We start from the raw sequence: 72,089 nt of genomic DNA on the forward strand, positions 1-72,089 counted from the left end.
ATGGGCCTAGACGTTACAGTAGAGACATTACTAATATTTGAAAAATATTTGAAATTATTTCAAAACCCATAAAATAAGAAATGACCTGTGCGGTACGAGAAACCTCAAACTCCAGCGGTGTAAGAGGAGCAGACAGATGGGGTGGCCGTGGGGAGTTTTTACACTGCTTGAAGCGATGAGAAGATATTATTACCAACAAAATATAATAATAACACCCTCTTTCAGTGAGGTGTGAAAATGAGAGAATAGTCATCAATCAAACGTTCGTTCTGACACGAGGAATGTGTGCTTGCGTTCTGTCAGTGAAAGTTCACTCGGTTTAATTAAGGGGAATTTAGTGCTTAAAAATCCATCAGAGTGGAGCATTTATCACTTTACCACTTTCAAGTCATCGATTTCTGACAGAAGGAGGGAAGGAATTTCTCAAGCCTTGACTTGTACCGGAGATCCACCCTGTCACACACACACACACACACACACACACACACACACACAACCAAAGATGCACCCTGCGCCACTGACGGTGGTGAAAACTCCAAACAAATTAATGTCACCAACAAGCCACAATACAATCCAGCCATGGCCAGAATACATTTATTTCCCATAAATCTGGTAACTTTAGACATGCAGTCACCACACACACACACACACACACACACACACACACACACACACACACACACACACACACACACACACACATCATTTCACTCTCTGCCAGATGGAGCATGTGTGATTTGTTTGTGGTTGGGGGTGTTTATGGCTGCAAAGCCCAGAACTGGATTTCAGGAGTATGTGTAGCACTATGGGAGGTCTTGCTCTGTGTGTGCGTGCGTGCGTGCGTGCGTGCGTGCGTGCGTGCGTGCGTGCGTGCGTGCGTGCGTGTTCTCCGAGCCTGGTGCTGGTGTTGGCGCGTGACCCAGCTGGCAGAGTGCTGGTCCATTACTCTGGACAGGAAAGCTAATTATGGACGCAGGACAGACCTCCCAAACAGAAGCCCCAGCAGCAGAGTCTTAGAACCGGCTCAACTGGACTCCCAGAAGCATTTCGCTCGCCACACACTGCCCTGCTGCTGCATTACCACTTTTCCTACCAAATAAAGACTTCTAGAATTTTCCGTCGTTTCAGGTTCCTGTTCCTATGGCAACTAGACGGTCCCCTTAATGACCCCAGCAGATGGAGAAGAAATCATAATTTCTATCTGAGAAGAATTCCCATTCAGAAATCTCTCACATCTGTGTGCCGTAACGCTGCTGTAACTGCAACTCTGCTGTAACATAGTAACAAAAGAAGAACGCAACACCAATTCAGCCACAGATACCATTTAACCAAGGACCGCTTTAAGCTGATTGGCTGGACACAGACTTGTGGTGTCATGTGTGTCTCGATACGCAACCTTCATACGAACATACCAAAGTGCCATTAATCTTTTAAAATTTTAATTATCATCATTAATATTTGTGAGTAAATCAAAGTATTTCAAATCTCTGCCCTCTATTCACTAAAATGTTAGTAGAGTTGTCCCACAAGACCTGAAGACCTGTCCCTCAAGTCTTGTCCCTCAAGACCTGAAGACCTGTCCCACAAGACCTGAAGACCTGTCCCTCAAGTCTTGTCCCTCAAGACCTGAAGACCTGTCCCTCAAGACCTTGGTAGGTGGCCTAAGGTTTGGGCACTGGAGGGTTGGAGGGTTGGAGTGGTCTCTGTGCGCTGTATGTTGATAGATGAGCAGATGCACTACAGGGCCCATAACTTTACTCCTTAGTTAATGTTATCTGGGAGCTGTCGGACGCAGGAGCGGCGATAGTGGCGTATGTCCTGCATCGTGTCCTCGCTGAAGACACCGACACATTCTGGAGCGGCGATAGTGGCGTATGTCCTGCATCGTGTCCTCGCTGAAGACACCGACACATTCTGTCCCACTCACTCAGTACGAAGACCTTGACGTTGGCTCGAATAGCATTACCATCTCTATAGCGATCTGAACTGGGGCCATTGCCTCCATCACATTCATTTACGTGTGTGTGTGTGTGTGTGTGTGTGTGTGTGTGTGTGTGTGTGTGTGTGTGTGTGTGTGTGTGTGTGTGTGTGTGTGTGTGTGTGTGTGTGTGTGTGTGTTTTGTGTGATCAGTCACTGTACAGTATATCATGAAAACCATAAGAGTTGTTTTTATATGTATAGTAAGTGAATTTACTTTTACTGATTGAGTTTAAATGAAGAGTAAAATGTGATGTCTGCTGCCTGAGTTTCAAGACGCACAGTCTGGCGTGCCGTAATTGAAAAGACAAGCTGCTGATTATCATCATGGCAAAGTGTGTTTATTTCCTGAAGGACACAGTGACAGTGAGACAGCCCAGGAGACAGATGAGTCCATCCCTCTGACACCGGCAGGACAAACAGGTTACACACACACACACACACACACACACACACACATTCATCTCAATAATCACCCATCTGCACAGAGACAGAGGTAATGAATGAGGTGAATACAGATGTTGAAAATGCCATTGTTTTACATTTAGTGACAGGAGCTTTGAAATGAAAATACTCCAGAGAAAATGAATGAGAGAGAGAAAGAGAGAGAGAGAGAGAGAGAGAGAGAGAGAGAGAGAGAGAGAGAGAGAGAGAGAGAGAGAGAGAGATCGAACAATAAGAGAAGGGGACCGTTCTTGTTTAACAGCCACAATATAAAAGTGAAGATGGGAACATTGTTGGGGAGACAGGTGTCCTAGGGGCGGGGCCAGGTGTTTTGCGGTCTGGAGGAGACTTCCTGAACCACACTGTGGCACGGCGACCCAGTTAATATCAGAACTGAGACTGCTGAGGGCGGGACGAGGACACATGTGGGGTCTCTTTGGTTTGACACTAACTAACTCATTCCTGTCTATGAGGATCAACCATTACAGTTATGAGCTGAGAGCAAGACACAGCGCTGTTGTACATTAGGGAAATGCCACTCACGTAACCATTTAACTCAATTTAACAGTCTAAACATTAATCAAATGAAAGAACAGTCTAAAAATGAAACAGTCTAAAATCCAAAAGTGACATTTACCTGGGACATTTTGCCACCATAGTTTAATTGTTAGCTTCAAGTTCAGAATTTTTTCCTCCTAATGCTTCATTGTCTTCTGTGGAATATTGTGCTCAAACTGAAGAATTTATGACATAGGCCCACAGGTCATATTTCATGCACAAGTCCAAGCACAGTGTCTGAGAGGAGAGAGAGAGAGAGAGAGAGAGAGAGAGAGAGAGAGAGAGAGAGAGAGAGAGAGAGAGAGAGAGAGAGAGAGAGAGAGAGGGGCGGGACTTCTGCGTGTAACACAGTTCAGGTGTGAGAGGACGTTCAGACACAAAGAGCATGTTGGTGAAGTGTTTTTGTGTTTTGTGTTTTTATTTTTTTTTACTTTTTCACTCTCTCTTTCACACACGTTTCTCCATATGTAGGTGTAATAAAGACTGCATTGTTGTGTGCAGCAATTCGTCATATATATGTTTGTAAAGTTCCTAGATTTATTGCAGAACAACAAACACTTCAGTGCACAGACATCTTGAGAGTTTCGTTTCAGCTCATAACTCACCTGACATAGCCTTGGCATCTTAAGCTCTTATGAAGCCACGTTGGCCCAGCGTCCTGATTTATTATAGCACCCCCATGGTGGCCTGACCTGTGTCTGTGTATCATGACTGATGTTCTAGGGGTGTGGTGATGTCACATGTTCAATTGCTTTATAAAAAAAAGAAGCATTGAATGACAAATTGGTACAGACAACAAAGCATTCCAGGAGACTTAGGCTGGGACGGTCCGGACGTTGTACCGAGGGATAAACGCGGTCTGGCAGGACAGAGGCATTGTGTGTTTGCGTGTTTCGATGTGAGCACCTACTGTGTGTATTTCATCAGACCTCTATCCATCAAGAGTGAACTATTTCACCTCAAAGGCCCGCGAGCACTTTCAGGATCCTGCTCTGTTTTGAGAGAGAGTCCTCTCAGAATAACTGCCACACACAATTGCTTCGACGTCAGTCAGTCACCCAGTCAGAAATAAGCGGCCTCTCCCCCTCATTCACACACTCGTCCACCCTCTCTAGTTCTCCACTCTCTCTCCTTTTCCTTATCTATGTCTAACTCACACATAGAAAAGCACTTTAATCTTTCACAAGTACATACAAGCATGACCATTGTCTGGACATGAAAAAGAGTGCCTTTCATGAACACATTTGTTTTGTTTTTGATAGCCAGAGTCAATCCAATAGTCTCTGTGTGTGTGTGTGTGTGTGTGTGTGTGTGTGTGTGTGTGTGTGTGTGTGTGTGTGTGTGTGTGTGTGTGTGTGTACGCGTGCACATGCGTGTCCAAGCATGAGTGCCAGTGATTGTCTGCTGTATCCTGGCGTTTTGGACATAGGCTAACCCATAAGGCAGGCTCAATAATTCACTATTGGGGCAATGATACCGTCCCCTTTAAACAGAACCCCCTAAACAACCACCACCTGTCACTCACCACCAGTGTAACTGTATAGTGCACAAGCATGCTATTATGTGAAAATGAATCAGGTTCTCGGTTGTTCCAGCGTTTCAGTGACTGCGAGGAAAAGGCAGACCGAGAATGCCCCTATAGAGTAAACCGGTGACCTTAGAGAACATTGAGCTGGTTATATATGATAGGAGGAGATCGTTGACCACCAGGTTCGTCTTGTGGTATTTTCCTTAAACCAAAATCGACTTTGACAACAACGGATTTTATTATAAACTTAAGAGGATCGTGCGCTTTCATACATTCCTTCCCGAAACTTCAGCTACGTGCCTAGCGCCTTTTATCTGTGGCCATCTCTACCCATGTTGGGGGGGGGGGCAGCAAACCAAACCGCACATTATCACTCTTACTGCCACCACGTTGAGATTTTGCAGGAGATTTACTACATTTATTATGCGATTCGCTACTCCTGTGGCTTCCTAGCTCTCGATCTGGCGCATTAAAGCGTCAATCAAATGTTTATCCGTTGGCGTTCAGTGTGGAAGTGAAGGAACCGTGTGTGTGTGTGTGTGTGTGTGTGGGGAGGGAGGGGGCAAAAAAAAAAACAAAAACAATCCGTGCTGAACGCCATCTTGAGTCCAGCGGATCCGCTGAATGAGGAGAACCAGCGCGCTGGGTCCAGTCTACGGCCGAGCCGCGGCGCTCCTCACACGGTTGTAGCAGGTTGGCAGCAAGTCGCGACGAAAGTATATAAAGGAACTTTTGGAGGCAGCGACCTAAATATTTCTCCGAGGCGTTTATGGCCGTGGTGGCTCACGTTTGGGGGAAAGAGACGAGGACGTTCCGGGTTTGGCTCGCAGCGACGGGGACTTTTATTTTGCTTTTTTCCTTCTAGCTGGCTGGCTAAGCTAGCGGGCTGCGGCGGGTCGGTCGTGTTTCTGGAGAAAGCGGCCAGCGAGCTCCGTGTCTCCGCTTATCGCCGTCAAAAACACTGATTTTGGGATGTACGGTTACGATTAGGTCCTTGACTGCCTGGCCGGGTTAGTTTCGACGACGTTGTCCTCTGACATTCAGGTTTTTTTTTGGTTCGGTTCGGTTCGGTTCCTACATTTGGGTCGCTTGCTCCCTGTTTTAATTCGCGTGGATCTACCCGTGTGGACACCAGCGACCCGGAGAGATTCGCGTTTTTTGTGTGACTGTTGGACACACAACGAGACGAGTATTTAAACGATATCTTTACACGATCACACACACGCAGTGAGACATGTAGACAGCGTTTGGGACACACAACCTAACCCGTGTTAGTGGGATTACTGGATCCCAGCGGCCGTCCCAGTAGATCTGAGACGTGATAGAACTACAACACATGAAGTTGTAGGTCAAGACCGGCAGAAACCAAGCAGCTCGTTTTAACTTTGTTCTGGTTAAATAGTGATAATCGTGCCGATTAAAGGTTGAACGTGGAGTTGAGCTCCTCGGCCGCTTGTGTGTGAATAAAATGAGCTGTGTGGGTAGAGAGACCGTCACGGCAGGTCTGCTCGGGCGGGCGGTCTGCGCTCCTGCACGGCGCTGAGAGCCCGTGGGCTCGGTTTGGGATACTGGTTGTGCTGGGGTTTAGCCTGTGCCTGCGCTGGGGAGTGTCCTCTTCGTCTGGGACGTCGATCAGGCTCGGAGATCCGTGAAGGTTTGAAGCGAGGAGCGCCTGTCCGGGCTGCGATGCTCCTGCCCCGCTGCACGGAGCGCGTCCTGCCCCGGAGACCAGCCCGTGTGGCCCAACACGTGCCCACGTCGCCCCGGTGAAGGATCTCCGGTGCAGCCGCTTCACTGAGCTCCCGGGAGCGTCTCACACCTGCAGAAAACCCCCGGAGCGGAGGAACGACGGATCTGCAGCAATAAAGGGATCTACCTGTGAACTGAACATGGGCTCCGCCACCGAGCTCGCCTTCGCCCTCCTGCTCGTCTCTTTCTCCTCAGGTGGGTGCACCGATGTTTCTGCACAACACGCAGCCCAGCGCACGGAAACACGTTTCCGCACCTCCGCGAGCGTCCAGGCTCGCGCCCGCCTGCGGTCTCGTGCAAGGTGGCTCTTTGTTATAATGATTAATTATTTTTTTGCCTGTCACGGAACACGTATTTTATCTGTTGTTTCGGGGAGAGTTACACTTTGACCTTTTTTGGGGGGGGAATAAAGTCTAAACCCTTAATTAATAGCACAGCGCGCGCCACACCGGGGTGGTTTGGAGCCGCGAGCCACACGCGCGCGCTCTCTCGCTGCACGCACGGGAGCACCGGGCCGTGAGTCGGTGTTGTCGCCGTTTAGGGCACTTGAACACGGTTGAAACAGCCACGGCGCCGTGCATTCACACCGGCAGTTCGTGCCTTCACGGTGCGAGTTGTGTTAGGCGCTTCCGGCGGAGCAGGTCAAAAACCTCATTTCACATTTCCTCTCTGGTCACTTGCGACGGCTGCGTGTTACTCCAACTTGGGAGGGGGGATACCGCTGATACCGGACAAACCCCGCTATCTACGGCCCATAGTGGAAGACGGGGGGTTCGGTTTGGCGGGATCTGGGCGGGATGTTTGTACCGTGCTGCGTTTCTGCGCGTCGGCCTTGGCGAAGCGTGCAATTGGGCTGGTGCCCGGTACAAGGTTAATTACGCTTTCACTCTTCCGATGGAGGTGGGATTAGGTGAAGACAGGAGCCGGTCCGGACACACGTTTTCAGGACGCGCATAAAAGCGCGTGCATTCCGGGAACGGTGCACTGGTGCTTTGGGCCGTGTTCACGCGTACGTGTGTGAAGTGAGGGGTGTATCACTTTCCATCTGGTTCAACTTTTTTTTATTTTTTTGCCCCTTGCATGGATACAGTTACAGAGATTGAGCTCGGATGAAAAGCCTCGCAGATCAAAAACTCAAATTGCCAGACACTTTGATGTGAGTGTAATACAGGTAGATCTCAAGTGTGGTACAGACAGCCAGACAGGCTGATCTGACATCAGTTCACAGACAGTATGCCTTTTTCCTCAGGAAACCTATTTGGAGGTACTTCCATGACAACGGTCTTTCTTTCCCTGCTAATTAGTGCCGCAGCCAGGATTTACTAGTGGAAACAACATTTTATAAAGTGGATAAATGGGAAAACGTAGCAACGTAGTAATGTGGCACTAAAGTCTAAAGGTAGTCTAAAGATCTTTCACTGTGTTTTGTCCTCTTCAAGTTAAGCCCAGAGAGATCCCAAATGCCAAGGTTAACGTTCTGAAAATCCCAGTTTCCAACACACACACACACACACACACACACACACACACACACACAGGAAGGCTTCTGTTACACAGAGCAAAGGAAGGTGGGAATAAAAGTAGCTTCATCATTCGGACGATTGGATGTTGGGAAGCTCACAGATCCCTACTGCAGCCCTCGAGATGGTCTGATGGTCACCTTCACCCACACACTGTACGCCAGCGTGTCAGATAATGTCAGAATGGAGCGTCCACCAAGCAGGCGAACCGAGTCGGTGCCCTTCAGTGTTCTGTATCGGCCGCGGTGGAGTGGTGTCGTGGTGGCAGGGTGTACCTAGGGGTCACGGGGTCAAGGTAGGTCAGTATCCTGAGCTCCTGCTTCGGCCCCGTTCACACCCAACTGTTGCCCCCAGTAAATTCTTGCACCAAGCTAAGAAGGCAGAGTAGGGGGAGGGGCCTTCAGAGGGGGAGGGGCCTTAATGGGCTCCTCATCCTCACACGATCAGGAACAGCCTTGACCAGAGCGTTTTTCCTCATGCAGAGATAGAGGGCCTACTGACGTGTGTGTGTGTGTGTGTGTGTGTGTGTGTGTGAGAGAGAGAGAGAGAGAGTGAGAGAAAGAGAGCGCGAAAACGAGGGTGTTGGTGTGAAAGGAAGTAGCAGTGTGTGCCAGCAGTGGTCTATTTGACTGTCTGTGTGTGTGTGTGTGTGTGTGTGCATGTGTGCATCCATGTGCGTGTGTGTTGGCAGTGTTTGCCTGTAAGTGTAGGCGTGTGGGCAGTGGGATTGAGGCCATTTGAGGACACTGTTACATAAAATCTCGCCAGAATGATTACAGAGCTGCAGACAGCGCTGAGAGCTAGCAGCGAACCTTCTGCTCACGCTGGAGCTCCGACACACAACCATGGAGGAACCCTGGAACACCTGGCCCAGAAGATCCATACACGCGCAGATACGGAGCACACACATCTTCACTGCAGCTCAAGATTCAGGGTTGCGTTTGCTTGTTTGTTTTATAGCTTTGGGTTCAGCACTGTTGCTTGGGCTAGGAGGAAGGAGGGGGAGGGGCTTCAAACACAAACCACACATTCCCTTCCAGCCAATCAAACGATCACAGAGTGGCGATAGGACAAACTTTACGGCACTTTTCATTTGCATACTTAACACAGAAGCCATCTGCATGGGGCTCTCCTGGGCTCCATGGTGATGCTGAATCTTGTATCTTGTAACTTGTCAGCTGGGTTGTTTTCTCTAAAGTCTAAGCACCGTGGCTAAATCCGTGCAAGGCAGGCTGGATAATTAGCTGGTGAATGAAACCGGGTGTATTTAAACAGATAATGTGCTGATCTGTGTGGGGGGTCCCTGGCCTAAGGAACCCAGGGTCCAGCACCGTAGTCAATGTACATTTACTCAGTCCAGCTTTAAACGTACGCGCTAATGCCACTTCAATACCATCCGGTACGGTGGTGCTGATGGTGCTGTTGCAGGTTTAATGGACCTGTCTGTCTTCGGTAAGCGTATGTTCAGTGAGTGTGTGTTCAGTTCAAGTGTGTGAAATGGAGAGATGTGTGTGTGTGTGTCCATGCGTGTGTGTGTCCATGCGTGTGTGTGTCCATGCGTGTGTGTGTCCATGCGTGTGTGTGGTGAGGGCGTGTGTGTGGTGAGGGCGTGTGTTCGGTGTGAGCGTGTGTTCGGTGTGAGCGCGTGTCTTCGGTGAGCGCGTGTCTTCGGTGAGCGCGTGTCTAGCCCTCCAGTCCAGGACGTGTATTGATTTCCTCTCCACTGACGATTTGGCAGCCGTGTGTGTACTTTCTCCATTCTGGCTACTGAAGCGTACAGGCTCGGTTGTGTGAAACGGAGAGGTGTGTGTGTGTGTGTGTGTGTGTGTACCTGTGTGTGTGTGTGTGTGTGTTTGAAACAGTTGCATCTTATTTTCCAGCTGCAGAATAGCAGGAGTTCTGAGTTGGAGTCAGTAAGATATGGGGCCCCCACCCCCCCACAGGCCTTAACCAGCACCACCATCAGCATCTTACCCCAGTCACCACCCTTCCACCCACAAAACACATCCCATAATGAGCTGAGGCCACCATCACCATGGCGCAACATGGAGCTGAGGATCCTGAAGATTCTCCTCGAACCCTACATGCAAATAAGTGTGAGCGTGCGTCTCCTGAAGTCTCCTGAAGCACAGGAGCGCACCCTCGGCCGCACGAGAGTGGCCACGGCCCACACCTGTGCCCCTAACGTAGGTGGAGGTCCCGGTGGTTTTCACGGAGGCTCCAGGAGTGGTGGTGCCAGTCGGACAGGTTGTGTGTGAGCGTGTCACCACACAACCCTCGTGGCCCTCAGACCTGCTCACCGGCTTCTTCACACCTGGAGGGCTGCGCAGCGGAGAAGACGCCAGGCACAGACAACGGCGTAATGGAGGTGCTTCCTACCAAAATGGGTCGGTGCCATGTGAAATGTCAGAGGACAACTTGGTTCACAGGCCTGACTGCAGTTAACATGACTTGTGCTGCACGGGAATTCTGGAGGAAATTACGACAATCCGATTAAATAATTACAAACATTTTAGATAATTAAAGCAGAGAAATGCAGAGTCTGGAAACAAAGAACCAAAATGGTCTTGAACTTAATTAATTTCCATTTAGTCAGCAGGTTTCTGTCAGTGGCGGTCAGCCTATTCTCTGTCTCCCTCTACTTCACCGTGTGTAAGGATCACACACACACACACACACACACACACAGTGTTAAGGATATGTGATGTGTCCTCGTCCTGCTCCGTTTCTCCGTCCTGTGGTTGCTCAGGCCGGGACACGGTAGAGGTTGGCGTGGCGTAACAGTACGTGTGATTGTGCTGGATTGCCGTCACCGTGTGTGGTTACAGACCGCACCGGGTTCGCTACAGTGGCCCAGTGCTTCTCGCACTGGCGGAGAGTCCGTGTTTGCACGCATGTGTGTGCGGGACCTTGGTGTTACTTTTTGACAGTAGTGACTGCGTTGACAGCAGTGCGTTGACGTAGACAGTGATTCATGGGTTACGGTTATGGCAGGATTATGCATGAATATAGTGTGTGTGTGTGGGGGGGGGGGGGGGGGGGGAGGTTGCAGGTACATTATAACAGTAAATAAGGACACAGTGTTATTATGGGATGTGTGGTAGGAGTGTCTGTATGGCTGTATGGAGATGCATCAGATTTCTGTTTTTGATTAAGAACCATAGGGCCATACAAGTGCATGTAGGTGTGAGTAAGTGAGGTTAGATTAATAGATCACGATATGTTGATGTGTGTGTACTGGGCTGCGCTGCGCTAGCCACTGGGCTGAGCTGTGCATTTTTGTTAAAGCTAGTCGCCATTATCATTCATATCATTATCATTCCCTTTAGTTTTAAGGTTCTCGAGGCCTCTACTCACCAGCTCGTCCCCAGACAGCACACCAGAAGGCCTGCCTCAAACCTGCCTAAATCCTGCCTTCACCTTTATGATGAGGAATGTCGTTTATTGAACAGTGAACTTGAAAAATATCATATCATAAATGAATGATGTGCTTAGAATAATTGTAAAATAAACTGCATTATCTAAATAGAAGTACGGTGGCCCAAACATTTACTCATTTAAATGGTGCAGTAATTCGCAAAGGACGTGGGTGTGTGTGTGTGTGTGTGTGTGTGTGTGTGTGTGGGTGTGTGTGTGTGTGTGTGTGTGTGTGTGTGTGTGTGTGTGTGTGTGTGTGTGTGTGTGTGTGTGTGTGTGTGTGTGTGTGTGTGTGTGTGTGTGTGTGTTGCGTGAAAACATCCTTTAACTAACGCATAGTGTTGCCTAGTCTAGCTAAACCATGAATTACGTAAATTAATGGAAAAGATTATAGAGTTTAGGCTCCACCCATACATAGCTGTCCCAAGTATGGTTTTTCTAAACATCTGGGTTTTTTTATACATATACAAGATCAAAAACCACATAAGCAAGCCGTTTGAAATTACTTTGTCTCTGCAAGGTTTGAGACAGAAAGGCAATTATGTGATAATTTCGCTTGCGGTTTCAATGATAATTAAATCGTCTACGCACTGTGTCGTTACTTGTTAGTGACATTAGCCTCGAACCTCCAGTGCGAAACTGAAGCAAAGTTCAAGCACCAGAGTCATCAGAGTTGTACATGTGGGGTTGGGGAAAGGCCTCAGTATTCTTCTTTATGCATACTGAAATAAAGAAGCAATTGACCTTGAATTCAGTTCAGTTTCCTCTCAACACATTTGTAGCAATGACAAGCAACAAATTCGTATCCTGTTTGGTGCGTTTGAAATCAAATAACTACGGAAAATAATTGTGGTCAGAGCACGTCATTGCGGTCAGCTCAAATAATCGTGATCAGGTGATTGTGTAATCATGACAGGCCTACACACAACATGCAGTAAGGTGCATAGGTCTGTTTATAAAGTGGTATAGAGTACAGACCTTCATTTGAATGTATTTTGTCTATAGGTATGGTATAGCGGTCGTACTTCTTGATTGCAGTGAGTGAGACTCAGACCTAGATTGTGAACATCTCTGTAGACAACAGCTCTTCTCTTTGTTTGAGATTCCTGCTTTTGTTCAAGCAGAGATGATTGTTTTCTTGTTCAGCAGATCACTTCAGGGTTGCTCGAATGCGCAAAATGTTAACCAGAACCACAGACAAAATTGTAGAACCAGAGAAAAGGACTTCAGGTGAGGACTTTAGCGATGAGTTATCCAGCACAGGATGTGTTAATAAAGCTCGTTTTCATTAGCAACATTTATGTTAAGTCATACTGGCCACATTCTAACGCTCAGAGCCCAACGGGTCCAATTCACGCTCTCCAGCTTCATTACTGGTGTGCGCTAAATGCCACTGTCTAGATCTAAAATTCTGGGTAAACCTGGATTGGGGGGGGGGGGGGGGGGGGGGGGGGGGGATTCCTGAGAATCCGGAAAACTTTAGTCTGGTGTCCCCATGCACAAAGGGCCTGTTAATTCTGAAGTCTCCTCCCCCCGCCCCACACACACACACACACACACACACTTTTGCCTGCCTTTTATGGAACCCATTTTTTGATCCCCGTTCGGGCTTGAATAAGAGCTGTATGCAGCCTGGCCAGTCTGAAGGGCACCAGGCAGGAATGCAGCCAGCCAGCGATACAGTGGAGGTCCCGAAATCCCGTCCAGGACAGAGGAGCGTGTGCAGTGCGGTGTAGTATGGTGTGCACACACGCTGTCCTGTGCCCAGCATCAGGGTGTTATTTGCAACTTGATTTGTGCCATATTTTGCCGTGTGTAGATATTTGGCCTGGCATGGGCGTGGGCTTTAGGAAGTAAGGATTGTGCTCTGCAGATCGTGAAATATCATATAGGTGTTTGTGGGGGAGTTTGGAATAAATCGGAAAGCAGTGGGCACGGGAACGTAAGGCCAAAAGTCGCACGATTTCCATCTGTGCGAGGGCTCTGGAAAGACCCCGATCGCACGGTGCGCCATGCCTGTCGGTGACGCCATCGCCAGGCCCAGTTCAGCACGATGTGTGGGTGTGGAATTTTAGCGTGCCTCGTCAGGGGTCCTGCACACATGTTCTCACGGGGCCACGGGACATCTGCGACTCCGCCCTCGGGACAGGGCTGGGCTCCGACTCCGCGCTGGAGACCGATTGGCTGCGCTGCATTCCAGTCCGGATTAGGAGATCAGATTCCGCGGCCGGGTCCTGCTGTTTATTACCACTGTGGAAAGAGTGCTGGCTTTCAGACCTCTCTCCGCCTCCTGCTCCCTCTCTCTCTCTCTCTCTCTCTCTCTCTCTCTCTCTCTCTCTCTCTCTCTCTCTCTCTCTCTCTCTCTCTCATCCCACCTTTATATTCATTTTCTCCCTCTCCCTCTCTGTCCGTTTCATACTGTCTGCTGGTGGTGCCAAGTTGTCAATACCCCGTCTTCATCTGTCCACGCGTTATTGGAAGGGGGGGGTTTGGACTTGGGTTTCAGGCCCTACAGCCCCCCTGTTCTTGCCCCCCATACACAGACATATTGCCCTCACTGCTGATTCCCACCGCTGAGTGTTGTGTTCGGTAATATTACGACATGTTTTCCCTAGGGGGTTGTTTTTAGTATTTTATGAACAGAACATTCCTGCCTTAAGATGCACGTATTGTGTTTCCAGGTAGCACGTGGCCTCCGTAAGAGATTCAGTATTATTTTCCTTGAGTAGGGAACACAGTGCTTCAGTAACTGTATCTTTTCTTCTTGCTACCGTTATCCTCCTGAAGGGGGCGTCTTTTTTTTTTATTTTTATTTTTTAGATGTGTTCGTTTAGCGGGCTCCTTTTCAGACCCGACCCGTGGTGCCCTTTGTAAGGCCTCGTTAATGGGGAGGAGGGGCGGGGTTAGTGTTGCCCTGCTCCTCCCACTGATGTAGGATACCAGTGGTCAGGATGCCAGCCACACCCTCCTGGGCGGGGACGGGTTTTGTAGCCGCAGGAAGGAGCAGAGGACGCCACCAAGCCCAATGTGGCCGGGTAAAATGGCGGAGTGGTATCTCTTCTGTTCCCAACAAATGACCACAACAGCATGGAACCGATTCCCAGACCAAGATTGGTACTAAAAGTACAGTGAGCATGTCAGCCACTGGTCTGTCCCCACGGCCCGAAGAAGGATATGCTCTAACCATATCCAGGAACCAACGCTGCTTAGAGTTCTGCACCCTCTCGGACCGAACCTTGCCAGTATTTAAAACAACAAATAAACACAAGACTCTTAGGAAGTTGTTTCATTAGCAAGAGATACTTCAGGGGTTGGTGACGTTAGAACGTTTCAGGCCTTCAGATGCGAGATACTGAGCGGAGCTCTGTAGCCACAGACGGCAGTTTGCTCCAGTCTAGGTGGAATCCTCAGAAGAAAGCTGGCATCATTTTAACACTTGCAAAACATTTAGAAATTCCTCATAACCACCACTCTCTTTTGTGGCTTGAAGTTACTCTTCATTTTTTTTTTATTATACTCTTCATTTTTAAGAGCAAAGATCTAAGTAGATGAAAAAGTACTTGTCCTAGGTGTGTGTGTGTGTGTGTGTGTGTGTGTGTGTGTGTGTGTGTGTGTGTGTGTCTCAGTGGTGGACAGTAACTAAGTAAATGTAATTCGTTACTGTACTTAAGTAACATTTCCATGTATCTGTACTTTACTCAAGTACTTTTATTTGGTAAGACTTTATACTTTTACTTCACTACATTTCAAAGCGAAACTTTTTACTTTTCACTTCGTTACATTTACAGAAACATCTTGTTCCTTTTTCATTTTTAAATCAATGCTTAATAAAATACCAAAAGGTGAAAGTGTACCATGTCGCAGACTATAACCAATCAGCGCTCAGTAAGAGATTAAGATTGGTATGCTAAATGGCTAAGGATCTGACATGGCTGCAACAGATGGCTTCCCCCAACACCCCTGGCCTTATTTAGCCCAATTGTTTGAATTCCTCGAAAAGAAAAATGATTCGTGTTCCTCCTCTGTATTCCGAAGAACACATCGCTGTCATCATTTATGAACTCACCGTCGAACTTGAAAAAACACATCGAAGTAAGTTCGCCATTAGATGAGCACTACCAACAGGGTGGTTTATATACCCCGGTTAATTATATCACATTGAAATTCACTACATTTAACAGATACTTTTATTCAAAGCAGTGTGCTAGTATCCAAATTGCAATCTGTGGAGATGCTAAGTGCCAGTTTAACACAGGAGACTCCCACATCAAACGTTAAAGCCGGGGACACATACACGCGAATTTGGCCAAGCGACGCGAACTTCGCAATTTATTCCTATGAGGGAGGCGAAGGCAAGTAAATATGAGCGAGGCGAAGCAAAATTATTAAAATTATTATTATCAGGGTTGGGGGGGCAGGGTGGCAGCATGTGTGTAACATGTTGGTGGGGGGTGGCGGCGAGTGTAAATTGTTGGACACAAATTAAGTATTATATCGCGATCGATGGATCGCCAGTGGTTGGTGCCAGAGCGAACTAGTAACTCATTGAATCATAGATGTAGATCGGAGATAAATAAGCTAGATTTTTTTCAGTGTGGCCGGATCTAAATTATTGTTCTGTTTGGTGGTGAATTAAGTTTTCTTATTAAACGGTTTGTCTACTTGTTTACCTTTCTAGTGTGAATTATTAATATGGATAAAGTTTGGAAATGAATGTCGTGAGGATAATATAGGCTAGTTTTGTGTATTTTGTGTTTGCTAGGCAAATGTAAGGCACTGTTTCTTGTTCACCTGTTGATCGAGTAGGCCTAGGGGTTTTGATGTGACGCTAAGAAAAAAGAGGTTTTTACTTTTAATACTTAAGTATTTTTGAAGGCAGATACTTTTGTACTTCTACTCAAGTAAAAAATTGAGGTGAATACTTTTACTTGAGTAATATTCAATGCAAGGTAACTGTACTTTTACTCAAGTACATAATTGGTGTACTTCGTCCACCACTGGTACTGGTACTGGTACTGGTACTGGTGTGTGTGTGTGTGTGTGTGTGTGTGTGTGTGTGTGTGTGTGTGTGTGTGTGTGTGTGTGTGTGTGTGTGTGTGTGTGTGTGTGTGTGTAAAGTGAGATCAGGACTGCGTCTAACTCAGCGCCGTGAGACGCCGTGGCCGGGAAGATGGAAGTCAACGCACTTCCTCAGACCGAAGAGAGTTGATAAAGACCGTGTGCCAAATGTTGTCAGTGCTACAAACATCAACAATTACACAAGGGCCCCACATGCACCTCTGGCCTGTTGCTAGTGGGACTGCCTCAAATAGAAAATGTAATCTGTTTACCATTCACCACGTCGCAAAGGTCGTCCCGGACACGCCAGCAGAGCTTCACGCGATGGTGTTACATTCCTCACGAACGGAGACACTTAAACGCGACAGCAGGACTCCGAATATATACAAGAATAAAACGTTGATCTTGGGCGAGGCTTAAGGTTTAAGGGCGAGGTTGTGTTTAGCCTTTTTTTGTTAGTTTTTTGTACAGTGAATCCTAGATGTAATTTTCCGAAACATCATGCAGTCACGCAGGGTTTCTGTGGTAGACTAGTGACATTTATTTGGTTATCGTGGACGGCAGTGTGAATACTAGCTTGATGAGTAGATCCGAGAGGTACGTTCTGACGTTTATACGTTTATAGCATTTATCTCATCAAGAGTAAACAACGGTTAAAAGAAAAGCTTTCTTTTGGACTTTGTCTCCTAACTCTGCCGGTGTGTCGTCACTCTCTGTCCTGTTCCCGATCCGTCCTGGTTATTTTAGAATATGTGGGAATGTGTAGGGCCTGGCAGAACTAGGTGTAAATCTTTGGAGCTTGTTGAATTATTGAGAGGGGTCAAACATGTTTGTCAGCAGATATGTTGACCAGCTCGGAGACTCTGTCCGCAGGCCCCTCCCCCACCCCCACCAGCTGCCGTGTGTAATCTAACCTCCACCTCTCTTTGGCCTAGCTTCCTTCTCTGTCTTTGTCTATGCCATGTCAGAGAAACAACACACACACACAGTTCTGTATTTAAATCACACCCATTACATCAACCCAGTTTCGAACCCAAAAGGTAATTGATGAGTAACTAAATGTGAGGAACGTCACTGACTGAGTTGTGGGTATAGGGAGATGGTGAGATGGTGCTCATGTGAGCTGTTTTGTTCTTTAGGTTCGTCTTTGCTCTGTGGGGCTTCCAGGGGTTCATTAGATAGGAGGGTGATGCACTGGTCTGATCTACAGTGGCTGTATTGGACTCTAAAATGGCCTCAGTTGTTTGACAGAATGTTCTCAATGACGCTGTACTTCTGGTTAGTGAGAAACATGCCCTCTTGCCCCTGTGGTCTTTGCCCACACCAACACTTTCCCATTTCACAGCAGAGTGAAACCAGAGACGGCCTGAACTGTCCAGTTAATCCCACTGCTGTAGGATTTTAGGTTTGACCAGACTGTCCCTAGCCCAGTCTGTTGGAGATGATGATATTCTGATTTGGGCCTGTCCTGATCTGTACAGCCAGAGTATAACTGGACCAGTACTTGGAGTGTCATTCCTGCCTGGATTCCTTTGTTTTGTTGACAATCAGCTTGCATGAGTTTGTGTTTTTACTCACAGATCATGATGTGTAATGAATATTTAGGGTTCTGTCAAATGTGTTTTTGGATCTCTAAAAACGTCATGAAATGGCTTTTTAAAAATCATTATTTAATGTCATGAAATGAACGAATATATCTTGTTTTTCCCTATTGGGTATTGACTGATAATCCACCTTAAAAACTGATTGGGAAATCATAGCTAGACATGTCCTTCTATTAGGACTGAATTCAATGATGGTTTTTCGTCTACATCTACCTTTTTCTGTGCTTCTATGCGATTTCACACACATACTGCTGAAAGAGCTGGCAAGCATAATGAGTAGAATGTAACTTCAGCCCAAACGTAGTTGAAGGGTGTGTGTTGCTGGGGCCGCTTGGAATGAACTCGGCTTTGCAACTAAATGAGCAGCGCGCTAAAAATTTCAGTGTAGGTGCAATTGGGATAACAGCGCTCTATTCTCACATGAAATCTGAGAGGCTTCAGCTCTGGTTAGGTGACGTCAAAGAGCCACAGCGTCTGTGGAGTCATGTGTTGGGTTTGTCGGCGCCTGCCAGTTCGTCATCTGGGGTTGGCCATGACGGCGCAGCGGTGTGAGACAGGCGGTTCGGACGGCTGCTCTGATTGGGTACAAGACGGCAGTCACAGAGCACTCTTGACCCATCGTGGGTTATTTTATGAAGTCCGCCAACCATATAAAACCCTTAAGAAGTTTCACACAATGTTTCAAAGTGATTTTCCCTGATTCGGACTACTCAAAGTCGTTTACATGTGGCATAGATTAAAAGATGTATGTAGTTATACTTAATATTACATTGTTTGTTTTTTGAGAAAGTTCAGTTGTCCTCTCAGTCCATGAGACATTATGGCCATGTTGAGTGTGCACCGCGGTCTGGGGCGAGGGAGATCCCTTGGGACTCATTTACGTGGAGAGGAAGACCTCTCTCCCCTGGCGTGGACTCCAGGGTCCCGAGGGTCACGTTAATGTTCCCAGCGTGAAGAGCCCTGCCTGTGATTCCCATAGAGGCACAGACACACTGTTACAGCCAGAATGGGTCAGGTTGAAACGAAGCTGCACCAACAATTAAAACGGTGGAGCTTCGTGACACATGCACGCGTGCTTTCTGTGATCTTCTCACAGTCACGGCCTGGTGGTAGGGAACTGGTCTTGTGACCGGAGGGTCGTGGGTTCGATTCCCAGAGCTGAGGCCATGACCGAGGTGCCCTTGAGCAAGGCACCTAACCCCAACTGCTCCCCGGGCGCCGGGCTAGGGCTGCCCACCGCTCTGGGCACGTGTGATATCCACAGCCCCCTAGTAATCACTAGTGTGTGTGTGTGTGTGTGTGTGTGTGTGTGTGTGTGTGTGTGTGTGTGTGTGTGTGTGTGTGTGTGTGTGTGTGTGTGTTCTGACTGCACAGATGGGTAAAAAGCGGAGGGCAAATTTTGATTGCGGTGAAAAATCACAATTGACAAAATATGGCACATTTACATTTGATTTACATGCACCCAGGATCTAAAACACACTGTTTTGTGCATAAAAGGCATTAGAGAACTAGCATATGCTAAAGGCTAATGTCACTAACAATACGTTCAAGCTTGCGGGCCTCAGATTAGCTTGACCTCCGTGGCATGAAGGTCCCTGGCCCTGCTGTTTTTAGTTACCGTGATGCTTGGTCTTACTGAATTATTTTAACCTTCTCTCCTTTGGTCCTAATTATTGTCCTGCACGAACAAACCCTGACGTTCTCGTCATCGCTCTGCCTCGGGTGAAGATATTCAAGCATAAACGTTGTGCAGAACGGTGGTGGATTAGTTCAATGTGCTCGTTTTTGCTGGTTGAGATACTTTGCTGCAACACTAACTCTCCTTTGAGGAAACGCGATGCGTCCCGTGACACGGGCAGAACCATGCTGAAATATTTAGCACTGCCCTTTTCACAGCTGCCATGTCTAAATGGTTCCACCTGTCACTTCCTCACCTGGAGTGCAATCTTGGGGATGGGTGTGGGGCAGGTGGCGGTAACTCCATCTGGGTTCTGATGCACAGAACTTCCGGTGGGTGTGGCGGCCTGCCAAAGCCCTTCCCTTTCACTTCATCCTGCTTCCTGCTCCACAACCAATCAGAGGAGGAAAGTTGGTGGGGGGGGGACACACTAGAGCCCTTGAACGGCGTGCCTGGAGCAGACATTTGGATGTTGGGTCACTGCAGCGGCGGGCGGGCGGGCGGGCTCCCAAACGGCCGCACAAAGGCCCGGCCGAACGGCACTGACCTGCTCAGAGAGGGAGAGGGCGGGAAAGGTCCAGGATGCCGGTTGGCGTTCGATCTCGTCAACTGCCAGTGTTAACTTCATTTATCATTATTCACGTCAGCTTTGGTGAGTTCAGTGGCTGCAAGTGATGTAATAGGAAAGGTTTGTGTGTTCCAATGGGCGTTTGGATCTTACAGTCATCTAAAACCCATTTGTATGAGTGGTGCTGATGGACATTATCGTTATAGTTGCATTACTTATTGCCGCCGTCTTACTTCATTTCGAAAGCAGCTTATGAGAAATCTTTAGCCGTGTTTATTAAATGTAATAATAGAAAGAAATACACAAGAGTGCCCGAGCTGCCAGACTGTGAACACCTACACCAATTAAAAAACCTTCCTGTCTAGACATTTAATCTTAAAATACTGTATTCTTTGCATTTTTCTTCTCCCTCTGTGGTCCAAGATGAGAGAAGGTTTTATATATTTCTAAGGCTGTATTTTAATTGAGCCTTTCGAAGGGAACGGAGGAACGAAGGTCTGTCCAACCCAGACTCACTGGTGAACATCTACTCTGTAAGACTGCCAGGTATTTCGGTATATACCCTGCTGTAATTCAGATAATGGCAGGTCCATGAACCAGAGATAATCCCTGTAGCCTCATGCCTCTGGCAGTAATGAATACGTCTCTAATCAAGAAATAGCCCAGTGCTGATCACCGCACTGGCATCTCCTACAGCGCTACGTGGCCGAGCTCGAGAGTGGGAGCAGAATGTCTAGTGTGACTCAAAATGAGATTTCCTGCATTGGCAAACTTCATTAGCCAACTTAACAACAAGCGTGTTGGTGTGAGAGCGTTTGGATCTCTTGTGTTGCCGGACCCCAGTAACTGTGAACACCGGTCAGTACTGGTGTAGACACAGATGTCTGTGCAAAAAGTGCATTTTGGGTCGTTCCTCCTCAGCCTGTGTGGTGTTTAGATTCAAGTCACGCTCTCGTACTAAGAGGTGACTGAGGTGATTGCATTGCGAGCTCAAAGTTTTGTTGTTTAACAACAGAAGGTCTCCCAGGTCACCCCAGACCCTCTCAAGAAACCTACAATCTTTTCCAAAGAGCAAGAAGCAGGTCGTCTGCTGGCTAATGCCTAGTTTGACTCCATAAAATAGCTTTATTGTGCCTTTATCTGGTGGCATCGGTTGAGCACAACGTCTCTGTGTTTCTTAATGGCCTCCGCTCTTTCACTGAGCCTCGTAGAAGTTACTTGAGTACATTTAATTAATTAAACAAAGGTGATTTACGATTGCTGGTTTGTTTACTCTAATTTCTAGAAAGTTGATAGTGTCGTTGACGGTATTATGTGTGTTTAAAGGTACCGGCCCAAGATGTGTGTGTGTACTGACCCTATCCCAGTCGGGCAGCGGTCAGTTACCGCCCAGCTGGACAGTGTTCTGGTCCAGGCACTGGATCTGCCTCGACCATCTCTGTCCGTGTCTTGAAGGTGATTTATAATACTGCATGGCATTTTCACATTGGATGGCCAAGGTCAACACTGAACAGAGGAAAAACTCCACGGGCCGTTCTAGCCCTCCTTGGCCGGTGACCCGTGCTAGCACAGCTGAGCTCGGGCCGAGTCCCTGCACCGGCTCCCAGGAGCAGCTGAATGTGAAACAGTGTTGTTTGCCTCATCAGATTCTGTGGTGAGATGCTTTTGGCTAACCACTAATGGCGTACGCCACTGGGGGAGGGAAACGTGTGCTATTTCCAAGCTCCTGTGAAGACAGCTGTCGAGAATGCTGCCCAACGTGGTGCCCAACACTGACATGATGTTGGGTTTGTCGCTAAAAGTTGAAAGCTGTGACTAGGTACTGATGTTCTGAGGGGTCACTCTGGTCTGAGGCATTTACTGTGCCCTTGTTTGGGGAGGGGTCAGTGTGGTGAGGGGAGGGGTTCAGTGTGGTGAGGGGAGGGGTCAGTGTGGTGAGGGGAGGGGTCAGTGTGGTGAGGGGAGGGGTCAATGTGTTGTCATTGTTCTTGGCATTTGAACAAAATGGTAACTGAACTGCAATCAGTCAAATGTCGTGGTACGAAAGCACAGCTCTGTGTGTGGTGAAGTTGAATTTTACCTTTTAAATTAACTTTCATAAGTCAGTTGGCTATTGAATAAGCAATTGGCAAAATGTAAAACTGTAGTGTGTTAGCGATTCAAACTAACATCGAGCTAGGTTCAACAGCGTGTTTATTCAAAGCTTGTATTAGCAATTAGCCAAGTTAGCTCCACTGATTTTGTCTTGGCTGCCCAACTGCCTTGTACCTCTGTATATTCCCGAGGGATTTCATAGATGTCATTTTATTTTAACTTGTTCTACCTAATAAAGGGTTGTATTTTTGATATATTAATTTACATTGGTTTGTTGTATGTTGTTTGCCGGTATGGTCTCTGCTTTGCCTTAAAGCATGTCATGTTGTGTGGTGTTATTTAAGATCATTCCTGAGTTCATTAACCATTTATACCCAAATACAGATTATTTTACAGCCTTTTTAAAAATATATATCTATGTATAAATATATCTTTATGTCCTGGTCCAAGTGTAGATCGCGTGTGTGCACGTGTGTGTTGTTAAGCTGAACTGACTGTGGTGTGTGTGTGTGTGTGTGTGTGTGTGTGTGTGTGTGTGTGTGTGTGTGTTGAGCTGAACTGACTGTGGTGTGTGGGTGTGAGTCTCTGTGTGTGTGTGTGTGTGTGTGTGTGTGTGTGTGTGTGTGTGATGAAGTACTTCAGCTGTTCTGTTTGTTCAGTCCTGATTTGTGCTGCTCTGTTATTTGTTCAGGCAAATGAATTGAACAGATTCCCCTGTGTAAAGGGTGAGATGTGACTCTAGGATGTATGCGCACGTGTGTGTGTGTGTGTGTGTGTGTGTGTGTGTGTGTGTGTGTGTGTGCGCTCACTCAGGTTTTTGAGTAATGATATTGTGTTACCTCAGAGTGCACAAGAGAACAACGGCAAACAGTCTCTTTAAACTAGAACTAGGCCGTGTGTGTGTGTGTGTGTGTGTGTGTGTGTGTGTGTGTGTGTGTGTGTGTGTGTGTGTGTGTGTGTGTGTGTGTGTTTGCGTGCACGTAAGCGAGAGTTTGTGTGTGTGTGTGTGTGTGTGTGTGTGTTTGTATGTTTTCGTGTGTGTGTGTGTGTGTGTGTGTTTGTATGTTTTCGTGTGTGTGTGTGTGTGTGTGTGTGTCGTGGAGTCAGTCTTCTCCTGTGGGAGGTTTGGATGGATATACTCCAGACCTAAAGGTACATGTAACACTGATCGTTTTCTGTGTCTCTAATATCTGTGGCTCTCTCTGGTGTCTTGTGTCCAAATGAGGGCAGAATGCTTTTGTATTGTGCACAATACGGCTGAGCAATAGGACGTCTTCTGATAAACAATAATATCACCTCATAACCATTAGCATATGAGAGCAACAGCTAGTTTGTTTTTAAATGTTGACTACATCCCGATTTTACTTTACATTTTTTGATATGTACTGATGTGAACTGTCCTGATATTATTTTATATATGTTTTCCACAATTATCAACTCAGTTGTCAGTTTCAGTAAATAACAGTTTCCTAATTTACAAGCCACCCAGTCTCCCAGCGTGTCTGGAAAGGTCCTACTCAGATAATGTGTGCTACTTATGCTAATTTCATAGGACATATTGGTACTATTGACCTAGTACTAATTTACCATTTTAAACTGGCGTGAACTCTTTTTTGTTAGAATGGAGCTCTTTCAAGAAGTTGATATTAAAAATGGCGTGTTGTGTTGTCATGGTTACAGTGGGGTGGCAAGGCAGGTAATTTCCATGCAAAATCTCCACGTTGCTTCTCTCTGCAACATGGATGATTATCGCACGTGAGAAGTCGGCATCGGGTCACGTGTAATTCATCCTCTGTAGCCAATTATAGCCCATCACCCAGGCCTCGTTAGTGGACGCACTCTGAGGGTTGCCCCAGTGCTGTAGACAACCTGCTGTGGAGAGAATAAATAATATTATTCTTCCTGTTGTTTAGTGATCAAAAACTTTAAGATGTTTTTTATAAGGTTTTATTTTAATACCTGTTTAGCATCTGCTTGAATTTGGTAGTTTAATGGAATTTTTTTTAATGGAAAACGTTTTTGCTCTTTGTATCAACAGTGTTTTTTATTTGTATGGTACCAAGAGGAATTGTATTTTATTGTGTGTCGTAGCAAAACAGGTACTGTGTTGTGTCAAGTAAAGTCGGTTGTATTATGTTTTGGTTAAGACGTGTCCCCTTCCTGCTCCCCCCCAGGAGCGATCTTGGGCCGATCAGAAACACGGGAGTGCGTGTATTACAACTCGAGCTGGGAGAAGGACCGGTCCAATCGGAGCGGGATCGAGACGTGCTCCGGGGAGAAAGACAAACGGCGGCACTGTTTCTCCACCTGGAAGAACAACTCAGGAACCATCGAGATCGTCAAGCAGGGCTGCTGGCTGGACGATGTCAACTGCTACGACAGGTATATGAGCTCTTACAACTGCTACGACAGGTATATGAAGTTTTATGACTGCTACGACAGGTATATGAGCTCTTACAACTGCTACGACAGGTATATGAAGTTTTATGACTGCTACGACAGGTATATGAGCTTTTATGACCGCTACAACAGGTATATGAGCTCTTACAACTGCTACGACAGGTATATGAGCTTTTATGACCTCTACAACAGGTATATGAGCTCTTACGACCGCTGCGACAGGTATATGAGCTTTTATGACCTCTACAACAGGTATATGAGCTCTTAACAACTGCTACGACAGGTCTATGAGCTTTTATGACCTCTACAACAGGTATATGAGCTTTTATGACCTCTACGACAGGTATATGAGGTTTTATGATCGCTACGACAGGTATATAAGCTCTTACGACCGCTACGACAGGTATATGAGCTTTTATTACCGCTACGACAAGTATATGAGCTCTTATGATCGCTATGATGGGTACATGAGCTCTTTCAACTGCTACGACAGGTATATGTGCTTTTATAACTGGTACGGCAGGTATATGAGTATATGAAACTGAGTTCCATCAAGATGGTCCAGAAGGTCTCCTACACCAAGATAATACCAGGTTATACCAGGTTCGACCAGCGAAGACTCATTATCACTTGAGAAATGCAAATTCTACCGTGTTTTATAAAGCAAGGGCACTATGTGTTCAGCGTTGGGGGGTTTTCTTCCTGTGTGTGGCAGTCTGCAGCAGGAGCCCCATCACCCAGATGACTGCACAACTGTCAGCTGTAACGAATTTGCTCTGAATCGTTTGTTTAGCAGTTTATAGCAGAGGTGGGACCAAGTCAGTGTTTTGCAAGTCTCAAGTAAGTCCAAGTCTTTATACCTCAAGTCCCGAGTCAAGTCTCAAGCAAAGACACTCAAGTCAAGTCAAGTCTCGAGTCAAGACAGGCAATAGTCAAGTCAAGTCCCAAGTCTGAAACTTGGAATTTCAAGTCCTTTCGAGTCTTTTTTTTTTTTTTTTTTTTTTACTAATGTTGCAGGTATATTTTTTTTGTATTGACTGCTGAGATAGAACTGGATATTATGATGGTGACAGAGAGAGGCTCTCTTCCCCGAGTTCAGATACAGAACCCAGGGTTGCCAACTCTCACGCATTGAGCGTGAGACACATGCATTTGACCGTCTTCACACGCTCTCACGCCACACATCCGATTTCTCACGCCGGAAAAATTCTAGTTTATTTACCTCTGATCCACATCTATGATTCAATGAGTTACTAGTTCGCTCTGGCACCAACCACTGGCGATCGATCGATCGCGATATAATACTTAATTTGTGTCCATTTTACACCCCGCCCGGTAAAAATTTACGTTCGCCAACCCCCCATTTGATTGGTTGTGCTGCAGCTCATGCACACACACACGTACAGAGTGTGGAAAAGCAGAGGACTGGTCTGCGTCAGAAGGACGGAAATGAAATTAATGGGGTGCACTTTATAAATATTAATATGCGTTTTAAAATTTAGATTTGGGGTAAAAAAAATCAAGTCTTTGCAAGTAAACAGGTTCAAGTCCAATTTAAGTCCCAAGTTATTGGTGTAAAAGTCCAAGTCAAGTCTAAGTCTCTGAATATTTTTTCAAGTCAAGTCAAAAAAAAAAGTCAAAAAAAAAAGTCAAGTCTTAATATTAATGACTCGAGTCTGACTCGAGTCCAAGTCATGTGACTCGAGTCCCCACCTCTGGTTTATAGTGTGGAGTGCCAAAAGAGAGAGTGCAGAAAGAGAGAGGACGTGTGTGTGTGTGTGTGTGTGTGTGTGTGTGTGTGTGTGTGTGTGTGTGTGTGTGTGTGTGTGTGTGTGTGTGTGTGTGCCTATGTGTGTGTGCCTATGTGTGTGTGCCTATGTGTGTGTTTTAATGAGCATTGCTCTCTTCTTTGGGTTTTCTGCACTTGAATAATGGACAGAATGCTAGCAGCAATGACCACTGTAAAACACACACACTTAACCACCCTCTCCACCCTCTCCCACCCTCTCCACCCCCCCCCCTCTCCCCCCCCTCCACCCTCTCCACCCGACCCTGCAGCAGTGAGTGTTTGGAGCGGAAGGACAGTCCAGAAGTGTTCTTCTGCTGCTGTGAGGGGAACATGTGTAATGAGAAGATTTACTATAGCCCAGATACCCACGCTGTTCAGAGTAAGTTTTACACACACACACACACACACACACACACACACACACACACACACACACACACACACATTCGCTCCACAGGCTGTGAGGTTTTCGTGCTCTAAGAATAACTCTCTGTACCTCTCTGTAACTTTGTACACACAGATTGGCCGTCAGCTCCTGTTCTGGGTCTAGTTGGACAGTAACTGCTTTATCAGTACCTGTCGTTTGTCGTAGTACGTTCCTCTACAGTCTGGAAGACGCAGGGAAACACACACTTCTCTCATCATTTGTTCCTGAACTGGTCATAGTTCCATCTGGTTTCTGGACAGTCTGTGATCAGGATATTTATTAATACGTTAATTCAGAGGCGGTTAGGCTAGACCTTTGCTAGTTAGTTAGTGATGATTTTAGTATCTGGTGTAGGCAAGCAAACATAGTGCTGGAATATTTTGCCATTGCCATAATCTTGTGCTTGAAGCACTGTTGACACACAGAACCTGACCAGTTTAAACACACACACGCGGGCACACACACACGCGGGCACACACACACGCGGGCACACACACACGCGGGCACACACACACACACACACACACACACACAAATATACACACACACACAAATATACACACACACACAAATATACACACACACACGAGCCACACACACATACACACACACTTTCACTTCATCCCAGAGCATGCCCTACACATTGGAATAAGTATATTACTCACTCCCTCACTCTCTCCCTCACTCTCTCCCTCACTCACTCTCTCCCTCACTCACTCTCTCCCTCACTCACTCTCTCCCTCACTCACTCTCTCCCTCACTCACTCTCTCCCTCACTCACTCTCTCCCTCACTCACTCTCTCCCTCACTCACTCTCTCACTCTCTCCCTCACTCACTCACTCACTCACTCACTCCCAACACTCGCACACCTCTGTACACCATAGTGTACAGCCCTATGTACATCACCCACCACCACAGTGTACAGCCCTATGTACATCACCCACCACCACAGTGTACAGCCCTATGTACATCACCCACCACCACAGTGTACAGCCCTATGTACATCACCCATCCTGTCCCCACAGTGCCCCACTGTCTCCCATCTGCCCCCCCCCCCCCCCCCCCCCACTGCCACCATCCTTTAGCCCCAGGGTTTTCGTTAAAGTTCCTTCAAAAAGATTTAATTAGCACTTCTATTTATAACAGTTGTGCTAAAAGAATCCGGTGTTTTCAGACCCCTGATTGACAACATCTTTACCTTACAAATAACTACAGCATGGCCTCCTGTAGGGGGCGCAGTCATCATCAGAGTGACCCCGCAGTGACCCACAGTGACCCCGCAGTGACCCACAGTGACCCCGCAGCCTTGGATCACTTCAGCTCAGGACTTATTTAGGCAAAACAGCTTTATGAGGAGAACAAGGTCCAGGTTAATATTCTGAACCAAAGTGTTGGTGGCAAAGGAATCACTCCTTGGAGTGCACACTTGCCCAAGTGCCCTCATTCTAAATGCACACTTGCCCAAGTGCCCTCATTCTAAATGCACACTTGCCCAAGTGCCCTCATTCTAAATGCACACTTGCCCAAGTGCCCTCATTCTAAATGCACACTTGCCCAAGTGCCCTCATTCTAAATGCACACTTGCCCAAGTGCCCTCATTCTAAATGCACACTTGCCCAAGTGCCCTCATTCTAAATGCACACTTGCCCAAGTGCCCTCATTCTAAATGCACACTTGCCCAAGTGCCCTCATTCTAAATGCACACTTGCCCAAGTGCCCTCATTCTAAATGCACACTTGCCCAAGTGCCCTCATTCTAAATGCACACTTGCCCAAGTGCCCTCATTCTAAATGCACACTTGCCCAAGTGCCCTCATTCTAAATGCACACTTGCCCAAGTGCCCTCATTGTAAATGCACACTTGCCCAAGTGCCCTCATTGTAAATGCACACTTGCCCAAGTGCCCTCATTGTAAATGCACACTTGCCCAAGTGCCCTCATTGTAAATGCACACTTGCCCAAGTGCCCTCATTGTAAATGCACACTTGCCCAAGTGCCCTCATTGTAAATGCACACTTGCCCAAGTGCCCTCATTGTAAATGCACACTTGCCCAAGTGCCCTCATTGTAAATGCACACTTGCCCAAGTGCCCTCATTGTAAATGCACACTTGCCCAAGTGCCCTCATTGTAAATGCACACTTGCCCAAGTGCCCTCATTGTAAATGCACACTTGCCCAAGTGCCCTCATTGTAAATGCACACTTGCCATAGCAACCTTATTCTAAACTCACTCATGACCTGGTACCCTTATTCTGAACGCACACGTGCACTAGCGCCCTTATTCTGAACGCACACGTGCACTAGCGCCTTCAGGTCGCTTCAGGTCGGCCGTGCTCAGCTCAGTGGCCAATCAGGAACATTTCAAATACCACGCTGACTGAAGCCCTGCCCCCTCTCACTGTGTGTGTGTGTGTGTGTGTGTGTGTGTGTGTGTGTGTGTGTGTGTGTGTGTGTGTGTGTGTGTGTGTGTGTGTGTGTGTGTGTGTGTGTGTGTGTGTGTGTGTGTGTGTGTGTGTGTGTGTGTGTGTGTGTGTGTGTGTGTGTGTGTTTTGCAGCCACGACAGGTCCGTGCACGATCAAGCCGAAGTTGTTCAACACGCTGCTCTACTCCCTGGTGCCCATCATGGGCATCACCGCCATCCTTCTATTCTCCTTCTGGATGTATCGGCACCACAAGCTGGCATACCCACCTGTGCTGGTGCCCACGCAGGTAGCCACGCCCCCTGCTCCCGCCCACACACCTCCTTAAAGAGACGTACTGACGCTGCAGTGTTGCGACAGGTCTGGTCGTTTATACCTGTGACTGTGATGTGTTATTTCTCTAGGATCGTGTAGTCATGAGAGACGTTGCAGGGAATATTGGTGATCACTAACAATGTTGATAATTGAATACATGTGGAAATATAACAGGAAATGGTGTAGTGGGTGTGGCTGTAATCAACTCTTTGTTCTGTACATGGTGAATTACTGTCCACAGAATGAAAATGAAGATTTGTCATAAAGGGACTAAAATTCCTGGATAATAGCACTTAAGAATCTGAACTTCATAGTCTGAATACTTTTACAGAGGATTTGTGGTTAGTGTGTGACTGGAAAGTGACACACACATTCTGAGTTCGCGTGTGTGTCTGTGTCTGTGTGTGAATCTTTTGTTTTAATACTTGATATAAGTAACCAAGAACTGAATTAAAGTGTGTGTGAGTGTGAACACTACTCCTCTCATGGCTGGTGGCCTGTAGGCTGTGTGCTTTTGTGAGCAAGCTTTCTGCAAATGTACTGTTCTCTTACTGGTTCTGCTTTTCCTCTTACACACACACACACACACACACACACACACACACACAGGTTCTATTTCTCTCTCCCACACACACCTACACACACACACAGCTACTCACATACCCGCAGAGTGCATAGGGTGATGCAAGGGGCAGATAAATAATGCAGCGTGGACTACAAGCTCTATAAAGGTGTGTGTTTGTGTGTGAGAGAGAGAGAGAGAGAGATTAGGAAGGATAGAGAGAGAGATGAGGAAGGAGAGAGAGATGAGGAAGGATGGACACAGAGATGAGGAAGGATAGAGGAGAGAGAGAGGTGAGGAAGGATAGAAGGATGAATAGGAAAGATGGGGGGGAGAGAGAGAGAGAGAGAGAGAGAGAGAGATCAGGTCTTGTAAGAGAATGTTGAATCAATAATGCAGATTTGCTCCATGCTCCGTGCTGATTGGCTGGAAGATCCAGATCTTTATCCCTTAAGCAGGTCTGTAGACTGTAGCAGGTCTGTAGACTGAGACGCACATGTCTGCATTTTACTTGGAGTATGCAAGTTTAGCTCTCAGCTGCTCTCGCTCTCTCTCTCTGTCTCTCTTTCCCTCTCTCTCCTTCTCTCTCACTCTCTTTCCTTGTCTCTCTCTCTCCCTCTTTCTCCCTCTCTCTCTCTCTCTCTCTCTCTCCCCCCTGTCTCTCTCTCTCTCTCTCTCTCTCTCTCTCTCTCTCTCTCTCTCTCTCTCTCTCTCTCTCTCTCTCTCCTAACGCTATTACATGTTTGTTCATCACGTGCTTGCCACAGATGCGTGTCACTCTTCTTCATCCTCTTCCTCACCCACCCTCTTCCTCACCCACCCTCTTCCTCATCCATCCTCTTCCTCACCCACCCTCTTCCTCACCCACCCTCTTCCTCACCCACCCTCTTCCTCACCCACCCTCTTCCTCACCCATCCTCTTCCTCACCCATCCTCTTCCTCACCCATCCTCTTCCTCATCCGCTCCACCACACAGGGTGCAGTAACTCCTTCTGCCTTTCTTCTCTTTCGCTAGCACGCCTTTCAAATAATGATAGAGGTAAGATAAGTTTCATTCATTCATGAACTCCCTTTAATCACTGTTGGCTGCCCCGGTTCCTAGAGGTTTGGTCACGGTTCTGTTCATTCTGTCACACCGCTTTGATTTCCTCTCCTCACCGAGAGCCTTGGGTTTGTTTTCTCGTTAAGTTGCGGGCCTGGTTCATGTTTGCATGGATCAGTGCCACACGCCAGACCTTCTGTCTGTTAGCTCTTCTCCACCAACGAGGAGCTGGAACTGATCCGATTTGCTCTTCACTCTTGGCGCTATCAGGGCAGCTGCCCGCGTTTAAACCCGGTTCTGTCGGGTCCATGATTGCGTCATGTGCAGTGCCGTCATATAGATCACCTGTGAACTTGTTTGGTTTAATCCAAAAATCAAGCAAGGTTTGGTGATGAGATGAACAACGTTGATATGACCAACGGGACAATAGGCGGCGTTTAATCAAACTGACCTCACCCACGCTCAGTGTGCACTGGTCTTTCTGGCCTGGAGTCCCGCACGCCATTGAGCACAGCACAGTGTGCTGGACAACGTCCCCGTCCCGCACAGCAGGCGAGGGCTCTGTCCTCTACGTCTCGACACGCCCCACACGTCGTCACGGTTCACGCTGAAGAACCCGCTGCTCCTCGGGTCCGCCAACAGCCTTTTGTGGTTCCGTGACCCTGTCACTTCGGTGGAAGTGCACCAGCCTGTTCATGATGAGGCTCGTGAACCTGAAACGCTCCTGTTCGTTGTTGGTGGAAAAGGGCTAGGTCCCTGTCTGTCCCTGTCTCTCTGTCCCTGTCCCTGTCTGTCTCTGTCTGTCCCTGTATGTTCGTTTTCCCCATATGATGGTGACATATTCCCCTTTTTTGGTTTTTGCTATTCAGTCAGTATGAATACAGCAGAAATAACCAGCAACGTGCATCTCCGGCGTATCCACACATTCTGTTGGACAACACTGGGCAATGTGGGTTTGCACTTAAATGACTGAAAGTGTTTTTTTTGTTGTTCAGGAAAAGTGTCCTGGAAAGATAAGTTTGTTTTCAAGTTACACTTTTGGCAAACATGGGTGAGGAAACAGTAGTGACGTACGGGTGCTGGTACACGGTCTGTGTTTCTCTGGGTCTATATTACCCACAATCCTCCTGTGTGTTGAGTAGGACAGGAGCTTTGACACTCCTGTCTGATTGCTGGGTTATTGAAACCTATTGTCTTTACCGGTTGTCATTACTGCATGAACTTTGGATTCTAAAGGGCTTGGTGCTCCTGTCTGAGATGTTTGTTTATGTAGGTCTGGATGGTCCCTTCTGATCTAGGTTCAGTCCGATCTTGGTTCAGTCCGATCTAGGTTCAGTCTGCTGTAGGATCACTGCTGCAGAATACAGAGTAGATGTTAAGTCTGTCGATTGGTGGGTTTGCATCAATCATCAGAATCTGATTGGTTGTGTTGCCCATTTTGCTTGTGCAGTGTGTGCTGATTGGTCCCTGACTTGTGTGCAGGACCCTGGGCCGACTCCGCCCTCCCCCCTGCTGGGTCAGAAGCCACTGCAGTTGCTGGAGATCAAAGCTAGGGGGCGCTTCGGCTGTGTGTGGAAGGCACAGCTACTTAATGAATGTGTGGCAGTGAAAATCTTTCCCATCCAGGTAAGTGCTTGTGCTCGCATGCACACGCAGGGCCGACGGCTCTTTGCGAGAACTAAGTGTGTGTGTGTGTGTGTGTGTGTGTGTGTGTGTGTGTGTGTGTGTGTGTGTGTGTGTGTGTGTGTGTGTGTGCGCTCCCCCAGAACAAGCTGTCGTGGCAGAATGAGTATGAGATTTACAGTCTGAGTGGGATGAAACACGAAAACATTCTCAACTTCATCGGAGCCGAGAAAAGAGGAAACGGGATGGACATAGAATTATGGCTCATCTCCACATACCACGAGAAGGTACACACACACACACATACATACACACACACACACACACACACACACACACACACACACACACACACATACATACATACATACACACACATACATACACACACATACACACACACACACCACATACATACACACACGCGTGCACACACACACACACCACATACACACACCACATACACATACACACACACACACACACACACCACATACATACACACACGCGCGCACACACACACACCCACACATACACCACACACACACACCCTACATACACACACACACACACCCACACCACACACACACACATCCATACCACACACACCACACCCACACACAAACACATGATGAAAATGCAACAATTGTAACTCATCACAGCTGAACTTAGTTTTAACAGTTCATAATATGGTCATTTACAAAGTATAGAGAACATACATACATGCACACAGAATGTATGAAAGCTCACCATTCGAAAACACACTACACACTCACACACATGTACAGTCCCTCATGACAGTTGTAGGTCACTATTCAAACACTGTTGAGCTTGTTGGTGGGTAATGCTGCCCTATTCATTCTTAAGCTCACTTCTGACCTCTGGTGGCCATAGCCTTACTTGCATCTGTTTCTGCCACACACACACTCTCTCTCCCTCTCTCCCTTTCTCTCTCTCTCTCTATTCCCCTCTCTCTCTATCTTTCTCTCTCCCTCACTCCTTCTCTCTCTCTATCTTTCTCTCTCCCTCACTCCTTCTCTCTCTCTATCCCTCACACTCTCTCTCACTCCTTCTCTCTCTCACTCTCTCTCCTCCTCTCTCTCTCCCCCTCTCCCCCTCTCTCTCTCTCTCTCTCCCCCTCTCCCTCTCTCTCTCAGGGCTCATTAACAGATTACCTGAAGGCGAACCTGGTGTCGTGGAATGAGTTGTGTCACATCGCTCAGACATTTGCTCATGGTCTTGCGTATCTTCACGAGGACATCCCGGGCCTGAAGGATGGACACAAACCTGCCGTCGCACACAGGTGCTCTTCATTGGCTGCTCCCACAACCAATGAGCTGCCTTTATTGGTTCTTATTTCATGTGCCCATTCCTCATTGGCTGTTTGTTCCTGACATTTGTGTGTTGTTGTTGTTGTTGTTGGTATATATTTTTACATTCTCTCTCACACCCTCTTTCCTCTCTCTCACTGTCCCTCTCTCTCCCTCCCTCTCTTTCTCTCTCTCAGAGATATGAAGAGTAAGAACATTCTTCTGAAGAATTCTCTCACTGCCTGCATCGCTGATTTTGGCCTGGCACTCAAATTTGAGGCAGGAAAATCTGCAGGTGACACCCACGGACAGGTGAGCACACACACACACACACACGCGCGCATACACAAATACACACACACACACACGCGCATACACAAATATGCACACACACACACGCGCGCATACACAAATACGCACACACACGCGTATACACACACGCACACACACACACCAGGGCACCTAGAATCTCTTTAGGTTTCACTGTCATCGGGGCTTACTGTCTTTGTTTAAGGTGCAGCATGGTATCTCTGGTGTGTGTGTGTGTGTGTGTGTGTGTGTGTGTGTGTGTGTGTGTGTGTATCTGTGTGTGTGTGTATCTGTGTGTGTGTGTATCTGTGTGTGTATGTATCTGTGTGTGTGTGTGTGTGTGTGTCCTAGGTGGGTACGCGACGCTACATGGCTCCCGAGGTGTTGGAAGGAGCCATTAATTTCCAGCGGGACGCCTTCCTGAGGATCGACATGTACGCTGTGGGACTCGTCCTGTGGGAGCTGCTATCACGCTGCACAGCTGCTGACGGTAACACACACACATGCACGCACACATGCGCGCACACACATACACGCACGCATGCATGCACATGCATAAACACACACACACGCGCATAAACACACACACGCATACACACACGCACCCATTCAAACACGCACACACACACACACACACACACACACACACACACACACACACACACACTTGGCATGTTCTGTGTGTGTGTGAATGATAGTGGGGTTGGAGATTATGTGAGATTAGTGTTTAACTCACAGAACATGATCCCGCTGACCTGCCTTTCATACGTGTGTGTGTGTGTGTGTGTGCGTGTGCGTGCAGGTCCAGTAGATGAGTATGCGTTGCCGTTTGAGGAGGAGGTGGGTCTGCACCCCTCACTAGAGGACATGCAGGAGGTCGTCGTACACAAGAAACTCAGACCCTCTCTGAGGGAGTACTGGCAAAAACACACGGTGAGTGCACAGATGCACACACGTATACATACACACACACACACACTCACGCACGCACGTACACACGCTCACACACGCACGCATACATACACGCAACCATGTGTTTGTAGGTCTGTCACGATAAAATTTTCAGAATGATATATTGTCACAGAAATTATTGCGATGAACGATAATATTGTCATTTTAAAGTGCCATTATAGAATTTTTTCTTGCTTCTGGGCTCCCCAAAGGAGCTTTAAGACAATGTGCCACAATAATAATATAGCAGGGTACCCGCGGGTCCTTAAAAAGTCTTAAAATGTCTTAAATTTAGTTTTCCATATTCAAGGCCTAAAAATGTCTTAAAATGTCTGGAATTTTATGAGGGGAGGCATTAAATTATTATAAGTGTGTGTTGTTCAGTTGTTCTGGCGCGATGTGAACTTTGCCGAATCTAGCGCTAGGACCATGCAGAAAATAACCACCGCTCCAGGGTCCTAGTGCTAGATCTAGCGCTTGAGTATACGTCCTCAACAACGTCAACAATTGTCGTCAGCCAGACGGCCCAGCCCCCCCCCCCCCCCCCCCCCGTCAACAATTCTCGTTCGCCCCATCCCCCCCCCCCCCCCCGTCAACGATGTGGAACACACCTGCATCCTTGTGAGAGGTATTAATACCTTGTGAGAGGTATTAAAAAGGTCTTAAAAGTCATTGAATTTGAGATTTTAAAATGTGCAGATACCCTGATATAGTAGCATAATAATACAATTATAACAGTTTGCAGTAATGTAATTGTAAAGCTCATGTATGGGGTCATATTTGAGCTTGACCACATATCTGTAGTGGCAGAGTAAAGCCTGGTTTATATTTGACGCGGCGCGAGGGTCCGCACGGCGAAAATGACGTAATCGCAGTGGCTCCGTCCATGCGCGAGGGCCTCGCGCGTTGTCTATTCGCTAGTTTGTGCACCTCTCGAATTTTGTAACTTTGCGCGTGCCGCGCCTCAGCGCAATGAACAAAGTCATGTTTGCAGGGTTCATACACCTAAACAAGGTGGAATTAAAGCACTTGTACGTCACTTTCAAGGTCCATTTCAGTATTTCCCAGCACGATAAACTTAATTAAGTATTTATACATGTACTCGAAATGATTCGAAATAATTCGCTTTTAATCACATTATTTAATGGTGGTTTATTTTCAAAACACCCAATCTTAATGTCTTCACGTTCTCTCATGTTTCGTCCTGGAATTACAAGAGGCTCGTATTTGTTAACGTGATACAAGAGAACTATTCAGTCAGATTTGTGGTGAAACAAACAAATTCCAGCACTTTTCAAACCTGAGTTGCGCACTACGGTCACTATAATAAACAACCATTAAATAATAATGTGATTAAAAAGTGAATTATTTCGAATCATTTTGAGTCCTATTAGCCTCGAATACGTTCGAGAGTTAACACATCTCCACCTGTGTGTGTGTGGAGGCACTGTTATTGACGCATACGCTCTCCGTGTACTGCACTCATTTCCTAACCTGTAGATGTCTCTCTCTGACCACAGATTCATCTTCCATTAAGGGGGGAGGGGCGAGAGAGCAGCACTGCGTGCTTTTCTGAAATCTCACGTAGTTGCGGTTTATTCTCATGTAAACAAATTTGCGCGGAAACCCAATGGCCAATTATCGACATCAGCAAAAATAATCGCTAAATCGTTAAAAAAAAATTATCGTACGATAAGTCGATAATGTAATTATCGCAACAGACCTATGTGCTTGTATCCAAACTATTGATCATCCAAAGATTTTGCTAAAATTTAGCCGTAGCCTGGCTGTGCTGTAATGGTGTGTGTGTGTGTGTGTGTGTGTGTGTGTGTGTGTGTGTGTGTGTGTGTGTGTGTGTGTGTGTGTGTGTACAGGGTCTGGCCATGCTATGTGAGACGATCGAGGAGTGCTGGGACCACGAGGCTGAAGCTCGTCTCTCCGCCGGCTGTGTGGAGGAGCGCATAATCACTATGCAGCGACAGACCAACCTCATCGCCCCCGACGACATCCTCACCGTTGTCACCATGGTGACCAACCTGGACTACCCACCCAAGGAGTCCAGCCTATGATGTGCAGTCCCGCTGGCCAGTCAGACTGCCGGAGCAGGATGACGCGTGCGTGTGTGTGTGAGGCGTTGGGTTTGTGGGCGGGACTTGAGCGGCTCAGCTGGGGTGACCTAGCGTACGTCCGAAGTATCCCTAGCCCCCCCCCGGTGGAGAGTGTGTGTGTGTATATGTGTGTGTATATATATGTGTGTGTGTTTGTGTGGGGGGGGTTGATGGGGTCAGAGGGTACATGCGTGTTGGAGAGACAGTTTACTCCATGTGGACTCCAGTGCTTCTGGAGATTTTTTTTATAATCAAACACACACACACACACACACACACACACAGGAAGGACCTTCTCAACGGACGCAGAAGGAAGTCGTGTTTGTACCTGAACTCTTATTTTGTACAGGCGAACGGCTCCCTGACCATTTTAGTGTTTTGTTGTGAGTATTTTTTAAGAAGAGTGAAGACTTTTATCACAAACAAGAAAAGGAAAAAAACAAGTTTGATTTTAGCATCAAAAGGGCAAAAGTATGAACTCTAATAACTCTAATAACTCTATGAACTCACTACATTTGCTTTCCTTTCTTCTTCTGGTGTGTTTGATTATTGTGATGCAAATACAGAGATGCTTCTGAATGTCCAGTGAACTACTGCTACACACACACACACACACACACACACACACACACCGCGTGCACTGGAGAATGCTCTTCAGCACGCAGCATTGCTGCAGGTGTGGTCCTTCCTTAAGCGGCTAGATGTCACATCCACCATGTGCCCCCACGTTACTCCGGTAACCAGCGTGGATCAGGAGGTCAGAAGAGGTCGGAAGGGAGGGGAGGCGGCCCTCAGACCGAACAAGAACCAGCCAATCACATCCGCAGCCATATACACGGGTCCCGAGCTCTTCTACGAATGCGTTCAGATCGGAATCACTCCAACCCGACACGGGGGCAACAAACGCCGTTTGAAGTCGGACCCGTTCGGCTCCATGAGGAATTTGACTCCCCACTGTTATCAATAACGCCGTACGTTTTGGTGGGCCTGAACTGGTGCATTGTGGGAAGCACGTGTTACCTGACATAAAATGCCAAGACAAATTCCCAGTGCAGTACAGAGTAATAACGGCTTCCTGCACACTGATTGGGCTTCGCTCGAGACTTTGGATTTCATTTACTTTACTGACTCCGCCCTCCCACCGCCCTGAATTACACACTCAGTTGCTTAATTGAATCGGTTCTTTGTAGCATTTCTGACCTCAGCCCACATGCTCATGCGGTTTGCTGCTTTTCCGTGTCACTACACAATACTTGTTTTATTTTCTCTCCGTCTGGTGTATTTCAAGCATTTTGTCCTTCTGTTGGCCTAGGCTGTAGGAAGCAGCATCCTGGCTGTGAAGGGGAATATTGTGGTTTTAGTCATTTGTAGAGTCACTTTGCTGTATGACGGTCTGATTTTAAGGTGTCTGTCTGCTCTCTCTTGGTTCTTTTAGTTTGTTTTATTGTATCTCATTCCTTTGATTTTTCTTACACACACACACACAGAGACTGCCTGTGTTGGGTTCCCTGAAACTTTTTACTGGGTGAGCATTTACCTCAGGTAATGTCCCTTCTCAGTTCTTCTCTGACTCCCCCCCCCCCCCCCCCCCCCCCCCCCTCTCTCTCTCCCTCTCTCCCCATTCTGCCTGGTGCTCGTCTCGGCTATGGAAGCCTTGGGTTCCTCTCGGCCTGTCTGCTCACGTCTTCAGGCACAACGGTCAGTGGTTTGATGACCATGCAGTGCGTTGAAGTTCCTTATGCCCTGATGGCTCCTCCTTTCTCTTACCCTCTCCGTTTTCTCCCCAACTGTAAAAACACTAAGTCAGTATTCTGGAATTTCAACACTACTTTTACAGAATAATTATGCAACCATGTCAGGTACAGCATGGCTAGCATTTTAAACACTCATTTGGGCACCTTGGTTAGTATTTATTTACACATTCTTGAAAAGGGGCACAGGTGCCATGTTTTCAGAACGCATACAGGCGTACACACACACACACACACACACACACACACACACACACACAACCATCACCTTCAATAGAAAGCAGCATTTTTCCTGTAATTCACTGATTGAACCATACTAGAACACACTAAAAACTTTCTCGTCACATAAGGAGAATGACAACGGTGCTTTAATGAGATGTGCTGTGTGTGCGTGCATTACGGGTGTGTGAAGAGCACCACAAGTGTTCAGATGTTATGCTGTGAAAACACAGATCACACTTTAGCAAGTCAGTCAGTCCCCTTGTTAATGAGCAAACGTTGGGGGTAAAAATAAGCTATGAGTGTACAATGGTAACATCTATATTTCACCATCAACTAAGCCAATCTTCCTCTCCTAATGAAGGCCCTTCTCCCTGTCCCATCTGCAAAAGACTGTCAAAGGCCTCAGTGACCTGCACAGCTGTAAATACAGTGAATGTTGTATGTAGGTTATCAGCATAGCATGAGGGTTTTTTTTTTTTGTTTATTTGTTTGTTTTTGTTTTTTTAAGATAATCATGAAGCAAAAAAAAAAAACTTTTTAAATTAACTATTCCATTTTAAGTTGTTGCTGTTTATTTTAGATGTAATAAGATTTTGATTGTATTAATTTATGTCAAGCCCTCAACAAGTTTTCCCTCCTCTCTTACCTTGACCTTGGGACAGAATGGACACCCCAGTTTGCCGCTGTGGTGAGTGAGTGTGGACACGCTGCCAAAATCCGACGGGCCTCCCTGTCCCCATTGTAGTGGACTACACTGCTAACAGCTCACATAAACTCTACATGTATTACACTACATGTCCACTAGGGGGTGCTGTTGATTGGCTGCTGTCTGTGTCCTCCTATGTAACCCAAGTCAACATTCACAGGTTTGTATATCCTGGGCACAGGAAAACTAAGGATGTGTCAGTATTCACATGTTTTTTTTCAGACACTTTGTGAGTACAGACCGTGAAATGATCCCGTGGGTTTCGCCAGCAGTGTTTTTCCATTTGTATTTTTTGTTTCTACTGAACGCGTTACCTCTGTGATGGAGAAGAGGACCTCTCTTGGACGTTGTGTGTCTCCGCGTTTCCTAGACTGCTCTTTCTCGCCATCGTCTCTCACACCGCAGGGGCTCGTCTGCTGATCTCGGAACAGCCTAGAAGGAGTGCTTGTTAAATACTGTACAGATGAAACATATGCTCTTCCCTTCAATAAAGTGAATTCTCTGTCAGACATGCTGTTCTTGTGCAGTTTGATGGATGGCATGGGTGGATGCATGGATGGATGAGGTTCTAGGTTAGGTCCTCTATGGGTTAGATGATGAGGTTCTAGGTGAGGTCCTCTAGGGGTTAGATGATGAGGTTACAGGTGAGGTTCTCTAGGGATTAGATGTTGAGGTTACAGGTGAGGTTCTCTTGGGGTTAGATGTTGAGGTTACAGGTGAGGTCCTCTAGGGGTTAGATGTTGAGGTTGCAGGTGAGGTCCTCTTGGGGTTAGATGATGAGGTTCTAGGTGAGGTCCTCTAGGGGTTAGATGATGAGGTTACAGGTGAGGTTCTCTAGGGGTTAGATGTTGAGGTTACAGGTGAGGTTCTCTTGGGGTTAGATGCTGAGGTTACAGGTGAGGTCCTCTAGGGGTTAGATGTTGAGGTTGCAGGTGAGATCCTCTTGGGGTTAGATGATGAGGTTCTAGGTGAGGTCCTCTAGGGGTTAGATGATGAGGTTCTAGGCAAGGTCCTCTAGGGGTTAGATGTTGAGTTTGCAGGTGAGGTCCTCTAGGGGTTAGATGATGAGGTTCTAGGTAAGGTCCTAGGGGTTAGATGTTGAGGTTGCAGGTGAGGTCCTCTAGGGGTTAGATGTTGAGGTTGCAGGTGAGGTCCTCTTGGGGTTAGATGAAGGAAACAATTGCATGTAGGGGAGTGAAGTTATTGGTTGTACGGAGTGTGATGTTGTAAAGTCAAGCTAATTCAAGACTCAATTCCTGAATTCAAAGGTAAGTTTTTATTTAGAAAAGTGCAATGCAAATTACTGCTGAGCACATGGCCAAGATCTATCATGACAGGACAGTTCAAATAAATCTAGATTACATTCACTGGGAATGTTCATTGTGACTTAATTGTGTTAAATTGCGTTTCTAAATATTGTCTCTGCTGCCCTCAACCTGACCTGATTTTGTCTTTTTAAAGTCTTAGCCTACACTAAACCAATCGTAAGATAAACTCAGTGTCTCGAAGACTGTCGGTCTCACGGGCAGTCTGTCCTGTTTCAGATGCAAAAGAATCACATTTCCCAGTTTTAGCATCTCTTCACTGACTTCCTGTGTAGCACAGGATGTAATTGATATGTTTTTTCAACGTCTGAATGTATTGGGCGCCCTCTTGTATTACAGATGAGCTGGTGCCATACGCTGCTCCACGGTCTTCAAGATCTTCCTCACAGTCGCTCCCAGTTGATCTCCGAATCCAACGGATCCCCGATCCCAGCTCGTGCAGAGAGGGGGCCGTGCCATTTCAGCGAACCTTTCGCCGCATTTCAGCCGAATCTGTTCTTGATTCTATACTTAAGAAGCGCGTGTATTCTCTGTCTTTTGAAAGCAGCCGAATGTGTGATGTATCCACTTCATTTGGAGAGGCGCTCGGTGAGTGGGAGGACGTGTATTTACTGGGGATTACATACAGCCCTTTGGACAACGCTGTGCTTGTTTTTGTAGGCGCCATATAAATCAAATGAACTAGAACTTCACCTTCCCCATTCAGTCACTCCTTGGTTCGGTCTGCAGCAGGAGTTACATCCTCTCTTTAAATAAACATTGCCCTGCTCAGATATTCCAGCGCTATCGTCTCTGGAGCGTCTGTTTTACCCTTCATCATCCTCCCCCTCTCCCCAGTGCTGAGTCCCTGCTGCAGGGGCACCTGGAAGCCCCCCCAGGCCCCTCAGCCGGTCCCCAAACACCATCCCAGGTGCGAGTGCGCCCGACACAGGCTGTCTGCATCCTGCAGTGCTCACGTTGAAGTTAGCGGGTGACCGTACACCGCATGTGAGAAGGTCCCAGTGTTTGACCTTCAGGGTCCTGGCAGGGTTGAGGAGCACCTGGATAGTGGCGTGTTTCTGAGTTCCTTCAGGAGCACCCAGTCCCTTCACTGTGGGTGTAGAGCTTTACGAAAGATGCACACATTTCTCGATTTTCAGCTGACCTTTGACCTTTACTAGTTCTTCCCTTATCGCTGCTGCTTCCTGCTGTCATTCTTCCATTGCGATGTTGGAGAAATGTCCCATGGCCAAAAAGACCTGCAGAGACGATGCTATGCTGAGTGACAGCGAGCTGTGTTTGTGTATGCGAACACGGCGGCACGCGGCCCTGTTACAGGAGGTGCCGTCCGAGGTGCTATAGCAGCTGCACGAAGGTGTTCTGCCACATGGAAACACCATTATCGGCCTTTAACACGGGCTTCTCCTCATTTATCTAACGCTGCATTTGAAGAATTCAGATTTATATGTGCATGATCTTGAATTAAGGTCCAATATTCTGAATGAATAACTAGAGCTTTGGTTTGTGTTTTATGACATGGGCCTGGTGGTTTTACACACAAGTCAGCGTTGTGTGTATTGTGCATATCAGTACTGTGTATAAAGCCAATGCTTAAGTCTCATTATGGTGGAATGGAGCCCAGGGGCGGACTGGCATACATTACTACCAATGGGTGGGCCAATGGGTTAGTGGGCCGCCGGTGGTTTAACTCGGCCCGTGAAGGAGCCGTTGCCGCGCACTGCGGCCCCGGCCCGTAGTCACGCTGCTGTTTAACGGTGTTATTACCTCCCCCGCTCCAGTCAGACTAACCTGCTCAGCGCGGACGCGGACTGAGCCTGTAAACACATGAACGAGTTGGACCGGGCCGTGGACTGGGCGAGCTGATGCGGGCTGACGGTATGCAGCGGAGATCAGAAAAAAAAACAACTTGTCCCAGAAAATCCGGGCCGGACTACCAAAACATACAGCAGCTGTGTCACTTATTAATACAGGTAGTCACGAACTGGAAAAGCCTCGTTTCAAAAATGCATCAATGACTGCTTGAGGAAGCTGTTCTACTTTGATACTTGAAGAAAAAAAACATGCTCAATAAAATGTAGGTTACTCGTGTTCAACGGTTTATTCAGTTAAACATGAATTTGTAAGCCTACATACTGTACATTAAAAGGGGTTGATAACATGTTTATTCAGCTAAACATGATATTTGAAATGTAAGCCAACATTTAGTACATTTAACTTCACGGACGTAATTTGGGGGGGACTTTTTCAAAAGCCGGTTTTGGTCCTCTGCAGTTTTAACGGTTAAAAAGAAATATTTAAATAGCGACGAATCTAGCGCTAGGACCATGCAGAAAACGACCGCTCCGAGCTCCGCTCCGGTAACATTTTACGTTCATAAAAATGAATTTTCCATGAAGCAAATCTGGCGACTTCGTGGCTGCATCCATGTAAACACACGAACGATTTGTAATTGACAGGTTTGAAAACTCGTTCTCGCCCCTACTGTGCAATTTGGTTAGGAATACAGCCGAGCTGAACTATCAAGTTGAAAGTCATCATAGTTTGCTTACCCATTTTGACCCAGTTCCCAACCCAACTAAGAATAGATTAACGGCGATCATTTTTATATCGCCCGATAAGAGTATCAAATTAACGACCGCCGTTAACGGCCCACCACTAGTTTTAAGTAATACCAACTTAAGTTTTCATTGTACATTACTTTGTACAAATTTTTAAGGCAACTGGTTTACTCATATTTTTAAGTAAACTCATCTTATCCGGGCTTACAGTGCATACTAATGCCACATTATATCCCTGTCCACATTGCCATAAAGATGGAGCAGTCTAAGGGTCTAGAGACTCTCCCAGTCTCGCGTCCATCACTTCTGGACATACATCTGGAAATAAATTCTTTAAACTTATTTTTAATAGTTTGATTTTACCCTTGTTTTAAATTCAACTGTAGTCAATAGTGCTGGCCTGATTTTCTGTTTTGAGGACGAAAAAGAAGCTGCTTCTTTTAATCCCAAATCCATACCTGTCAAGTCTCCCGTTTTGGCCGGGAAACTATCATATTTTACCCTCTCTTTACCGTCGTCCCGCCGTATTAATATTTTCCCGTAAATTCCCGTATTGTACTATAATATATATCTTAAAAGCATTCAAGTGCCTCTCCAAACTGAATTATGTCGCTAGTCTGGCGAGAGTGTCAACCAACAGTAGCACGAGTAAAAGTTCTCGTGAGATTAGCGCTGACAGCGGGAACAACAAACCCGAAAAACGAATCAGAGATGGATGAATGTAATGAGAGAGAAGGTGTTTCTATCAAAAAAGTGAAGACGTCGTGTAAAATATAAGGGGTCCTGGACCTTGATTGGGCTGGTGGGAATGATCGCAGCGACCAGTGGAAAATTTCCCTTATTTTTAAATTAAAAACTTGACCGGTATCTACTTTGCTGCCAGGGTCCTCTTTTTCTAATGTAATTCATTCAATTCCATCTCATTACTCCTTTATTTAAATGTATTATTTAAAGTAGAATTATTTCTAATGGCAGTAGATACGAACAGTCTCAAATGTAATTATGCTGCGGTTTATTGCGGTACTTCTGCATATTTTTTTCTTAAAAAAATAAATGTATAATAATGAACTTATTATTAAAGGGAATAAATTTATTACTTAGACCAGGGATGCTCAACTTGAAGGAGGAGCCGGGCCAGAAATGAAATATAAAGCTGCTTGAAGGGCGCGAATTTAGATTGTTGAGCGGGAGTGGGGGGGGGGGCGAGTAGTGTAAAATGGAGACAAATTATGTCGCGATCGATTCTTAATGTTTACTTACTCCCGCGGTAGCCCAACTAAAACGTAGCCCAAAAAAACAACACTGTTGGTTCGTCGTTCAAATTCAGGCACGAAGCCAGAAGGCGGGCCAAATTATTTATCAACCGGCGGGCCGCAACGGAGGCGTATGTTGTGCACCCCTGACTTAGACGTTATGAATAGAATAATCTAAATGACGTCACACCACATGACGTTGTTAGTTAGTAGAATTCCGTTTCTATAGTAACGACATAACACAACATAACCGAACGTATATAAGGCCGCACGGCAAGACAGTCCACACCAGTAAGATATTTGTTGAGAAAGACGAGACATTGTACAGCATCACAGCTGAACATTGAACAAATTAACACAGCAGTGGACAGTGGAGAGTGTGATAAGAAAGAAGCTGGACTGCAGTATACAGACTGAGATGGAAAATCAAATTCTGAGAAGTGGACAGGAACAAACAATGGATTACACACAGATGCTGAGTGAACAGGAGGAGATGTTTAACCCTTATCTTATGTTAGACGGGGTAAACAGTTCTTGGTGTCTCGGGTCAACACGGACCCGAATTAAATTGGCCTGAAAATTCTTGTTTCTCACCTCATAGCTAACTTAGTATGTGTTTAAATCCATGTAACCACAGTTTTCAATTTCAGGGTTTCATTTTTTTGGCTCCATGTGTGCCGATCTTTGCCCGGGCCGGGGGGGTGCGGGGCAGGGGGGGGGGGGGGGGGGGGGGGGGGTTGCGTGTGTCAAACCCTAGCCTGTCATTCATCCACTACTTTTTACACAGACTTATCAAGTGCAAATTTGAAAATTAAACTATAGATTGAACCCTGTAAAACCATAACAATGCCCAGAACAATGCCCATAACAATTACCAGAACAATGCCCAGAACAATGATCATAACAATGCCCAGAACAATGACAAGAACAATGCCCAGAACAATTACCAGAACAATGCCCAGAACAATTACCATAACAATTACCATAACAATGCCCAGAACAATTACCAGAACAATGTCCAGAACAATGACCATAAAATTACCATAACAATGCCCAGAACAATTACCAGAACAATGACCATAACAATGCCCAGAACAATGCCCAGAACAATTACCAGAACAATTACCAGAACAATGCCCATAACAATGACCAGAACAATGACCATAACAATGCCCATAACAATGCCCATAACAATGACCAGAAAAATGACCAGAACAATGACCAGAACAATGCCCAGAACAATTGTTTGTGTGTGTAAGCTATAAACATCGAAAAACAAAATTTTGTATGTGTGCACGTGTGTGTGTACGTATGTATCAATATTCTGCAGAAAAGTTTGTGTTACAGATGGAGAGGGCTAGGGTAGGGTGTGTCTGTGTGTGTGTGGTAGATGTATGTGTGTTGGGTATATGTATGTGGTGTGGTGGGTGTGGGTGTATGGGAGTGTGGATTGGTGTGGGTGTGTGTGTGTGTGGTAGGTGTATGTGTGTGGGTATATGTATGTGGTGGGTGTGGGTGTATGTGTGTGGGAGTGTGGATTGGTATGTGGGTGGGTGGGTGGTTGGGTGTGTGTGGGGGTTTGTGTGTGTGTATACGTATGTATCAATATTCTGTGGGAAAGTTTGTATTCCAGATGGAGAGGGCTTGGGTAGGGTGTGTGTGTGGTAGGTGTATGTGTGTGGGTATATGTGTGTGGTGTGGTGGGTGTAGGTGGGTGGGTGTGTGTATGTGTGTGGGAGATTGGAATGTTGTGGGTGGGTGGGAGGATGGGTGTGTGTGGGTGGGTTGGTACTTGGGTGTGTGTGGTTGGGAGTGTGGATGGGTGTGTGTGTGTGGGAGTGTGCATGGGTGTGTGTTTGTGTGGGTGGGTGTTTGGGTGTGTGCGGTGAGTCACACCTTTTATGTGATGGGAGCAACAGCAAGTATTCTATGCCGGGTCAGTGGTGACCCGTAACACCATGAAGGGTACTTTTGAATTTGAGACATTTTAAAATTTACTAAAATTATAAAAATGCCTTTATTGTGTTAAAATAGCTGTTTCTGAAGATCTCAAGAAATCCTATTCCAATACAAAAAAGCAAACAGTACTTTTTACACACCTGAACTTTGAAAACGGGTCAAAATTGACCCCAACACGATATAAGGGTTAATATGAGAACTGAGAATATGATATCCAGGATTAAGAAAGCCACAGATCAAATAGACACAGAGATGATAAAAAACAGAGAGATGGTCAGTGAGTACAAGAAGATGGAAAATGAGTGGGCAAGAGAGAGAGAAGAAATGAAGAACAGACTTAAGGAACTGGAGGATGAAAAGAGGGTCGTTGAAGAGGAGAGGAAGCTAATGGAGGAGGAGTGTATAAATGAGATGAGAAGGATGGCTGAATACACAGTGAGGGAGGAGCTGGAGAAGATCAAGCTTAGGCACGAGATCTTCTTCTACCAGGAAAACGAAAAGGCAAGACTGAGGGAAGTAGAAGAACTTAGGCAAAAGATGAAGGAGAATGAAAAGATAAAGAGAGCTGAGTGCTCTGAGAAGAGAACGCTGGGACGATGGTGGAGGAGCATATGGCGAAAATGGTTCAAGCGCTGAAGTGAAAGTGTGAGGAACCGCACATGATCTCCGTGTAGATGCGGTTCACCTGCCGCTCATCGCGCCTCCCCATCGCAACTATTTAATCTTCCCCCTCACTCTTCTTGTTAAGTATTGGTGCCATGCCACGTACCGAGCGGTCTCTCCGTGTTACTGCCTTCCCCGTGTACCGACCTCCGCTCTCCTCCTAGACCTCGTCCCCTGCCTAGTCCCTCTGAACCAGAACCATATAGAGAGAGAGAGAGTCGCGCCGTCTCCGTTCACTCCAACGGACCCGTTTGATTACAGCAAATACGAGCAGCGCAGTCAAGCTGGAGCAGTGGACCATCTGTGATACACTTTTACAGGTTAGTACGCTTAAAAAATCAGATTTTGTATTATAAGGACATCAGAATCAAATTAACATGTGCATTAAAATGTGCATTAAAGCATTTTAGTGAATTATCCACCTCTTAATAAGCAGATTTTGGGAACTAAATCTATGCTAAGACAACGCGAATACATTTAGCGAAATTTCAGATTAACGACTGACAGCTTATTAATTGTAAATTCCTCTCTTAATGCCATTTCACCTAAACGCGATGTTTTTGCGGGGTAGCTAAGTATTGGTTAAATATAACATTTGAGTGTGATTGTAGAGTGTGTTGGGTCGAGGAGGTGAAATGAGGATATCCATTTTGGAGTAGGCTACCAGCTAACGTTAAGCTAACGCACAATAAGGAGGAGAGCCGTTCTTGTGATACATCACTGCTGATATTGATTAAAATGCATATTTAAGACTTTTAAATAGTACACAACTGTAATTTATAGATCAAGTGTTTGTAGGTTTTGTTATTCTGTTGACTATTATCTGTTAACTGTTTCTTCTTTCTGTCACTTCGTATTGTGCAGGGAGCTTCCTCTTTCTGAGTGCGGGGCGATGCACAAAAATGGTGGGAACAACATCTGCTCTCAGCCTAGTCTTGCCCTGTTTGGTTCTGATGAACTGGTCTGCCTCAAAATGTGCCTGCAGAATGATGTAAGTTTACTCCTCACACATGACAACTCAGTTTTGTCTACCCATATACATATCCCATAGTGGGTGAATACACAGTATTAGAGAACACTTACTGGATACGTATACACTCATTACACGTATAAAAAAACAACCAAGGATGTGCAACAAGTTCAAATTCATATCACATCAATACTCATAATAATCATTTTCTCCTGTCTTTTTCTCCTCTCTCTCTTTAGGCCAAAGAACCATAGGGGATTCAATGGAGCCTGCAACTAGATGGCACCCTCACCTGTTTGATAGCTCTGTGATCATTGTTTCAATAAAGACGGCTATGATCCGCACTTGGATCCTTGTCTGCCTGATTAGTACGTTACAGAAAGGGTAGTAAACGAACCTGTGCCCTAGAGAGATTATAAATATTATGGCATTTCATAATAATAATAAACACATTTGATGAACTTCATTTTGGTTGGATGTGCCATTGCCACAGAGGACGCGCTGATGCCAACTCCTATCTGAGGTTCACCATCTGCACTGAAGGGACTGTGACTGCTTGGCCAGGAATTAGAACTATAACTATAGAACTACATTTGGATTATAAATACAGACTTCTGCTAGCGGGCCGCCCAATGGAGGATGGGTTCCCTTTTGAGTCTTGGACCTCCCGAGGTTTCTTCCTAATCGCCACTGTCGTCTCTGTCGCTCATTAGGGATCTGGACACATACAATTGTAAAGCTGCTTTGTGATGTCTTGTAAAAAGCACTATATAAATAAATTTGACTTGACCATGTTACAATCATTATGATATAATAATAATGTTTTTAAAGCATTCAAGTGCCTCTCAAAAATGAATTATGTCACTACCCTCGCGAGAGTGTCAACCTGCAGTAGCCCGAGTGTCAGTTCTCGCGAGATTAGCGCTGACAGCGGGAACAACAAACCCGAAAAACGAATCAGAGATGGATGAATGTAACGAGAGAGAAGGTGTTTTTATCAAAAAAGTGAAGACGTCGTGTAAAATATAATGGGTCCTGGACCTTGGTTGGGTCTAAACAAATTACGAAACGTAAAGGTGGCACTGAAAAGCTGAGAGAGAAAAAAAAAGCTGCAGAGGTTACTCACTGAGTGAACAATGTAGGTTTCAGTAGCTTTCCAGTTGTTTTTCCCCTGTATTTTGTCAGGGTCAAGTTGTTAAGCTTGTTAGTTATTTTGATATGCCACTATGTGGCTTTGAAATCATATTGCTGGAAGTAATATTGTCCATATGACAATAAAAGCTGACATATACACTATGTGCCATGTATAGATTCATATACAGTGTATATAAATATATATATATATATATATATATATATATATATATATATATACACGCACACATACAGATATACATACATATATATATATATATATATATATAATATAGTGGGCCAGTCTGTCAGGAACTCCCGGGCCACTTTTTCTCCCCAGTCCGCCCCTGATGGAGCCCATTCTGATTTTTTCCAGCAAAGAAACAAGTTTTAGAAAAAAAGTTTTTTTTCTGTACATTTTAAAAGATTTTCTTTAAAGCTAGTCCCAAAAAGGTATTTCTTGCCTTCTTTCTTGTGCAGCAGTATGTCCATACCACACCAACACTTCCCTTAGTGAGCTATGCTGTAAACATTGGTACCAGTCTAGATTACATGTTATTTTTGTGCCATCTTTAGGAGCAGACCGTTCAGACAGGACCTGCTGTCGGTCAGAAGTATCAGAGGGCCACGTGACCCACGTGAGGAGCGTGAGATGCACGTGCACCGGGCACACGGGGAGGGTCACGCAGTTCCGCCGCCTCGCCTTTGGTATTTTCGGCTTCTCACCACATCTCATCGTTCTTCAATTTCTCTTGCATCAGCCGGCATACGTGACCCCCTCCGCTATGGTTTGACCTAAGAAACACGGTTATTTACGAGCCGCTACGGGGGAGGGTGGGGGGGCAGATCAGATCATACTGTCAGCACATCCAGAATAATATTTACACTCATAATGCATAGCGAGAAAGAGCAGAGTCCAAACGCACAGTACACGTGGAGATCGGCTGGCCAGGACGTCTGCAGTGCACTGCAGGGTTTGTCGAAAGTTTTCCCCACTGCCCCGTGTGTTTCTCACGAGTCTTCTGCACATCTGTCAACACAACAGCACACTCGTCCTCACAAACATTTGCCGTTTTCAGACGCACTATTGCAGGCACATCATCGCCGTGCATTTGTTCTCAGCTTTACATAAACTGTTTTGACTCCACGTTTTAAACGGAGCAGCTATTTTTAACCTTAATGCCAGTTATGCCTTATTAAAAGTATACCTAACGCATAATAAAAAAGATATTTTGGCCTGTGCCTAAGAAAGATGCCGTAATTCTTAACTAGGGCATTGGCTGGGCGTTTAAAGATGGGCTCAGCTTTGCGGCGTGACTGCTAAAGGCCACAGTCTCAATAAACCTGAGGTCGGGTACGGTCCACTTGTACCGAGGCCACGGGGCCTTAACGGGAGAATGTGCCCGTAAACTCCTGTAAAACCCTGACGGGATCTCCAGGAGGGCCACAACTCACCCGGTTTATCGTGCGTGTCGGCAGCCTCGTGGCCTTGCTCGGTACTTTTGCAGCCCATCAGACGAACGAAAAGCGGCATCTCACACGTTACACTAGGAAATCCACCCTGGAGATCAAGATTAGAGCTGGAACTGGAGCTGTATGGGTTTAGGCCCAAAAGGTTGTGCCACAATTTTGTACCTACCAGTGGATTTAACTAGTTATGTATGCCTCTTGGTTTGTAAATGTAAATGTGCCATATTTTGTCAATTGTGATTTTTCACCACAATCGATTTGTCCTCTGCTTTTTACCCATCTGTGCAGTTAGACCACACACACACTAGTGATTACTAGGGGGCTGTGGATATCACACGTGCCCAGAGCGGTGGGCAACCCTAGCCCGGCGCCCGGGGAGCAGTTGGGGTTAGGTGTCTTGCTCAAGGGCACCTCAGTCATGGCCTCAGGTCTGGGAATCGAACCCACGACCCTCCGGTCACAAGACCAGTTCACTACCACAGGACCGTGACGGCCCCCCGGTTGATCAAAATTAATAGTTAGATTAAAATTCTGGGGAGGATTTTATTCTCCAAACCAGTTGAAATGAAACTAGTAGAGCAGGCATGGTTAATAAATCCAGCTAAAGCAAAGACTTATCAAATCAGCTTTATTGTTTTGTCAAACATTTTGAAGCAGTTTTAGTTTTTCCATTTTTAGTTTCTGATTTTACCAGTCTGCTTTCATCTTTCCACTCTCACACCGTCACTCACACCCTGTGATACTCGCTCTCACACACACTTACTCACACACTCATACACGCACCCTCACCCTCATGTGAACCCTAGCGCGTGTTGAATCCACATCCACTGCTTCAGAAACACAGGCATCATGTTAAATAACTCGTATGTACAAAACATTCCTCTTTATTATCAAAAATACTATCAAAACGTTGTTTGGGGGATACAGGTCCTTGTATCCCAAAGCATCCCCAACCCTGGTGCGCTGGAAGCTTGTTAAGAGCGTTGGAGAGGGGAAGGGATCACCCGAAGGCGGAGGCCGCCCACTGCTTGACGTCTGTGGGGCACTGGGGGTATCTCTGCAGGGCCTCCATCACCTGGGTGTGGTCCAGCATCAGACACACCAGCCCAAACTCCTTCTGCACCCTCACCACACCTCCATCCACAGGCCTGACCAGCTCCAACTGTAGCAGGTGCTCAAACGCCTGGAGGGAGTTAAAAACCGCACACACACACACGCACACAATAAACAACAGATATCTGCAGTATTGCTGTAATGACTTATCACATTAATCCTTCATCATCCTCCCCCTCTCCACAGTGCTGAGTCCCTGCTGCAGGGGCACCTGGAAGCCCCCCCAGGCCCCTCAGCCGGTCCCCAAACACCATCCCAGGTGCGAGTGCGCCCGACACAGGCTGTCTGCATCCTGCAGTGCTCACGTTGAAGTTAGCGGGTGACCGTACACCGCATGTGAGAAGGTCCCAGTGTTTGACCTTCAGGGTCCTGGCAGGGTTGAGGAGCACCTGGATAGTGGCGTGTTTCTGAGTTCCTTCAGGAGCATCCAGTCCCTTCACTGTGGGTGTAGAGCTTTACGAAAGATGCACACATTTCTCGATTTTCAGCTGACCTTTGACCTTTACTAGTTCTTCCTCTATCGCTGCTGCTTCCTGCTGTCATTCTTCCATTGCGATGTTGGAGAAATGTCCCATGGCCAAAAAGACCTGCAGAGACGATGCTATGCTGAGTGACAGCGAGCTGTGTTTGTGTATGCGAACACGGCGGCACGCGGCCCTGTTACAGGAGGTGCCGTCTGAGGTGCTATAGCAGCTGCACGAAGGTGTTCTGCCACATGGAAACACCATTATCGGCCTTTAACACGGGCTTCTCCTCATTTATCTAACGTTGCATTTGAAGAATTCAGATTTATATGTGCATGATCTTGAATTAAGGTCCAATATTCTGAATGAATAACTAGAGCTTTGGTTTGTGTTTTATGACATGGGCCTGGTGGTTTTACACACCAGTCAGCGTTGTGTGTATTGTGCGTATCAGTACTGTGTATAAAGCCAATGCTTAAGTCTCATTATGGTGGAATGGAGCCCAGGGGCGGACTGGCATACATTACTACCAATGGGTGGGCCAATGGGTTAGTGAGCGGCCGATGGTTTAACTCGGCCCGTGAAGGAGCCGTTGCCGCGCACTGCGGCCCCGGCCCGTAGTCACGCTGCTGTTTAACGGTGTTATTACCTCCCCCGCTCCAGTCAGACTAACCTGCTCAGCGCGGACGCGGACTGAGCCTGTAAACACATGAACGAGTTGGACCGGGCCGTGGACTGGGCCAGCTGATGCGGGCTGACGGTATGCAGCGGAGATCAGAAAAAAAAAACAACTTGTCCCAGAAAATCCGGGCTGGACTACGAAAACCTAAAGCAGCTGTGTCACTTACTAATACAGGTAGTCACGAACTGGAAAAGCCTCGTCCACACTGTAAACCCGGATTTTATATCTACTCAACTGTTTAATTTCAATGTACATAAATATTTAATGCATATTTTATTGCATTACTATCAAAACTAAGTATATTGTACTCATATTTGCACACACTGAAATTTACTAACAATTTTAAGTTTAATGAACTGAAATTTAAATGTTTTCAACTGGTCAAAAAAACTTTATTGTTGAACACTTTTCCGCCATTTTGTTAGTTTGCTGTTTGTAGTCAGGCCAGGCAGACACATATAGGCAAAACACAAGTCCGAGTTGCAGTTTGTTTTAACCAATGCGGTCGATTTTTTAACCTGCTGCGTTTTATTCGGTAGCCTAGGCTGTTTACTTCAGACTTTTAAAAATCAGCTTGTAGTGTGAAACTCCATGTTTCTGTCTTTGTTTTTGCTCTTGTGTGCTGTTTGTGGTGTCCACATTATGGCCTACAATTCATGAGCATGTTCTCTTTTACTTACTAGTAAAAGAGAAAGACTAGAATGTCTTTAGTATACCAGTAGTAGTTTAGAGAAGTCATTTTCTCAGTGTCTAAGTGGTTAATGTAAATTACTGTAATGTATAAGTAATTTTAAGTAAATACTACTGAACAGAAATAAGACAAAGTATTTTGTCTTTCTTTTTCACTAAATATTTGTAATCAAAGTTAAAAAGAAAATAAAATATAAATCAATATTTTATTTCTTGAACTCAAGATACTAAGTAGTCAATCATGGCCTGGTGGTTAGGGAACTGGTCTTGTGACCGGAGGGTCGTGGGTTCGATTCCCAGACCTGAGGCCATGACTGAGGTTCCCTTGAGCAAGGCCCTTAACCCTCAATTGCTCACTTTATAAAAATGAGATACAAATGTAAATCGCTCTGGATAAGGGTGTCTGCCAAATGCCGTAAATGTAAGTAGAATTAATGGGTAAAGCAATTAGGATAACAAGTACAGAAAAGTTCAACCATTGTACCCTTGATGCAAACCAACTTTATATTTTAAGTATTACTGACTTACATTTTCATTGCACATTACTTACATTTTTTAGTAAACCCAACTTATCCCTTTAGGCAAAACAACTTTATGTTTTAAGTAGGGGTGGGCATAGATTCATTTTTTTTAATCTAGATTAATCTCACTGAAATCTTGAAATTAATCTAGATTAATCTAGATTAATCTATATTACAATGGCTCATATGCGTGCTACCCAAGTAATGACTAAAAGTCCGTTTTTGAGATAGGGTTTCTTAATACAGAGGGTGCATTAGACCAGGGGCTCATCTCCTGTTTCCAAAATGCATCAATGACTGCTTGAGGAAGCTGTTCTACTTTGATACTTGAAGAAAAAAAACATGCTCAATAAAATGTAGGTTACTCGTGTTCAACGGTTTATTCAGTTAAACATGAATTTGTAAGCATACATACTGTACATTAAAAGGGGTTGATAACATGTTTATTCAGCTAAACATGATATTTGAAATGTAAGCCAACATTTAGTACATTTAACTTCACGGACGTAATTTGGGGGGGACTTTTTCAAAAGCCGGTTTTGGTCCTCTGCAGTTTTAACGGTTAAAAAGAAATATTTAAATAGCGACGTTTCTAGCGCTAGGACCATGCAGAAAACGACCGCTCCGAGCTCCGCTCCGGTAACACTTTACGTTCATAAAAATGAATTTTCCATGAAGCAAATCTGGCGACTTCGTGGCTGCATCCATGTAAACACACGAACGATTTGTAATTGACAGGTTTGAAAACTCGTTCTCGCCCCTACTGTGCAATTTGGTTAGGAATACAGCCGAGCTGAACTATCAAGTTGAAAGTCATCATAGTTTGCTTACCCATTTTGACCCAGTTCCCAACCCAACTTTAAGAATAGATTAACGGCGATAATTTTTATATCGCCCGATAAGAGTATCAAATTAACGACCGCCGTTAACGGCCCACCACTAGTTTTAAGTAATACCAACTTAAGTTTTCATTGTACATTACTTAAATTTTTAAGGCAACTGGTTTACTCATATTTTTAAGTAAACTCATCTTATCCGGGCTTACAGTGCATACTAATGCCACATTATATCCCTGTCCACATTGCCATAAAGATGGAGCGGTCTAAGGGTCTAGAGACTCTCCCAGTCTCGCGTCCATCACTTCTGGACATACATCTGGAAATAAATTCTTTAAACTTATTTTTAATAGTTTGATTTTACCCTTGTTTTTAAATTCAACTGTAGTCAATAGTGCTGGCCTGATTTTCTGTTTTGAGGACGAAAAAGAAGCTGCTTCTTTTAATCCCAAATCCATACCTGTCAAGTCTCCCGTTTTGGCCGGGAAACTACCATATTTTACCCCCTCTTTACCGTCGTCCTGCCGTATTAATATTTTCCCGTAAATTCCCGTATTGTACTATAATATATATCTTAAAAGCATTCAAGTGCCTCTCCAAACTGAATTATGTCGCTAGTCTCGCGAGAGTGTCAACCAACAGTAGCACGAGTAAAAGTTCTCGTGAGATTAGCGCTGACAGCGGGAACAACAAACCCGAATAACTAATCAGAGATGGATGAATGTAACGAGAGAGAAGGTGTTTCTATCAAAAAAAGTGAAGACGTCGTGTAAAATATAAGGGGTCCTGGACCTTGATTGGGCTGGTGGGAATGATCGCAGCGACCAGCGGAAAATTTCCCTTATTTTTAAATAAAAAACTTGACCGGTATCTACTTTGCTGCCAGGGTCCTCTTTTTCTAATGTAATTCATTCAATTCCATCTCATTACTCCTTTATTTTAATGTATTATTTAAAGTAGAATTATTTCTAATGGCAGTAGATACGAACAGTCTCAAATGTAATTATGCTGCGGTTTATTGCGGTACTTCTGCATATTTTTTTCTTTTTTTCTTAAAAAAATAAATGTATAATAATGAACTTATTATTAAAGGGAATAAATGTATTACTTAGACCAGGGATGCACAACTTGAAGGAGGAGCCGGGCCAGAAATGAAATGTAAAGCTGCTTGAAGGGCGCGAATTTAGATTGTTGAGCGGGGGTGGGGGGGTCGAGTAGTGTAAAATGGAGACAAATTATGTCGCGATCGATTCTTAATGTTTACTTACTCCCGCGGTAGCCCAAAAAAACAACACTGTTGGTTCGTTGTTCAAATTCAGGCACGAAGCCAGAAGGCGGGCCAAATTATTTATCAACCGGCGGGCCGCAACGGAGGCGTATGTTGTGCACCCCTGACTTAGACGTTATGAATAGAATAATCTAAATGACGTCACACCACATGACGTTGTTAGTTAGTAGAATTCCGTTTCTATAGTAACGACATAACACAACTTAACCGAACGTATATAAGGCCGCACGGCAAGGCAGTCCACACCAGTAAGATATTTGTTGAGAAAGACGAGACATTGTACAGCATCACAGCTGAACATTGAACAAATTAACACAGCAGTGGACAGTGGAGAGTGTGATAAGAAAGAAGCTGGACTGCAGTATACAGACTGAGATGGAAAGTCAAATTCTGAGAAGTGGACAGGAACAAACAATGGATTACACACAGATGCTGAGTGAACAGGAGGAGATGTTTAATATGAGAACTGAGAATATGATATCCAAGATTAAGAAAGCCACAGATCAAATAGACACAGAGATGATAAAAAACAGAGAGATGGTCAGTGAGTACAAGAAGATGGAAAATGAGTGGGCAAGAGAGAGAGAAGAAATGAAGAACAGACTTAAGGAACTGGAGGATGAAAAGAGGGTCGTTGAAGAGGAGAGGAAGCTAATGGAGGAGGAGTGTATAAATGAGATGAGAAGGATGGCTGAATACTCAGTGAGGGAGGAGCTTGAGAAGATCAAGCTTAGGCACGAGATCTTCTTCTACCAGGAAAACGAAAAGGCAAGGCTGAGGGAAGTAGAAGAACTTAGGCAAAAGATGAAGGAGAATGAAAAGATAAAGAGAGCTGAGTGCTCTGAGAAGAGAACGCTGGGACGATGGTGGAGGAGCATATGGCGAAAATGGTTCAAGCGCTGAAGTGAAAGTGTGAGGAACCGCACATGATCTCCGTGTAGATGCGGTTCACCTGCCGCTCATCGCGCCTCCCCATAGCAACTATTTAATCTTCCCCCTCACTCTTCTTGTTAAGTATTGGTGCCATGCCACGTACCGAGCGGTCTCTCCGTGTTACTGCCTTCCCCGTGTACCGACCTCCGCTCTCCTCCTAGACCTCGTCCCCTGCCTAGTCCCTCTGAACCAGAACCATATAGAGAGAGAGAGTCGCGCCGTCTCCGTTCACTCCAACGGACCCGTTTGATTACAGCAAATACGAGCAGCGCAGTCAAGCTGGAGCAGTGGACCATCTGAGATACACTTTTACAGGTTAGTACGCTTAAAAAATCAGATTTTGTATTATAAGGACATCAGAATCAAATTAACATGTGCATTAAAATGTGCATTAAAGCATTTTAGTGAATTATCCACCTCTTAATAAGCAGATTTTGGGAACTAAATCTATGCTAAGACAACGCGAATACATTTAGCGAAATTTCAGGTTAACGACTGACAGCTTATTAATAGTAAATTCCTCTCTTAATGCCATTTCACCTAAACGCGATGTTTTTGCGGGGTAGCTAAGTATTGGTTAAATATAACATTTGAGTGTGATTGTAGAGTGTGTTGGGTCGAGGAGGTGAAATGAGGATATCCATTTTGGAGTACCAGCTAACGTTAAGCTAACGCACAATAAGGAGGAGAGCCATTCTTCTGATACATCACTGTTGATATTGATTAGAATGCATATTTAAGACTTCTAAATAGTACACAACAGTGTAATTTATAGATCAAGTGTTTGTAGGTTTTGTTATTCTGTTGACTATTATCTGTTAACTGTTTCTTCTTTCTGTCACTTCGTATTGTGCAGGGAGCTTCCTCTTTCTGAGTGCGGGGCGATGCACAAAAATGGTGGGAACAACATCTGCTCTCAGCCTAGTCTTGCCCTGTTTGGTTCTGATGAACTGGTCTGCCTCAAAATGTGCCTGCAGAATGATGTAAGTTTACTCCTCACACATGACAACTCAGTTTTGTCTACCCATATACATATCCCATAGTGGGTGAATACACAGTATTAGAGAACACTTACTGGATACGTATACACTCATTACACGTATAAAAAACAACCAAGGATGTGCAACAAGTTCAAATTCATATCACAACAATACTCATAATAATCATTTTCTCCTGTCTTTTTCTCCTCTCTCTCTTTAGGCCAAAGAACCATAGGGGATTCAATGGAGCCTGCAACTAGATGGCACCCTCACCTGTTTGATAGCTCTGTGATCATTGTTTCAATAAAGACGGCTATGATCCGCACTTGGATCCTTGTCTCCCTGATTAGTACGTTACAGAAAGGGTAGTAAACGAACCTGTGCCCTAGAGAGATTATAAATATTATGGCATTTCATAATAATAATAATAAACACATTTTATGAACTTCATTTTGGTTGGATGTGCCATTGCCACAGAGGACTCGCTGATGTCAACTCCTATCTGAGGTTCACCATCTGCACTGAAGGGACTGTGACTGCTTGGCCTGGAATTAGAACTATAACTATAGAACTACATTTGGATTATAAATACAGACTTCTGCTAGCGGGCCGCCCAATGGAGGATGGGTTCCCTTTTGAGTCTTGGACCTCCCGAGGTTTCTTCCTAATCGCCACTGTCGTCTCTGTCGCTCATTAGGGATCTGGACACATACAATTGTAAAGCTGCTTTGTGATGTCTTGTAAAAAGCGCTATATAAATAAATTTGAATTGACCATGTTACAATCATTATGATATAATAATAATGTTTTTAAAGCATTCAAGTGCCTCTCAAAAATGAATTATGTCACTAGCCTCGCGAGAGTGTCAACCTGCAGTAGCCCGAGTGTCAGTTCTCGCGAGATTAGCGCTGACAGCGGGAACAACAAACCCGAAAAACGAATCAGAGATGGATGAATGTAACGAGAGAGAAGGTGTTTTTATCAAAAAAGTGAAGACGTCGTGTAAAATATAATGGGTCCTGGACCTTGGTTGGGTCTAAACAAATTACGAAACGTAAAGGTGGCACTGAAAAGCTGAGAGAGAAAAAAAGAAAAGCTGCAGAGGTTACTCACTGAGTGAACAATGTAGGTTTCAGTAGCTTTCCAGTTGTTTTTCCCCTGTATTTTGTCAGGGTCAAGTTGTTAAGCTTGTTAGTTATTTTGATATGCCACTATGTGGCTTTGAAATCATATTGCTGGAAGTAATATTGTCCATATGACAATAAAAGCTGACATATACACTACGTGCCATGTATAGATTCATATACAGTGTATATAAATATATATATATATATATATATATATATATATATATATATATATATATATACACGCACACATACAGATATACATACATACATATATATATATATATATATATATATATATATATATAATATAGTGGGCCAGTCTGTCAGGAACTCCCGGGCCACTTTTTCTCCCCAGTCCGCCCCTGATGGTACCCATTCTGATTTTTTCCAGCAAAGAAACAAGTTTTAGAAAAAAAGTTTTTTTTCTGTACATTTTAAAAGATTTTCTTTAAAGCTAGTCCCAAAAAGGTATTTCTTGCCTTCTTTCTTGTGCAGCAGTATGTCCATACCACACCAACACTTCCCTGAGTGAGCTATGCTGTAAACATTGGTACCAGTCTAGATTACATGTTATTTTTGTGCCATCTTTAGGAGCAGACCGTTCAGACAGGACCTGCTGTCGGTCAGAAGTATCAGAGGGCCACGTGACCCACGTGAGGAGCGTGAGATGCACGTGCACCGGGCACACGGGGAGGGTCACGCAGTTCCGCCGCCTCGCCTTTGGTATTTTCGGCTTCTCACCACATCTCATCGTTCTTCAGTTTCTCTTGCATCAGCCGGCATACGTGACCCCCTCCGCTATGGTTTGACCTAAGAAACACGGTTATTTACGAGCCGCTACGGGGGAGGGTGGGGGGGGCAGATCAGATCATACTGTCAGCACATCCAGAATAATATTTGCACTCATAATGCATAGCGAGAAAGAGCAGAGTCCAAACGCACAGTACACGTGGAGATCGGCTGGCCAGGACGTCCGCAGTGCACTGCAGGGTTTGTCGAAAGTTTTCCCCACTGCCCCGTGTGTTTCTCACGAGTCTTCTGCACATCTGTCAACACAACAGCACACTCGTCCTCACAAACATTTGCCGTTTTCAGATGCACTATTGCAGGCACATCATCGCCGTGCATTTGTTCTCAGCTTTACATAAACTGTTTTGACTCCACGTTTTAAACGGAGCAGCTATTTTTAACCTTAATGCCAGTTATGCCTTATTAAAAGTATACCTAACGCATAATAAAAAAGATATTTTGGCCTGTGCCTAAGAAAGATGCCGTAATTCTTAACTAGGGCATTGGCTGGGCGTTTAAAGATGGGCTCAGCTTTGCGGCGTGACTGCTAAAGGCCACAGTCTCAATAAACCTGAGGTCGGGTACGGTCCACTTGTACCGAGGCCACGGGACCTTAACGGGAGAATGTGCCCGTAAACTCCTGTAAAACCCTGACGGGATCTCCAGGAGGGCCACAACTCACCCGGTTTATCGTGCGTGTCGGCAGCCTCGTGGCCTTGCTCGGTACTTTTGCAGCCCATCAGACGAACGAAAAGCGGCATCTCACACGTTACACTAGGAAATCCACCCTGGAGATCAAGATTAGAGCTGGAACTGGAGCTGTATGGGTTTAGGCCCAAAAGGTTGTGCCACAATTTTGTACCTACCAGTGGATTTAACTAGTTCTGTATGCCTCTTGGTTTGTAAATGTAAATGTGCCATATTGTGTGAATTGTGATTTTTCACCACAATCGATTTGTCCTCTGCTTTTTACCCATCTGTGCAGTTAGACCACACACACACTAGTGATTACTAGGGGGCTGTGGATCACACGTGCCCAGAGCGGTGGGCAGCCCTAGCCCGGCGCCCGGGGAGCAGTTGGGGTTAGGTGTCTTGCTCAAGGGCACCTCAGTCATGGCCTCAGGTCTGGGAATCGAACCCACGACCCTCCGGTCACAAGACCAGTTCACTACCACAGGACCGTGACTGCCCCCCCGTTTGATCAAAATTAATAGTTAGATCAAAATTCTGGGGAGGATTTTATTCTCCAAACCAGTTGAAATGAAACTTGTAGAGCAGGCATGGTTAATAAATCCAGCTAAAGCAAAGACTTATCAAATCAGCTTTATTGTTTTGTCAAACATTTTGAAGCAGTTTTAGTTTTTCCATTTTTAGTTTCTGATTTTACCAGTCTGCTTTCATCTTTCCACTCTCACACCGTCACTCACACCCTGTGATACTCGCTCTCACACACACACTTACTCACACACTCATACACGCACCCTCACCCTCATGTGAACCCTAGCGCGTGTTGAATCCACATCCACTGCTTCAGAAACACAGGCATCATGTTAAATAACTCGTATGTACAAAACATTCCTCTTTATTATCAAAAATACTATCAAAAACGTTGTTTGGGGGATACAGGTCCTTGTATCCCAAAGCATCCCCAACCCTGGTGCGCTGGAAGCTTGTTAAGAGCGTTGGAGTGGGGAAGGGATCACCCGAAGGTGGAGGCCGCCCACTGCTTGACGTCTGTGGGGCACTGGGGGTATCTCTGCAGGGCCTCCATCACCTGGGTGTGGTCCAGCATCAGACACACCAGCCCAAACTCCTTCTGCACCCTCACCACACCTCCATCCACAGGCCTGACCAGCTCCAACTGTAGCAGGTGCTCAAACGCCTGGAGGGAGTTAAAAACCGCACACACACACACGCACACACACACACAATAAACAACAGATATCTGCAGTATTGCTGTAATGACTTATCACATTAATCCTTCATCATCCTCCCCCTCTCCCCAGTGCTGAGTCCCTGCTGCAGGGGCACCTGGAAGCCCCCCCAGGCCCCTCAGCCGGTCCCCAAACACCATCCCAGGTGCGAGTGCGCCCGACACAGGCTGTCTGCATCCTGCAGTGCTCACGTTGAAGTTAGCGGGTGACCGTACACCGCATGTGAGAAGGTCCCAGTGTTTGACCTTCAGGGTCCTGGCAGGGTTGAGGAGCACCTGGATAGTGGCGTGTTTCTGAGTTCCTTCAGGAGCATCCAGTCCCTTCACTGTGGGTGTAGAGCTTTACGAAAGATGCACACATTTCTCGATTTTCAGCTGACCTTTGACCTTTACTAGTTCTTCCTCTATCGCTGCTGCTTCCTGCTGTCATTCTTCCATTGCGATGTTGGAGAAATGTCCCATGGCCAAAAAGACCTGCAGAGACGATGCTATGCTGAGTGACAGCGAGCTGTGTTTGTGTATGCGAACACGGCAGCACGCGGCCCTGTTACAGGAGGTGCCGTCTGAGGTGCTATAGCAGCTGCACGAAGGTGTTCTGCCACATGGAAACACCATTATCGGCCTTTAACACGGGCTTCTCCTCATTTATCTAACGTTGCATTTGAAGAATTCAGATTTATATGTGCATGATCTTGAATTAAGGTCCAATATTCTGAATGAATAACTAGAGCTTTGGTTTGTGTTTTATGACATGGGCCTGGTGGTTTTACACACCAGTCAGCGTTGTGTGTATTGTGCGTATCAGTACTGTGTATAAAGCCAATGCTTAAGTCTCATTATGGTGGAATGGAGCCCAGGGGCGGACTGGCATACATTACTACCAATGGGTGGGCCAATGGGTTAGTGAGCGGCCGATGGTTTAACTCGGCCCGTGAAGGAGCCGTTGCCGCGCACTGCGGCCCCGGCCCGTAGTCACGCTGCTGTTTAACGGTGTTATTACCTCCCCCGCTCCAGTCAGACTAACCTGCTCAGCGCGGACGCGGACTGAGCCTGTAAACACATGAACGAGTTGGACCGGGCCGTGGACTGGGCCAGCTGATGCGGGCTGACGGTATGCAGCGGAGATCAGAAAAAAAAAACAACTTGTCCCAGAAAATCCGGGCTGGACTACGAAAACCTAAAGCAGCTGTGTCACTTACTAATACAGGTAGTCACGAACTGGAAAAGCCTCGTCCACACTGTAAACCCGGATTTTATATCTACTCAACTGTTTAATTTCAATGTACATAAATATTTAATGCATATTTTATTGCATTACTATCAAAACTAAGTATATTGTACTCATATTTGCACACACTGAAATTTACTAACAATTTTAAGTTTAATGAACTGAAATTTAAATGTTTTCAACTGGTCAAAAAAACTTTATTGTTGAACACTTTTCCGCCATTTTGTTAGTTTGCTGTTTGTAGTCAGGCCAGGCAGACACATATAGGCAAAACACAAGTCCGAGTTGCAGTTTGTTTTAACCAATGCGGTCGATTTTTTAACCTGCTGCGTTTTATTCGGTAGCCTAGGCTGTTTACTTCAGACTTTTAAAAATCAGCTTGTAGTGTGAAACTCCATGTTTCTGTCTTTGTTTTTGCTCTTGTGTGCTGTTTGTGGTGTCCACATTATGGCCTACAATTCATGAGCATGTTCTCTTTTACTTACTAGTAAAAGAGAAAGACTAGAATGTCTTTAGTATACCAGTAGTAGTTTAGAGAAGTCATTTTCTCAGTGTCTAAGTGGTTAATGTAAATTACTGTAATGTATAAGTAATTTTAAGTAAATACTACTGAACAGAAATAAGACAAAGTATTTTGTCTTTCTTTTTCACTAAATATTTGTAATCAAAGTTAAAAAGAAAATAAAATATAAATCAATATTTTATTTCTTGAACTCAAGATACTAAGTAGTCAATCATGGCCTGGTGGTTAGGGAACTGGTCTTGTGACCGGAGGGTCGTGGGTTCGATTCCCAGACCTGAGGCCATGACTGAGGTTCCCTTGAGCAAGGCCCTTAACCCTCAATTGCTCACTTTATAAAAATGAGATACAAATGTAAATCGCTCTGGATAAGGGTGTCTGCCAAATGCCGTAAATGTAAGTAGAATTAATGGGTAAAGCAATTAGGATAACAAGTACAGAAAAGTTCAACCATTGTACCCTTGATGCAAACCAACTTTATATTTTAAGTATTACTGACTTACATTTTCATTGCACATTACTTACATTTTTTAGTAAACCCAACTTATCCCTTTAGGCAAAACAACTTTATGTTTTAAGTAGGGGTGGGCATAGATTCATTTTTTTTAATCTAGATTAATCTCACTGAAATCTTGAAATTAATCTAGATTAATCTAGATTAATCTATATTACAATGGCTCATATGCGTGCTACCCAAGTAATGACTAAAAGTCCGTTTTTGAGATAGGGTTTCTTAATACAGAGGGTGCATTAGACCAGGGGCTCATCTCCTGTTTCCAAAATGCATCAATGACTGCTTGAGGAAGCTGTTCTACTTTGATACTTGAAGAAAAAAAACATGCTCAATAAAATGTAGGTTACTCGTGTTCAACGGTTTATTCAGTTAAACATGAATTTGTAAGCCTACATACTGTACATTAAAAGGGGTTGATAACATGTTTATTCAGCTAAACATGATATTTGAAATGTAAGCCAACATTTAGTACATTTAACTTCACGGACGTAATTTGGGGGGGACTTTTTCAAAAGCCGGTTTTGGTCCTCTGCAGTTTTAACGGTTAAAAAGAAATATTTAAATAGCGACGTTTCTAGCGCTAGGACCATGCAGAAAACGACCGCTCCGAGCTCCGCTCCGGTAACACTTTACGTTCATAAAAATGAATTTTTCATGAAGCAAATCTGGCGACTTCGTGGCTGCATCCATGTAAACACACGAACGATTTGTAATTGACAGGTTTGAAAACTCGTTCTCGCCCCTACTGTGCAATTTGGTTAGGAATACAGCCGAGCTGAACTATCAAGTTGAAAGTCATCATAGTTTGCTTACCCATTTTGACCCAGTTCCCAACCCAACTTTAAGAATAGATTAACGGCGATAATTTTTATATCGCCCGATAAGAGTATCAAATTAACGACCGCCGTTAACGGCCCACCACTAGTTTTAAGTAATACCAACTTAAGTTTTCATTGTACATTACTTAAATTTTTAAGGCAACTGGTTTACTCATATTTTTAAGTAAACTCATCTTATCCGGGCTTACAGTGCATACTAATGCCACATTATATCCCTGTCCACATTGCCATAAAGATGGAGCGGTCTAAGGGTCTAGAGACTCTCCCAGTCTCGCGTCCATCACTTCTGGACATACATCTGGAAATAAATTCTTTAAACTTATTTTTAATAGTTTGATTTTACCCTTGTTTTTAAATTCAACTGTAGTCAATAGTGCTGGCCTGATTTTCTGTTTTGAGGACGAAAAAGAAGCTGCTTCTTTTAATCCCAAATCCATACCTGTCAAGTCTCCCGTTTTGGCCGGGAAACTACCATATTTTACCCCCTCTTTACCGTCGTCCTGCCGTATTAATATTTTCCCGTAAATTCCCGTATTGTACTATAATATATATCTTAAAAGCATTCAAGTGCCTCTCCAAACTGAATTATGTCGCTAGTCTCGCGAGAGTGTCAACCAACAGTAGCACGAGTAAAAGTTCTCGTGAGATTAGCGCTGACAGCGGGAACAACAAACCCGAATAACTAATCAGAGATGGATGAATGTAACGAGAGAGAAGGTGTTTCTATCAAAAAAAGTGAAGACGTCGTGTAAAATATAAGGGGTCCTGGACCTTGATTGGGCTGGTGGGAATGATCGCAGCGACCAGCGGAAAATTTCCCTTATTTTTAAATAAAAAACTTGACCGGTATCTACTTTGCTGCCAGGGTCCTCTTTTTCTAATGTAATTCATTCAATTCCATCTCATTACTCCTTTATTTTAATGTATTATTTAAAGTAGAATTATTTCTAATGGCAGTAGATACGAACAGTCTCAAATGTAATTATGCTGCGGTTTATTGCGGTACTTCTGCATATTTTTTTCTTTTTTTCTTAAAAAAATAAATGTATAATAATGAACTTATTATTAAAGGGAATAAATGTATTACTTAGACCAGGGATGCACAACTTGAAGGAGGAGCCGGGCCAGAAATGAAATGTAAAGCTGCTTGAAGGGCGCGAATTTAGATTGTTGAGCGGGGGTGGGGGGGTCGAGTAGTGTAAAATGGAGACAAATTATGTCGCGATCGATTCTTAATGTTTACTTACTCCAGCGGTAGCCCAAAAAAACAACACTGTTGGTTCGTTGTTCAAATTCAGGCACGAAACCAGAAGGCGGGCCAAATTATTTATCAACCGGCGGGCCGCAACGGAGGCGTATGTTGTGCACCCCTGACTTAGACGTTATGAATAGAATAATCTAAATGACGTCACACCACATGACGTTGTTAGTTAGTAGAATTCCGTTTCTATAGTAACGACATAACACAACTTAACCGAACGTATATAAGGCCGCACGGCAAGGCAGTCCACACCAGTAAGATATTTGTTGAGAAAGACGAGACATTGTACAGCATCACAGCTGAACATTGAACAAATTAACACAGCAGTGGACAGTGGAGAGTGTGATAAGAAAGAAGCTGGACTGCAGTATACAGACTGAGATGGAAAATCAAATTCTGAGAAGTGGACAGGAACAAACAATGGATTACACACAGATGCTGAGTGAACAGGAGGAGATGTTTAATATGAGAACTGAGAATATGATATCCAGGATTAAGAAAGCCACAGATCAAATAGACACAGAGATGATAAAAAACAGAGAGATGGTCAGTGAGTACAAGAAGATGGAAAATGAGTGGGCAAGAGAGAGAGAAGAAATGAAGAACAGACTTAAGGAACTGGAGGATGAAAAGAGGGTCGTTGAAGAGGAGAGGAAGCTAATGGAGGAGGAGTGTATAAATGAGATGAGAAGGATGGCTGAATACTCAGTGAGGGAGGAGCTTGAGAAGATCAAGCTTAGGCACGAGATCTTCTTCTACCAGGAAAACGAAAAGGCAAGGCTGAGGGAAGTAGAAGAACTTAGGCAAAAGATGAAGGAGAATGAAAAGATAAAGAGAGCTGAGTGCTCTGAGAAGAGAACGCTGGGACGATGGTGGAGGAGCATATGGCGAAAATGGTTCAAGCGCTGAAGTGAAAGTGTGAGGAACCGCACATGATCTCCGTGTAGATGCGGTTCACCTGCCGCTCATCGCGCCTCCCCATAGCAACTATTTAATCTTCCCCCTCACTCTTCTTGTTAAGTATTGGTGCCATGCCACGTACCGAGCGGTCTCTCCGTGTTACTGCCTTCCCCGTGTACCGACCTCCGCTCTCCTCCTAGACCTCGTCCCCTGCCTAGTCCCTCTGAACCAGAACCATATAGAGAGAGAGAGTCGCGCCGTCTCCGTTCACTCCAACGGACCCGTTTGATTACAGCAAATACGAGCAGCGCAGTCAAGCTGGAGCAGTGGACCATCTGAGATACACTTTTACAGGTTAGTACGCTTAAAAAATCAGATTTTGTATTATAAGGACATCAGAATCAAATTAACATGTGCATTAAAATGTGCATTAAAGCATTTTAGTGAATTATCCACCTCTTAATAAGCAGATTTTGGGAACTAAATCTATGCTAAGACAACGCGAATACATTTAGCGAAATTTCAGGTTAACGACTGACAGCTTTTTAATAGTAAATTCCTCTCTTAATGCCATTTCACCTAAACGCGATGTTTTTGCGGGGTAGCTAAGTATTGGTTAAATATAACATTTGAGTGTGATTGTAGAGTGTGTTGGGTCGAGGAGGTGAAATGAGGATATCCATTTTGGAGTACCAGCTAACGTTAAGCTAACGCACAATAAGGAGGAGAGCCATTCTTCTGATACATCACTGTTGATATTGATTAGAATGCATATTTAAGACTTCTAAATAGTACACAACAGTGTAATTTATAGATCAAGTGTTTGTAGGTTTTGTTATTCTGTTGACTATTATCTGTTAACTGTTTCTTCTTTCTGTCACTTCGTATTGTGCAGGGAGCTTCCTCTTTCTGAGTGCGGGGCGATGCACAAAAATGGTGGGAACAACATCTGCTCTCAGCCTAGTCTTGCCCTGTTTGGTTCTGATGAACTGGTCTGCCTCAAAATGTGCCTGCAGAATGATGTAAGTTTACTCCTCACACATGACAACTCAGTTTTGTCTACCCATATACATATCCCATAGTGGGTGAATACACAGTATTAGAGAACACTTACTGGATACGTATACACTCATTACACGTATAAAAAACAACCAAGGATGTGCAACAAGTTCAAATTCATATCACAACAATACTCATAATAATCATTTTCTCCTGTCTTTTTCTCCTCTCTCTCTTTAGGCCAAAGAACCATAGGGGATTCAATGGAGCCTGCAACTAGATGGCACCCTCACCTGTTTGATAGCTCTGTGATCATTGTTTCAATAAAGACGGCTATGATCCGCACTTGGATCCTTGTCTCCCTGATTAGTACGTTACAGAAAGGGTAGTAAACGAACCTGTGCCCTAGAGAGATTATAAATATTATGGCATTTCATAATAATAATAATAAACACATTTTATGAACTTCATTTTGGTTGGATGTGCCATTGCCACAGAGGACTCGCTGATGTCAACTCCTATCTGAGGTTCACCATCTGCACTGAAGGGACTGTGACTGCTTGGCCTGGAATTAGAACTATAACTATAGAACTACATTTGGATTATAAATACAGACTTCTGCTAGCGGGCCGCCCAATGGAGGATGGGTTCCCTTTTGAGTCTTGGACCTCCCGAGGTTTCTTCCTAATCGCCACTGTCGTCTCTGTCGCTCATTAGGGATCTGGACACATACAATTGTAAAGCTGCTTTGTGATGTCTTGTAAAAAGCGCTATATAAATAAATTTGAATTGACCATGTTACAATCATTATGATATAATAATAATGTTTTTAAAGCATTCAAGTGCCTCTCAAAAATGAATTATGTCACTAGCCTCGCGAGAGTGTCAACCTGCAGTAGCCCGAGTGTCAGTTCTCGCGAGATTAGCGCTGACAGCGGGAACAACAAACCCGAAAAACGAATCAGAGATGGATGAATGTAACGAGAGAGAAGGTGTTTTTATCAAAAAAGTGAAGACGTCGTGTAAAATATAATGGGTCCTGGACCTTGGTTGGGTCTAAACAAATTACGAAACGTAAAGGTGGCACTGAAAAGCTGAGAGAGAAAAAAAGAAAAGCTGCAGAGGTTACTCACTGAGTGAACAATGTAGGTTTCAGTAGCTTTCCAGTTGTTTTTCCCCTGTATTTTGTCAGGGTCAAGTTGTTAAGCTTGTTAGTTATTTTGATATGCCACTATGTGGCTTTGAAATCATATTGCTGGAAGTAATATTGTCCATATGACAATAAAAGCTGACATATACACTACGTGCCATGTATAGATTCATATACAGTGTATATAAATATATATATATATATATATATATATATATATATATATATATATATATATATATATATACACGCACACATACAGATATACATACATACATATATATATATATATATATATATATATATATATATAATATAGTGGGCCAGTCTGTCAGGAACTCCCGGGCCACTTTTTCTCCCCAGTCCGCCCCTGATGGTACCCATTCTGATTTTTTCCAGCAAAGAAACAAGTTTTAGAAAAAAAGTTTTTTTTCTGTACATTTTAAAAGATTTTCTTTAAAGCTAGTCCCAAAAAGGTATTTCTTGCCTTCTTTCTTGTGCAGCAGTATGTCCATACCACACCAACACTTCCCTGAGTGAGCTATGCTGTAAACATTGGTACCAGTCTAGATTACATGTTATTTTTGTGCCATCTTTAGGAGCAGACCGTTCAGACAGGACCTGCTGTCGGTCAGAAGTATCAGAGGGCCACGTGACCCACGTGAGGAGCGTGAGATGCACGTGCACCGGGCACACGGGGAGGGTCACGCAGTTCCGCCGCCTCGCCTTTGGTATTTTCGGCTTCTCACCACATCTCATCGTTCTTCAGTTTCTCTTGCATCAGCCGGCATACGTGACCCCCTCCGCTATGGTTTGACCTAAGAAACACGGTTATTTACGAGCCGCTACGGGGGAGGGTGGGGGGGGCAGATCAGATCATACTGTCAGCACATCCAGAATAATATTTGCACTCATAATGCATAGCGAGAAAGAGCAGAGTCCAAACGCACAGTACACGTGGAGATCGGCTGGCCAGGACGTCCGCAGTGCACTGCAGGGTTTGTCGAAAGTTTTCCCCACTGCCCCGTGTGTTTCTCACGAGTCTTCTGCACATCTGTCAACACAACAGCACACTCGTCCTCACAAACATTTGCCGTTTTCAGATGCACTATTGCAGGCACATCATCGCCGTGCATTTGTTCTCAGCTTTACATAAACTGTTTTGACTCCACGTTTTAAACGGAGCAGCTATTTTTAACCTTAATGCCAGTTATGCCTTATTAAAAGTATACCTAACGCATAATAAAAAAGATATTTTGGCCTGTGCCTAAGAAAGATGCCGTAATTCTTAACTAGGGCATTGGCTGGGCGTTTAAAGATGGGCTCAGCTTTGCGGCGTGACTGCTAAAGGCCACAGTCTCAATAAACCTGAGGTCGGGTACGGTCCACTTGTACCGAGGCCACGGGACCTTAACGGGAGAATGTGCCCGTAAACTCCTGTAAAACCCTGACGGGATCTCCAGGAGGGCCACAACTCACCCGGTTTATCGTGCGTGTCGGCAGCCTCGTGGCCTTGCTCGGTACTTTTGCAGCCCATCAGACGAACGAAAAGCGGCATCTCACACGTTACACTAGGAAATCCACCCTGGAGATCAAGATTAGAGCTGGAACTGGAGCTGTATGGGTTTAGGCCCAAAAGGTTGTGCCACAATTTTGTACCTACCAGTGGATTTAACTAGTTCTGTATGCCTCTTGGTTTGTAAATGTAAATGTGCCATATTGTGTGAATTGTGATTTTTCACCACAATCGATTTGTCCTCTGCTTTTTACCCATCTGTGCAGTTAGACCACACACACACTAGTGATTACTAGGGGGCTGTGGATCACACGTGCCCAGAGCGGTGGGCAGCCCTAG

At 45.3% G+C, this 72,089-nt stretch overlaps 1 protein-coding gene and 3 long non-coding RNA genes across 5 annotated transcripts; all 4 read left to right on the forward strand.

The window, feature by feature from the left end:
• Positions 1 to 5,086: 5,086 nt before the first annotated feature.
• On the forward strand, positions 5,087 to 40,641 carry LOC143501207 (activin receptor type-2A). 2 transcript variants are annotated; one of them, XM_076994783.1, is made up of 11 exons: positions 5,087 to 6,452; positions 24,371 to 24,578; positions 26,655 to 26,764; positions 29,368 to 29,522; positions 32,635 to 32,778; positions 32,919 to 33,062; positions 33,933 to 34,078; positions 34,283 to 34,397; positions 34,746 to 34,884; positions 35,197 to 35,327; positions 37,220 to 40,641. In XM_076994783.1, the coding sequence occupies exons 1-11, from the start codon at positions 6,398 to 6,400 to the stop codon at positions 37,412 to 37,414; spliced, it is 1,542 nt and encodes a 513-aa protein (XP_076850898.1). In that variant the 5' UTR covers positions 5,087 to 6,397; the 3' UTR covers positions 37,415 to 40,641. The 2 variants fall into 2 exon arrangements, with proteins under 2 accessions (XP_076850898.1, XP_076850899.1); XM_076994784.1 differs by lacking the exons at positions 5,087 to 6,452; positions 24,371 to 24,578 and adding an exon at positions 24,869 to 25,089.
• Positions 40,642 to 47,432: 6,791 nt separating this feature from the next.
• On the forward strand, positions 47,433 to 49,629 carry LOC143501212 (uncharacterized). Its single transcript, XR_013126854.1, has 3 exons — positions 47,433 to 48,210; positions 48,755 to 48,881; positions 49,100 to 49,629. It is a non-coding gene; the product is annotated as an uncharacterized LOC143501212 (long non-coding RNA).
• A 7,659-nt stretch (positions 49,630 to 57,288) lies between these two features.
• Positions 57,289 to 59,574, forward strand: LOC143501210 (uncharacterized). Its single transcript, XR_013126852.1, has 3 exons — positions 57,289 to 58,306; positions 58,848 to 58,974; positions 59,192 to 59,574. It is a non-coding gene; the product is annotated as an uncharacterized LOC143501210 (long non-coding RNA).
• A 7,864-nt stretch (positions 59,575 to 67,438) lies between these two features.
• Positions 67,439 to 69,707, forward strand: LOC143501209 (uncharacterized). The gene is made up of 3 exons (XR_013126851.1): positions 67,439 to 68,439; positions 68,981 to 69,107; positions 69,325 to 69,707. It is a non-coding gene; the product is annotated as an uncharacterized LOC143501209 (long non-coding RNA).
• Positions 69,708 to 72,089: the final 2,382 nt, after the last annotated feature.

This window comes from Brachyhypopomus gauderio, unplaced genomic scaffold (genome assembly GCF_052324685.1).
Source record: "Brachyhypopomus gauderio isolate BG-103 unplaced genomic scaffold, BGAUD_0.2 sc162, whole genome shotgun sequence".
Lineage (NCBI taxonomy): Eukaryota > Metazoa > Chordata > Actinopteri > Gymnotiformes > Hypopomidae > Brachyhypopomus > Brachyhypopomus gauderio.

Bases quoted from the DNA above. Each gene is read 5' to 3' on its own strand.
- LOC143501207 (XM_076994783.1), top strand. From the start codon at position 6,398: ATGGGCTCCGCCACCGAGCTCGCCTTCGCCCTCCTGCTCGTCTCTTTC. The intron at 26,765-29,367 runs GTAAGTTTTACA...TGTGTTTTGCAG, and splicing joins AGATACCCACGCTGTTCAGA to CCACGACAGGTCCGTGCACG. The intron at 32,779-32,918 runs GTAAGTGCTTGT...GCGCTCCCCCAG, and splicing joins TGAAAATCTTTCCCATCCAG to AACAAGCTGTCGTGGCAGAA.